This window comes from Choloepus didactylus, chromosome 7 (assembly GCF_015220235.1).
Source record: "Choloepus didactylus isolate mChoDid1 chromosome 7, mChoDid1.pri, whole genome shotgun sequence".
NCBI lineage: Eukaryota > Metazoa > Chordata > Mammalia > Pilosa > Megalonychidae > Choloepus > Choloepus didactylus.
This window is the reverse complement of record NC_051313.1, coordinates 133,686,574-133,758,662: the sequence shown is the minus strand read 5'-3', so window position 1 is coordinate 133,758,662 and position 72,089 is coordinate 133,686,574. Positions and strand designations below refer to the sequence as shown.

General features: G+C 37.6%; 1 non-coding gene and 2 pseudogenes across 1 annotated transcript; 2 read left to right on the top strand and 1 right to left on the bottom strand.

Annotated features, from left to right (window-relative positions):
* Positions 1–46,887: 46,887 nt before the first annotated feature.
* On the bottom strand, positions 46,888–47,631 carry LOC119540825 (annotated as a pseudogene).
* Positions 47,632–47,736: 105 nt separating this feature from the next.
* On the top strand, positions 47,737–48,530 carry LOC119540824 (annotated as a pseudogene).
* Positions 48,531–60,020: 11,490 nt separating this feature from the next.
* On the top strand, positions 60,021–60,186 carry LOC119541028. The gene has a single exon (XR_005218164.1).
* The last annotated feature ends 11,903 nt before the right edge of the window (positions 60,187–72,089 follow it).

Sequence of the window (72,089 nt, the reverse complement as noted above, 5' to 3'; positions counted from 1 at the left end):
CTCTGAATTTCTAAGAAGACATGAATCCACCACAGAATAAACAAATGAAAGTTGACTTCCACTTATAAATGTGAGGAAATTACATGGATAATTTTAAAAAACCGTTTGAGAAAAATAAGCAGATAATGTAAAGAAGAGTAAGTTTAAGAACTTTGGAAACTATAAAATGTTATGCAATTGTGATGTATTATTGTTAATAAATAATTGCTTGTATTTTTTATTTGGCTTTGCACATTTATATACACTGTATGATTGAAATAGCATTTTGGGGAGCTGCTTTAAATGTGAGAGGGAAGTAAATTTTGGAGACAAAATAGAGAGGAAAAAATACTTTTCTCTTTCTGAACTTGTCCCGGGAAGCTTATATTTAGAGTTTTATTTTAAATCATTGTTTCCCTTCTAATTATCTTCTATGCTGATATAACTGGACACCGAAGTGCTAACTGGGGTATATATTAATATTCAGCTTAGACAGATTCTTATTCCTGCCATACTATACCATGAATTTAACTGATTAACTATTTAACCATGGGCACTTCTATTTTTAGCACATTTTCAATTAAGGAGAAAAGTGGCATTAGCAACAGGTGAGAAACATTAATAATAGACTACATGTAAATAAACAAAATTTGATATTATTAGGAGAATAATCAAAATCTTGCAATATTTTTAGGGGGGGAAGGTACAATATGTAAATCCAGAACCTTTATCAGTCAGTATATTGCACAGTTTAATTCTGATTTGTGTAAGAATTGATTAGTTTGCAAAATTGTCAAGGGACTCAATGACTTAATCAAGCTTTCCTATCTTTATCTTCAGTTGATCTAAGCTTATTGTTATCAAACCACTCAAGTGTTGGCCTCTGATTGAACAGACCATTCCACTGGGAACACTGTGAGGAGGCTACCTCTTGGGAGGGTGGGATCCATAGGCATTGCAATGTTCTTTTTTACCTTCACCCTATATGGGTAAGAATTTAAAAGCTATTTCAAACATTATCTCATTATCTCTTCACTTTTGAACTAGGGGTTGATAACCCTTAATTTACAAAGGGACACTGAGTATTGAGAAGTACCTGTTACAAAAAGCAAACTAGTTGCTGTGCTAAGAACAGAATTCAAACCTTTGGATCATGATCTACCCTCTGCTTCTACATTTACATAGTATAATTTCATGAACAGTATCCTCTCCACTTATAAAAATTAACAAGATATTATCGACATACAAAAAATCCTTTTTTGCACATTTAAAATCCTATTTCTTAAATCAACAGTTGCAGTTTTTGAAAGAGGAATCAATTCAGACTTTCAAATATAGCAATGGTTTTGTCTTACTTATTTTTTTAGTTGGAAAGCTGCTCTACCTAGCCAAACAAAGAGTATATTCCTCAAAGAGACAAACTAAGGTAACCATGATTGGTCTTGTTGACTTTACTAAAGGCAATGCCCAAAGCATTAGTAATTAAAGACTATTTAAAATTAATTTAATTTCAGGAGCTCTATAAACCCACAGAATCAGACACAAGCAAAATAAACAGCTACAGACATACTTTCGAACCAATGGCTTCCAAAGTGAAAAAAATAGACAAGGAAGAATATTGCAGGAGAAAGAAAACAGAATAGGGAGAAAGAGTGAAAAAAGAGAAAGTGCCCACTATTAGCTGAGAAGCTTGCCTTTGAGCTCCAGCCCACTGTTCCAAAGCAGGATTAGTTCACTTGGTCAAGTTTCAGGTTGCTGAGGCATCACTGTCTCTCCCCAGAATGGAGCCAAACTGGACAGAGACATTTGAAAATGCTTCTTTGGGCAAACATTAAATTTGTACACATTTCTCATAACATATCCAAGCTCCCACTGACTACAATCTTAACTTCACAGAATTAAGCGACTACTATTAGACAAGCTTTACACAGCTGAAAACTTTAACTATTGCATCCAACGTTTGCCTCCATGTGTTTAAGTTACCAAATCTTAGTATTTGGGGAAGTGGTGAACATGTCTAAAACAAGGGCCCAACTCTTATTTAAAAGGAAAGGACTAGAAACCATCTTGTGCAGATGTAGGAAAAAATGATTTCATCTACAGTAAACTGCAAGGGTAGGGGCTTGAGTGTAAGAGCTAGAGGTGGGATAAAAGTGTGGGAAAGCAAAGGGCCTGAAGCCAGAAGTGAAAGTCACCTTTCTCTACTTAGCCTTTTCCCTTTGCAAAATAAACACTTCCAGTCAAGGGAGCAACCCAGTACTGAAAATAACATTTCTTCCAAAAAACACTTGGACTATTTACAGAAATCTAGCCTTGAAAGAGACTTTAGAGATGACCCAATCCTGCCTCTAATTATGCAGGATACATGGTTATACCTCCTTGACCATGATGTTTGCTACTTCTCACCAGCTCACTTGTAGATGAGGCAAACAAGTCTATTGTTGGCATGGTATAATTCTTAGGAAATTCTTCCAAATCCTAACTCTACTCTCTTGAGAAACACAAGATACAACAATGTGCTCCTTGCCATCTGCAAGTAATAGCATGGTGGGGAGTCCTGGAGCCACAGGGCTGGACAGACATAGGTTCATACCCAGTGCTAACAGGGCTGAGGGTGCAGGCTACTCAACTTCTCCACACTTCAGTTTCCTTCTTTGTAAAACAGAATGATAAATATTTCCCACCTTATAGGCTTTTTGTAAGGATTAATGAAATAATGCACTTAGAACAATGTCTTGCACGTAATTGATGCTGAGATACATTAGCTATTGAGATGGTGTTAAAGGCAGGGCTTTAGGAGTTAGGCCTGAGTTCAGATCCCAGCTCCACTGATTAATAGCTATCCCTAGTCAGATAATTAATTTCTCCGAGCTCCAGTTTTCTCCTCTCTGACATGTCTTTCTCATAGGAGTTTTGTAATAACTCAACAACAAAATCTAACATGTTTAATATAGCATCTGGTCCTAATTTTTTCATCATTATCATCATTGTACATTTTATCAATCAATATCCTTCTTAAAACATGGTGTTGGGAACTGACAAAACAATCCCAAGGAAGAATCAACACAAAGGATGGGGTGAAGACTGTGTCCCTTTAGCTAAACATGATACTTTTATTAATTCCATCTAATATTTTATTTGCTTTTTCTCTTTCAGCCCCTTGGAAATCAGAGTATGAAAGGGAAAATACATACTTGTGTATCTATTGGCTCTATCCCACACATACAGATTAAGTCAACAAGGCAATGTACAACAAATAAGGATGTCACCAGTGAAGGTAGGTCAATGACAATTCTCCTCATAGAAAGAAGCACTTATACTTAATTCATTTATCCACTCTATTCATTATTCTACAAACACTTGTCAAGTGCCTACAGACTGCACAAGACACAGACCTGCCCTATAGGTCTCATGGTTTAGTGATAACTGGGAACCTAAATCCTGCTCAGTGAGTCCCATTTCCCTTGGATGGTCTAAAAATGGCTCTATGCAATGCATTCTACATAATCTTTCATGTTCTCCAGAGAGGTAAAATTATCTAGGTCTTCAAAATCCAGTATCAAACCAAAAGGATGAACTATCCCATGTCAAGAAGGTACTGCATAAATAAAGTCCAGATATTATGCTGCTAGTCCCAAAAAGCTGGCAAGTATACAAATTATTTGGGTCATTTGTTCATCCATAAAATAAGGGCACTGTGAAAGAAGGGAGCCGACTCTGTCCTCAGTGTTCATGCAAAAGAAAGTTTTATTCTACTCATTTCTACAGGTCTTTACAGCATACAAGGTAGTTTCCTACGTGACTGTTTTCAGGTACTTCAGGGAAGGGTACATTTTTTCTAAAGCCATAAGGTGTATTTACATATCTTTAGTCTCAAGGGACAATTTCTTTGGGGGCTAGATGGGAAACAGTAGGGGTGGGAGACAGGAGCACAGAAGGAGCCCAGTAGGAGCTCAGAGACTATTCCCTCATCTAAATTGCAGTCCGCCTTCAGACATGCAAAGCTTTTGGCCTTTTCCTAGCCCAGTGCCCGCCTTCAGACATCGGGAGCTTGAGGAGACCCTGCTCTATAGTTTGTTAAGCCAGGGGACCTTCCGTGTCTCCACAGGGCACCAGAGTAAGTAGTTTAAAAAGACTCTTCTAGTTCTAAATTTTTTTTTATAATTCAATTTTATTGAGATATATTCACACACCATGCAGTCATACAAAGCATACAATCAATTGTTCACAGTACTATCATACAGTTGTGCGTCCATCGCCAAAATCAATTTTTGAATCTTTTCATTACCACACACACAAAAGTAATAAGAATAAAAATTAAAGTGAAAAACAACAATTAAAGTAAAAAAGAACACTAGTACTTTTTTTTCTTCCCCCTCCATTTTTCTACTCATCCATTCATACACTGGGCAAAGGGGAGTGTGATCCACATGGCTTTCCTAATCACATTGTCACCCCTCATAAGCTACATTTTTATACAATCGTCTTCAAGATTCAAGGGTCCTGGGTTGCAATTTGATAGTTTCAGGTATTTACTGATAGCTATTCTAAGTCATTAGAACCTAAAAAGGGGTATCTATATTGTGCGTAAGAGTGCCCACCAGAGCGACCTCTCAACTCCATTTGGAATCTCTCAGCCACTGAAACTTATTTCGTTTCATTTCACATCCTCTTTTTGGTCAAGCTGTTCTCCATCCCACGATGCCAGGTCTAGATTCCTCCCCAGGAGTCATATTCCATGTTGCCAGGGGGATTTACACCTCTGGGTGTCAGATCCCACATAGCGGGGAGGACAGTGATTTTACCTGCCAAGTTGGCCTAGCTAGAGAGAGAGGGCCACATCTGAGCAACAAAGAGGCATTCAGGACGAGACACTTAGGCACAATTATAAGCAGGCCTAGCCTCAATTTTGCAGTAACAGTCTTCCCAAGGGCAAGTCCCATGATTGTGGGCTCAGCCCGTCAAACACCAGTCCCCAATGTCTGTGTGCACATTAGCAGCCAATGAGGTGGGGAAGCCCAACACCCCTGCATTCTCCCCCAGCAATGTTCACATTAGTGGTAGCATATAATGTTTCTCTTTTTGTGCCTGGCTTATTTCCCTCAGCATTATGTCTTCAAGGTTCATCCAAGTTGTCATGTTTCACAACATCTTTCCTTCTTACTGCTGCATAGTATTCCATCATGTGTATATACCACATTTTATTTATCCACTCATCTGTTGAAGGACATTTGGGTTATTTCCATCTCTTGGCAATTGTGAATAATGCTGCTATGAACATTTGACATGCAGATATCTGTTTGCGTCACTGCTTTCAGATTTTCTGGGTATATACCGAGAAGTGCAATCGCTGGATCGAAGGGTAACTCTATATCTAGTTTTCTAAGGAACTGCCAGACTGTCTTCCACAATGGCTGAACCATTATACAGTCCCACCAACAATGAATAAGCATTCTAATTTCTCCACATCCTCTCCAGCATTTGTAGTTTCCTGTTTGTTTAATGGCAGCCATTCTAATCAGTGTGAGATGGTATCTTGTTGTGGTCTTAATTTGCATCTCTCTAATAGCTAGTGAAGATGAACATTTTTTCATGTGTTTCTTGGCCATTTGTATTTCCTCTTCAGAGAACTGTCTCCTCATATCTTTTGTCCATTTTATAATTGGGCTGTCTGTACTATCATCATTGAGTTGTAGGATTTCTTCATATATACAAGATATCAGTCTTTTGTCAGATACATGGTTTCCAAAAATTTTTTCCCATTGAGTTGGTTGCCTCTTCACCTTTTTGAAAAATTCCTTTGAGGTACAGAAACTTCTAATCGTGAGGAGTTCCCATTTATCTATTTTTTCCTTTGTTGCTTGTGCTTTGGGTGTAAGGTCTAAGAAGTGACCTCCTAATACAAGGTCTTGAAGATGTCTCCCTACATTATCTTCTAGGAGTTTTATGGTAGTGTCTTTTATATTGAGGTCTTTGATCCACTTTGAGTTAATTTTTGTGTAGGATGTGAGGTAGGGGTCCTCTCATTCTTTTGGATATGGATATCCAACTCTCCCAGCCCCATTTGTTGAAAAGACTGTTATGTCCCAGTTCAGTAGTTTTGGGGGACTTATCAAAGATCACTCAGCTGTAGATTTGGGGGGGTCGATCTCCGAATTCTCAATTCGATTCCATCAATCAATATTACTATCTTTGTGCCAGTACCATGCTGTTTTGACTACTGTGGCTTTATAACAGGCTTCAAAGTCAGGGAGTATAAGTCCTCCCATTTTGTTTTTCTTTTTTAGAGTGTTTTTATCAATTCAAGGCCTCTTCCCTTTCCAAACAGATTTGACAACTAGCTTTTCCAAGTCTGCAAAGTAGGTTGTTGGCATTTTGATTGGGATTGCATTGAATCTGTAGATGAGTTTGGGTAGAAATGACATCTTAATGACATTTAGCCTTCCTATCCAAGAACATGGAATATTTTTCCATTTTTTAAGGTCCCCTTCTATTTCTTTTAATAGAGTTATGTAGTTTTCTCCGTATAGGTCTTTTACATCTTTGGTTAAGTTCATTCCTAGGTACTTGATTTTTTTAGTTGCTGTTGAAAATGGTATCTTTTTCTTGAGTGTCCCTTCACTTAGTTCATTTATAGCGTATAGAAACATTACTGACTTATGTGCATTAATCTTGTGTCCTGCTACTTTGCTAAATTTGTTTATTAGCTCTAGTAGCTGTATCATCGATTTCTCAGGGTTTTCCATAAATAAGATCATATCATCTGCAAATAATGACAGTTTTACTTCTTCCTTTCCAATTTGGATGCCAGATTGTCCTGGCTAGCACTTCTAGCACCATGTTGAATAACAGTGGTGACAGCAGGCATCCTTGTCTTGTTCCTGAGCTTAGAGGGAAGGCTTTCAGTCTCTCACCATTGAGTACTATGCTGGCTGTGGGTTTTTCATATATGCTGTTTATCATATTGACGAAGTTTCCTTCAATTCCTACCTTTTGAAGTGTTTTTATCAAAAAGGGATGTTGGATTTTGTCAAATGCTTTTTCAGCATCTATTGAGATGATCATTTGATTTTTCTCTTTTGATTTGTTAATGTGTTGTAATACATTGATTGACTTTCTTTGTTGAACCATCCTTGCATGCCTGGAATGAAACCCACTTGGTCATGGTGTATGATTTTTTTAGTATGTCTTTGGATTCGATTTGCAAGTATGTTGTTGAGAATTTTTGCATCTATATTCATTAGGGAGAGTGGCCTGTAATTTTCCTTTTTTGTGGCATCTTTGCCTGGTTTTGGTATTAGATTGATGTTAGCTTCATAAAATGTGTTAGGTAGTGTTCCATTTTCTTCAATGTTTTGAAAGAGTTTAAGTAACATTGGTGTCAGTTCTTTCTGGAAAGTTTGGTAGAATTCCCCTGTGAAGCCATCTGGCCCTGGGCATTTATTTGTGGGAAGTTTTTTGATGACTGATTGGATCTCTTTACTTGTGATTGGTTGGGTGAGGTCTTCTATTTCTTCCCTGGTCAGTCTAGGTTGTTCATATGTTTCCAGGAAATTGTCCATTTCCTCTATATTATCCAGTTTGTTGGCATATAGTTGTTCATAGTATCCTCCTATAATTTTTTTAATTTCTTCAGGATCTGCAGTTATGTCACCTTTTTCATTCATTATTTTGTTTATATGGGTCTTCTCTCTTTTTGATTTTGTCAGTCTAGCTAGGGGCTTGTCAATCTTGTTGATCTTCTCAAAGAACCAACTCTTGGTGTTATTTATTCTCTTGTTTTTTTTGTTCTCTATGTCTTTTATTTTTGCTTTAATTCCTGTTATTTCTTTTCTTCTACTTGGTTTAGGATTAGTTTGTAGTTCTAAAATTTTATAATTTTATTAATCTGTTATTCATAATTCCCTACAGTACAAACTTATTTTTCTATTCAAGTTTACACATGCTTCTGAGACAACTAGCCTTTGGATCAGTCATGGAGGGAACCATCAAAGGCTGATATTTGTAACCCTTAAAAAAGAACTTAGGAGGAAATTCCAGCTGTTTCAAGATATATGTGACCAGACTCAAAAAGTTCTTGCAGCCGACACTGTTAACTGCTTTTCCCAATAGCTATTTCTCCTACCGACTCCTAGTTCTTCCAAGTTATAGAACTCCATTTCATTCAGATATTTAACTGCCTTGTGCTTCAAAGGAGGCCAGGCCTCCACCTGATCCCAGAGGCTAAATGTTCATTGTCTTTAGCCAATTATCATTCTAATCGCCTTGTGACTGGTTTAGGAATGCACAAATGATTGCAATACTGGCTAATTAGATATGAGGCATATCTCATGAGGGGAAATCTACTAAGTAGGTTCTGGAAAATGTTTCTCTGCCTTTTCACACAACTGTGTGAGGTAATACCTGGAGCTTCTGCAGCCATCTTGTGACCACAGGAGGATAAGCCTGTATATAAAAGTAGACATATTATGCATAGCAGAGCAGAAAATTAGAAAAAAAAAAACCAGGCCCTTCTTGATATATTGAGTTGCTGAGATAACCAACCTATAACAGACCCCTCTCGGCTGCTTGTTATTCAAGATTTTTTTATTTAAAGAGTCTTTCTTTAAGACAATGTTTTTCAAACTATGTCCATACAAATCACCTGTAGATCTTATTGAAATGCAGATTCTTATTCAGAGGTTGGGCTGGGCCTGTTGATTCTGCAATTACAACAAACTCCCAGGTGACTGATACTACCAATTCTGAGCCCAAACTTTGAAAAAAAAAGTTTTAAGTCATTTTAGACAGATTTTCGGTTACTAGTTTCTGAAGTCATCCAAAATGATATAATCCCCAATCTAGCATTCTCTCTCATCACCTCATACCTGTATTGATGAAATCCATTTGAGGACCTGAAAATTTTAACATTAATTTCAACTGCTGTTAACCTGCAGTTCATGCTTTCACTAGCTTCAATACCCCACCATCCCCAGCACCTTCTCATTCTTTTCTGCCTTAAATAAGGCATTCACAGGCCCGGCACCCAAAGGTGCCTGTGAATGCTGGGTGCATCAGCCCTGCTCCACCATGGAGTGCTTGCCAGTGCACCTGGCCCAAAGGTGAAGCAGCTGCATGTGTGCCGGTTCCTTCCCTGTCATCTCCGGCTCTAAAGAGAAATGCTCAAGCACTTTTGCAAATCAAAACCTTTTCATCCTGAATTTGGTGATTCACCCTGAGTGGCATCTTCTTGGAAAGTCTGTAATGCACTATTGTGTAAGATGGGTAAAACTGGCCTGTCTCATTGATAACGCTCTTCTTCTCATGGCTCTGGCTGGGCTGGAGGAGGTGAAAGAGTCAGTAAAAGGAGTTCTTTACAAATGGGCTCCCTCCCTAGTTGGAGCCGCCACGAAGGCTTACCTCTTACCTGCGTGGGACGGACTGTCTGCCCTGTTGTTATCACCGCCCCCTTTGTTTATTACGTAGCCTCTGGATGAGTGTTAGGTTTCAGGAGGTATGAAGATGGTGCTTGTTTTTAACAAGGCAAATTTACAAAGCTTCCATACTAAAAAAAAAGTGTGGGGGAGGCAAACATTCAAAGGCCGTGCCAAATTTACTTTTCCCCAAAGCAGGGAGAGACAAAGGAAATGCCAAGTCTACCTCTCAGACACAAAGAACAAGTGTTTTCTCTCCAAATTCAAGCAGAGTGAACTCTCAGCTCATTATCTCAGGAGCTGGTCAAGAATACTATCCAGCTGGAAAGAAATATGCCTACTGTGCCGTTCAAACATGGTATCTTTGTATTCAGAATCAACTAACATTTCTTTTAGTGTCAGACAACTCTACACTAGGAACTTCCACGTACATTATCTTATTTAATCTCTTCAACTACCCTCTTGGGTAGATAATTGTACTAGTAACAGGAAAGCCCAGAATCTGAAATGTGTCTATTGCATCCAAGAGACTTTTACAAAGAGGAAAAGGTAAAAGTGCTTTGGGAACCTATTGTAAGTAGTACTGGAGAAATTTTAGGATAATCATTACTTCCACCCCCCACCCCACCCACCCACCCCCATACAGACCAACACACCTTCCTGCCTCAGCAGGACAGTCCTCGTCCATGGAGGACTGACCACCAGAAGCTTGCCCTGGTACCTTGCAGCCCTGGATTTACAGCTCACAATTACAAGGATGGAACAGGACTGTCCAGAGCAGAGCTCATCAATCAGCCACCAGCAAGCCAAGTCCAGGCCCTGGTCAGGCTTTGATCCTCTTGACTTTGTTAATCTGGATTCACTGCTGGTATTTTAAAATTTAGAAATTTCACATGAAAATATGGACTTCTGAATTTTCCTAAGAAGTCAGAAGTTCTGGCTACACTGCGCCACAGGACCACAACTTTCGATTGCTAAGTAGTGGGATCCCCTTTATTCAGGACAGGTAGTCTCTAGCTGGCCACACTGAAGCTCTGCCTGCTGTCTCTCTAACACGAGGACCAACTGTCACTTGCCGAATATATATATCACACCACACCAAAGTTTCTCCACAGCAGCACTATTAAGATTTGGGGCCAGGTGATGCTTGTTGTGGGGTGCTATGCTGCGCATTGCAGGATGTTGAGCAGTATCCCTGGCCTCTTCCCCAAATATGCCAGTAGCACCCCCACCACTACTACTCCCCCAAGTATGACAACTGAAAATATCTCCGGATATTGTCAAATGTCTTCCTAGTGCAAAATTACCTTGTGTCCCCTGCCATTTGAGATCCACTGCTGTACAACCAACCTTCTTCACTCATTTAAGATCCCAATAGAGCCCTCATAGGCATTTGACTGTATCTTTCTCTCTTAGTGCTTCCAAATAGTCCCTCACGCTGATAATGAAAATCCTACAAACATGCTGATTTCCTTTAACTTAGAGTTTTGTGTTCCCTTTAAAATGAGCATTGGTCTGCATGAGTTCATATAGTAAATATCAGTCATTCATATTCTGGAGTTTCCAGATCCTTTCTCACAAGGGAGAGGAAAAGGGGGAACAGGAACCACTGTATCCTGAAGGAAGGCTGATAAGAAAAGTGATTTTGAAAAGGACAGGGAACAGAGGAGTGACACATGGACTACATCATTTTCTGAAGCACCAGTCCAGCAGGCATCCACCTGGAACACAGCTTTATGGGGCTCACCTGTGCTCATTCTGAACTTTACTGCTTTGAGTGAGTAGAAGATTTACACACGTCTACGCCCCCCCAACCTCCCTCCTTGCTTAATGATGCAACTCATCATATTCTGATGAAATCTAGACACAATCATATTCTTGTTTTAACTAGTTGTTCTGGCAAGGGGTCTTTCTCTAGAACTGAATTTCTCACGTTGGCAGCATAGCTAAGAAAAACATACCCATTTGCCAGCTACTTTCATTGTCTGCCCTAATTAGAGAGGATGGCGGAGGGCAGGAGGATGCTGCAGGGAGACCTACTCTCTGCAGTGGGCAATCTTCCCAAGAATCCTCTTAGCAGGAACATTAGGATCTGGTGAAACGCATATTGGGAGAGAGGAACCGAGGAGAGTCAATGGAGAACTTCAGAGTTAGACAAGCCTCCGTTACAAATTGTTTCTTACTGAGCAACCACAAGGGCCTCAAACATCAAAAGCTGTGAGATGTGCCTAAAGCAGTGTTCCAAGGAACTGTATAAACTTAAAAGAATTTACTAGAGATCAAAAAGATCAGAAGTCTATAAACTTAACTTTCAATTCAAAAAGCTAGACAAAATAGAAAATAATTTTTTTTAAGTAGAAGGAATTTAGAGGCAGAAATTACTAAAAATGAAAAACAGATTCAACAACACAATTTTTGACAAGTATGATAAAAAAGAGCAGTCATAAATAACATCAGGTGTGAAAAGGGGCACATAAGTATAGTTAAGATGAGATTTTTTTTTTTAATTCTAAAACTTGGAGACTTCTCTCTTCTAAACCAGTCAAACCCACCCCAAATAATTTTGTTTATTACTGCACAAAATAGAGAAATGGTGCTCCCATAACACTGTGCATAGCTCTATTAAAGCAGTTACTACCCTTTTTTATTTTCATTGTTCTCACCTGCTAGGCCTAGAACTCTTTTAGGGAAGGGATTACAGCCTATTCTTTTCTGTACCCTAGCTCTAGCTGGCACACAGTTAACAATAAATATTTGACGAATGAATGAGTTCAAAAAAGACTAACATGATGATGAAAGGGCTGAAATTTTTGTGATGAGGAATCCTTGAAGGAAATGGCAACAGGATCTTTAAAAAGAGATGCTTACAGGACACACCATAGTTTCCTTCAAAAGTGTGAATGGCTGTTACAGAGAAGGATTGGATTTTTTTCTGTATAGACCCATAGAATAGACTTGGACCAATATACACACATAGATAAGATTCAAGCAGCAGAAGAGTCACCTGGATTTTCTGAAGTGTAAGATGACTTCCTTCTCAGAAAGCTGCTATTAAATCGTTTAAAGGTAAGAAGTATGTTTTATTTCTTTTAAATTAATTCTAAATCTCTCTGCCCTTCCTCAAGCCCAACCAAACTGTGGATAGTACAGAATTCTCATACAGTGGATGGTCAAAAACTCTTTTTGGCAAATTTAGGACCATAGCCATACATATATCTCCATCAGATTTCCAATTACAGAAATAAACCTCCTCAGGTTGGTAGGAAGCTGGATTCTAGCAAGGCTAAATATTCCACTGAGCTGCCTGCCAGACACTGCTAGTATCAACATTCTGTTCTTTATTCTGAATTGCAGTATAAAATCAATTGGGCTTTTTCCCAAATATCATGGCCACCTGTTTAAATCCCCTCTTACTCTATTCCCAGCATTAACGTACTTTTCCAAAAATGTGAATTAATTTCTTTTTTTCATCAATTTCACTAAAGGTAGAGATTAGATTGACTTTTGAACCTGATCAGAGTTTACAAACTACAGATACTGCAGGGATTTTGTTTTTCACGCAAACAAACACTTGATATGCTCACGGAAAGTTATATTTTCTGTGAATACCACTCTCAAACAAGAAACGCAATTACTGAAATTGCATCTGATATTTGTAATTACTTAGGCCTATACCTGCGGTGAATTGGTTTCACACTAGAGGAAATGTAAATTACCTTAAATCCAGGTGGAAGAGTATTCTCAAAGGTGTTTATTGAAAATCCTACAACACAACAAACCTAGCAGCTTACAGAATTAGCAAGAGCTAGAGACCTGAATTTTTTTTACCTGCTCGAATTCAAGATACTGCTCATGTGTATTTGCGTATTATACATATATTTTGTAAAATATATGAATATATAATACATATATATTATCTGGAAAAAATATGGCTAGCCCCCCTTAGGATATTTTCACGGAATATTGTCTTTGCTAATATATCCATTGTTCTCCGTCCTAAAATCTGGCACCTCACAATGTCAGACCTTTGGGGACTACATAAAATAGCAACAAATGTGCCTGTAAACCTCTTAGTTTCCTATTGAAAGTTATGCAATAGGAATTATGTTTAATAAACCTAGTCAATAAATGATATACAAAAGCTAAACTTTCCTGGTGCCACCAAAATCGCACTTATGCATTGGTTGAAGAAATGACAGGTCTTCTTCAGTCGACTTCCCTGTTCATGTGTTCCCTGATGCAGGGCTCTTTCATCAACCTCAGAGACTCCATAGTGAACACCACATCTATTCATTACAAGAATTACAGGCAAGTCCACAGAATGTCCCAACCTTTGCTTAGTTCCCGGTGTTATTTGAAAAGATGCTGCTCACTCTTCATAGTCTTAGAGGAGGGTGAAAATGGGAGGCTTTTTATTTTCTTCTGCAGAATGCTATATTTTTCTCTTATTGGCACAGTGGTCTTCATCTTTTTTGTCTATTTGCAATTTTTTGCTTTGTAGAGTCCTCTGGTATCCCTTGGACCTTCTATTTCTAATCACCCATTGACATTCCCTCCACACACATTCTCCCAGGGTTATCTTCTGTGTCATATTGTTTTACTAATCGTAACACTTGAAGGCCTTAGTGTAGATTGATTGAGAGAAAGGTGATAGAGGAAGAAATAGAAAACTATGATTGATGATAGATGGAGAGAGATGATAGGTAGATGATTATATAGAAAGATGATTAGATGAGATAGACAGACAGATAGATAGATAATCACACACCCTCTGCTATATTTAAGCCCTCAAAAGGGGGCATTGTTTTAATAATAATTTGATTTTCTATCCCTGTACTGGTTTGGATCTATTATGCCCCCAGAAAAGCCATGTTCTTTAATACAATCTTGTGGGGGCAGACTTATCATCTTTTTGATTAGGGTGTGACTTTTTGATTAGATTATTTCCATGGAGGTGTGACCCTGCCCATTCAGGGTAGGTCTAAGATCACAGGAGTCCTTTAAGAGGCTCAGGAAGAGAGACAAGAGCTGGAGCCGACAGAGATGCTTAGAGATGCTTGGAGATGCAGATAGAAGGACATTTGGAGATGCTAAGCTAAGAGATGAAGCCCAGAAATTGCCTTGGAGAAGCTAAGAGAGAAACCCCAGATGCTTAGAGAGAAATGCCCTTGGAGAAAGAAGCAAGGACTCACAGGAGCTGAAAGAGAGGAGCTAAGACAGAAGCCCAGAGACATTTTGGAGAAAGCCATTTTAAAACACAACCCACTAGCAAAGGACCAGCAGATGCCAGCTATGTGCCTTCCCAGCTGACAGAGGTGTTCCAGATGCCATCGGCCTTTCTTCAGTGAAAGAGTCCTCTTGTTGATGCCTTACTTTAGACACTTTTATGGCCTTAGGACTGTAAATTTGTAACCAAATAAGTCCCCTTTATAAAAACCAATCCATTTCTGGTATATTGCATTCCAGAAACTTGAGCAAACTGGAACAATCCCTAAAAAATTGCCTGTCACAAAGGAGAAAAATCAAATATCTGTAAGTCGTATGTAGTTTCATCAGGATATAATCATACTATACATGTGATATTCTTTTCAGCTATTCAACATGTGAATCCCCTTCCTAGAACTGAGGCAGTTTCTGCTCTATGAATCTTTTTGGGAGGCAGAGACCATCTTCCCCCTATAGAAGCCTAGAAGGCCATTTATCTGCCACCTCTGCAAAACTGGCAGCCATTCATGGATCCAAGACCCAGCCTCAGCCAGTCACCACAGCTCAAGACACCAGACCTGGTAGCAGCAATGGAAAGATGCTGGGATGGTGGAGAATGCGTGCTTCTGGTAACATCCAGTGACCACAGCTGGGGCTTCCAATGTCCAGCAGAAGCAGCATCATTGTCCTCACCTGCTATAGTTCTAGATGTTATTATAACCAATATCTTTTTCATTTTCTGGTTAGTTTTTTTTTTCTTTCCCCTTTACTGTAAAAATGTATGAACACAATGCATGTATTTAAAAGAAAAGTAAAAGATTTAGCATTGCATAGTTTTAAAAATATCAACCATTGATATTTTTCCCAATGCTTCATCATACAGTAATTCCAGTAGGCTTTTTTTTCCCCCAAACACTCTACCATATCAGATAATCTCTTCATGCCCCCGTTTTTCCTTGGTGATCTGATGTTTATCTGGTCACTCTATGTAGTTGGAGGCTTTCCTCTAGTGACTGCAGATCTTTGGCTGGCTGTCCATAGTACAAAGGTCCAAAAATCTGTTGGAAAGTTCATACACACAGAAGGCCTGTAACCTGGTGTGTTTCTCTCTAGAGTGAATGTGAGAAAGCCAGCTGTTTGAGCAACTAAGTCCACGGAAGGTTTTTTTTGTTTTTTTCTGGGGCTGTTCAATGTCTTTAGAGTAGAATCCACCACACTCTATCACTGGGGTATAAACCAGGGTGCTGGCCTTGCGAGGGTGGGGCAGGGGAGAGAAGCAAGACGTCCTACTTAGGCTGGCTACATAATGGTGCAAAATGAAAGTGTGGGCTCCTTGTTTAAAAAGCAGGAAAGATGCCATTAAAGTTACTAAAATATAAAGCTTGTTCCATTCTTCTGTAATCTCTTGCTTAACTTGTCATGAGTTTTTTGTTTTCATTATTTGCTATTTAAAGTCATTCTGAGTTTTTAAAAAATTGAAATTTTAAACTATTAACATGAATTTTACCATTCAACTTTATATTGTGCAATGCCCGCTTTAAATGCAAATTTAAGAGCATTTAACTCTTACGAAGAATCACCAAAATTACAGAATACATATTTTATAGCTCATACTTTCATATATATTCTGTTCTTAACAAAGGAGTGGAAATGTTACAACAAACCAACTCAATTATTTTTATTTTGCGCCTTGATAACGCACAGATTCTACCAATATTTTCTACCTTTGGCTTACTGGTAAGTAAGGAAGAATGAAAGGAAAAGGAACTATGAGTTGCCCTATCTTTCTCTTTCCTTCTAGGTCATCATTTTCACTGTAAATTGTCTGGTTTAGATAGGGAAGTGACACAGGTAAGAAAGGACATGACAGGGTTCCTTGGTGGTCATGTTTCTCAGAATTCCAGCACCCTCTTTCTTCATTCAAAGTGAGCTCTGATTTGAAGAGAAAGCAGGGTTGTGAGTGCCTCAGCTTATCCAGTTGTAGACTAACATGCTACCTTGTTCTCACTTTGAGTCTGGCCGAACTCCCACACATGGTGGACCCACTGAAATTCTGTGCTCATAGGGCATCGTGAACACTAAATGAGTACAGGGCGGCAAGAACAGTGGGCACACATATTCTGAATATCTGCTCTGCTCACATCTATGTTCCACTGTCACACCAGACTTCACTTACAAAACACAAGTTCAAAAATACAATCATTTTAAGAATTTCAAGATGATGACAGCAGAGCCTTAAGTTAATCATGGGATCCTACTGAGTTCCAGGCACTACACCCATGGAGTCAGCCCTGTGTCCTAGGTACCATTATGCAGACTGTCACTCAAAATCCTTTTTCCCCAATCCATTGCCTCACCTTCACCTTCAATGGTGCCTGGTTTCCCTGAGTCTGTAACTTCCTCTGTTCAGTTTCTTCAGTAATAAATCTGTTCTATATTTAAGAACTATGCCTCGAATATAAAACAGATTCAAGTGGCATATGGGGAATAAGTCCAAGATCAATAAGGGTCTCAGTGGAATGAAAATGAGTGGAAAATTGGGTAGGTCCCTATAGCCTGGGTGGGATGAAAGCACAGGGGAGAAGTGGGGGGAAGGAAGTGTGTAGAATACCAAACCAGTTAATGTCTATCAGGGCTTGGAAAATCAATCCATTATCAACGCATCAATTTCTTTGTGTAACTGCGGGTTATTGCTTCATTAAAGAAAAGTTTGCACCTTAAAAACGTTTTTGCTAATTCTGACACTGTGAAAACGTGGTATTCCCAAAATGTTTTTGTTGATGTCATGATTGGTCATTGGAGTCTACAGACCTGTCATTGAACCTGGTCCTGGTACTCTCCAATTGTAGCCACATATTAATTGCTTAATCGCTAAGTTTTGCTTTACTCATCTGAAAATAATGCAGGCAAGAATGTCTAACTTTAGGTCATTGTTATGAAGATAAAATGAAAACTGAAATTATATAATACAGTGCTTAACACATTCTTAGTAACATGCTTTGCTTTTGGTATTACAAAAATTCCTTAAATCTATTTAAGTAAACCAGAGATTGAGTTGAGAAAAATAGATGGTCAACATAGATTTCCTATCCTCAGTGGATGATGACCAATGGATGATATATAAACACATGATGTTCTTTATTATGCTAACATGTGGGGTTAAATGATTTGACAACCCAGCGCCCGACCTCCTCCTCCACTTTGAGAGCAAGTCACTATAGGCAGCCACCTACATGACCTGGACAGACAGTAGAGGTCAATAGACCCCCTCAGGGGGGAAAGAAGGTATCGTGGAACATTAAAACTCCCTTCACCTGATCACTGTTAACAAGCAAGTCTCACAAGACCCTGCTGAAACTCCGTTGTCACACCCTATAGATCTAAGCCTTTATAAACCCCCTCTTGGCACTCCCTGCTCTCTTTTTTGCACATTTCACTTTCCATGGCCAGCAATCACCGTGGGACCATCTCCTGTTCATAAGTCCCAATTAAACCCATGTCCACTTCCATGCCTGATGTGTTCTTTGGTCTTAGGGCTAAGTTGGGTTGGAACAAATGATAAGTAACTAGCTTTCATTTATGCATTGTCTGAATGTAAACTTGACTGGGTTTGAGCTAGCAGAAGTGATTTGTTTGGGGAACTTTTATGATGTTGTTTTAAAAGACAGCTCCACTGTTTCTAATTGGATATTTCAGAATAAGAAAGTCCTTGTTTATTTCTAGCAGTTGATAATCATGTACCTTATTATTTTAAGATATACTCCAAGTATCCTTAAAGCATGTGTTTTGATGCTGCTGTTTGCAGTTATCCCATCTCAGTTTGCCAAACCACGGCTATTGTGGTACCATGTTGTAGTCCATTCACAACCCATATCCAAATGGGTGTCACCAAGCACATCCGTCTTTAGTGCTGGCATACTGGGTGCATTCCAGATTGTCCCTTTCAGCAACTATGTTTTGCCTTTGAGCATTAATGATAATAACTGTCAGGGGATGCTAAAGAAACTACTCAAGAACCTATATGTGCATATATGACTACTCCAAGGTTTAGAGTCAAGTAGAAGATTGTAGGACCAAAAGCTATCAGACTTTCAGTTTGACCAGAAGAATAAAGCCTTGTGAAGTTGTCGTGGAGGTACAACACAAATTCAATACTACATAAAAGTGTAGGAAAGGTGTGCTGGTTTGTATATATTATGTCCCCCAGAAAAAGCCATATTCTTTAAGGCAATCTTGTGGGGGCAGACTTATTAATCTTTGGATTAGGGTGTGACCTCTTGATTGAATGTTTCCATGGAGATTTAACCTCATCCATTCAGGGTAGGTCTTGATTAGTTTACTGGAGTCCTTTAAAAGGAGCTCTCACAGAGAGCAGAGAGATGAAAATGCCCTGGGATATGCTAAGCCAGGACCCAGACGCTTGCTGATGCTTTGAGATGCTAGCCCAGAGTTTGCTCCGGAGAAGCTAAGAGAAGACGAAATGCCCCAAGAACAGCTGAGAGAGACTTTTGGAGAGACGCTTGGGAGCTAACGTTTAGAGATGCTTGCGGTTGCGGACAGAAGGACATTTGGAGATGCTAGGCTAAGGACACACAGGAGCTGACAGAGGAGCGGAAAAACATCTTGGGAATAGCAGACTGCAGCCAGGTGCCTTCCCAGCTGATAGAGGTGTCCCGGAAGCCATCGGCCATTCTTCAGTGAAGGTATCCTATTGCTGATGCCTTAGTTTGGACACTTTTATGGCCTTAGAACTGTATATTTGTAACCAAATAAACCCCGTTTATAAAAGCCAATCTGTTTCTGGTATTTTGCATAACAGCAGCATTGGCAAACCAGAACAAAAGGTAGCAACATAAACCAGTACATGATTAAGTGCCAGGTATACAATATTGAGAGTAAGGTCCATGGGACTTTAGAAGATGATCACTCTGGGTAGTGGAATTGAGAGGACAAAGTGGGAAAATGGGGATTTGGACAGATAAAGAAGATGGGCAAAGCCATAGCAGAGACGAGGGCCCATCCACATTATCTCACAGAAGCAGCTTTAATGACTCAAAAAATAAATGATTCTCAAAATGAGGAGAAATCTTGTAATACATAATCTTGATGCACACTGAATATTAGTCGTCTGCCTTGCTTTTGATATTATAAAAACCTCTTATGAGAAATGACGGTTTAAAGTATAAGGAATAGGACAGAAATACTTGACTTTTAAAGGAAAATATGAAAATATTCATTCTGCTCTTGTCTACCCCATCTGCCCCTGGTATTGCTTCTCAGATTCTTAGAAGGAATTTATGAAAGGGAGAAGAAAACTTTCCAGATGCTCCAGAGCTTCAGATGACAGTAAGAAAATGCACCTCATGCCTTGCCAGGGAAACAGTACATCAGGTAGAAGTCTATAGGAACTCCAGGAAGGATTTCTGCCAGGATGACCTAGGAATCCATGAAGCAAATTAAATCTCTGTTTTTAATTTTTGTTGACAGAGTTTGCCAGTGATTGCCTGAGAAACAGTCACCATCTTTCAATATATTCTTGGATCTAAGATAGGCCTTAATAGTAGAAGGAGCAAATGAGATCAACTATGCGTTATGAATTTGAGACGAGTGGAAATATTTTCCCTATCACTTATAACTGCCTTGGAAATACCCAACTTTGGGTTTAGAGTTCTTTTTATCTGCAAGAGCCCACTATAAAAATGTAAATGCTATTTAGAGGATTATTGTCTAACTTGGTGTCCACTAACATTCAGAGGCGATTGCTCTCCATCTGGTTCTTTAACTGAGAGAAGAAATCAAAGCAAGTCTCACAGGGCCTGAAAACCAGAGGAACAAAATGTTCCAAAGGAAACTAGGGAGGGTGATCAAGATAACCATGTATCCCCTTCCATACAATACTCCCTAGGAAGGACTCAGCTCATGGGTCTCTCTTTAAAAAGAAAAGAAAAGAAAAAAAAAAAAAAGACTTCACTTCTAGCAGTTAAACTGACTTTCTAGCATTTAAGCCAACTTGCAGGTATTTCCTACAGATGTCTTGCTCAATAATGACTCCATTTCACCAACAAACTTTCCAATAGCCCTGTTGTTACCTGTCACTTCACAGCTGAAGTAATTGGGCTACAAAGAAACATCTTCATAAAATTGCAAGGATTATCAGAAGCAGGAGCAACTCCAAAATTCCCAATCCACTGAGCAGGAATCTCCCAAGACTGCAGGAAAAGTATCAGGCTCATTTTCCAGTTCTGTTTCTAGCCCTTGGTTTTCAGCTAGCTTCCTTGGCCACTGGTATACAGAGAAATATAGCTCCCATTGTTTATGTGCACAGATAGCACAAGGCGTAGTCTTTGCCTTCATGGTTAAAAAAAAAATAGCCCTGACTATATCAATGTGAAGTAACTGCATACTTTTTTTTTTTTTTCCACTCTTTGGATTGCTCTTGAAAACTGGCATCTAGTAATAGCATGTTCTGGTTTGCTAATGCTGCCGATATGCAAAATACCAGAAATGGATTGGCATTTATAAAGGGGGTTTATGTGGTTACAAATTTACAGTCTTAAGGGCATGAAGATGTCCAAACAAAGGCATCAGCAGTGGGGTGCCTTCACTGAAGAACACTGATGCTATCTGGAAAACCTCTGTTAGCTGGGAAGGCATGTGGCTGGCATCTGCTTGCTCCTAGGCTGTGTTTCAAAATGGCATTCTCCAAAATGTCTCTCTCAGCTGCTCTGAGCTCCTTCTGTCTGAGCTTTTATAGGGCTCCAGTAATTAAATCAAAAACTACCCTGAATGGGCAGGATCCATATCTCCATGGAAATGATCTAATCAAAGGTATTACCCACAGTTGGGTGGGTCACTTCTCCATGGAAACATCCAGTCAAGAGGTCACACCCTAATCAAAAAGAATAATCAATCTGCCCCCACAAGATTGCATCAAAGAATATGGCCTTTTCTAGGGGACATAATATATACAAACTGGCACATAGCACTTGGGTGATTTTTTTTAATGGACTGACAGATATTATTTTCTCTGGTTGAGAACAAAGTGGAAAACTATGGTTGGTTTCTGAGACACGGGAGCTCTATTTTGAGATGGAATCAGACACCAACCCAAGGTACATAACCAGTGTTCCCAGGCAAACCTAAGTCAGATAAGCCTTTTTAAAAAGTTCTTAGCTTGAGCCAGAAATAAGCTTCTCTAAGGTTTAAGTCAGTGTGAAGTGTGTGATTTACTTCCTTCCTGGGTCCTCTTTACCTGATGAAGCAAAAGATCAAAGACAAATGAGTAAGTGTGTAGCTGTTTCTTAGAGGATTTTCATGAAAATCATGAGAAAAATTGAAGGTGACACCTATAGAGAAAGGTAAAGGAATTAAGATTCTTAAGGCAGAAAAAGGTAGCCCAGGAGTGAGTTAATCTTTGAGGATGTAAAGGGTAAATAGTTATAAGATGTCATCTGATTTTCCATAACTAAGAGGAGAAAACAAATGACTAGATCTGAATTGCTGCTACTGTAACAAAATTACCCAACTAGTGAGGTGTAAGTAGATGTTAAATTGGGGTCCATCAAACCTCTCTTTCAACAGTTACCAAAACATTAGGTATCAGATACCCCAAAGAATATAAAACAGTTTCCCATGTGCAGAGTTTACAAAAAAAATTCCTGACAGTTGGTACCAACACTCCAGAACCAACTCACTTACTTTGAAAATATATATGGCGGGACAGAGGGAAGAGAAGAAACTGCAGAGAGATGCTTTTGGAGACCACAGTTGAATCTGCCCAGGGGGAGAAGAGGAAGCCTCCTCTCTCACCTCCAGCCTTGTCAGAGGGTTTCTATGGGACAATATGAAGATCTGGAAATGGTTTCTCTACAGTTAGGATATGTAGAGAATTGGCACCTCCACATCTGGAAGAACTGAAGCATCCATGGTGGCAAGACCAAGGTGATGCTGGCACGGCCTGCACTCCCTAGTAAGAGCCATGTTAATTGTCCCTGGGGACCAAATCCCAGGCACACTTCAAAGAGAACTGCCAGCGTGCGCTAGGGTGGAGAGTGGAAGGGCCCATGGGCAAGAGGCTGGAGGTAACCACTGAATTTCTAGGGGCTACAGAAGGAATCATAGGAGACCACTGGAATACAGATGCACCCAGCTTGATTGGCAGGGAAGAAAAATGGATCGATCAGAAGAGAACAGTCAAAGAGAGTCCCCAGTGAAAGGAATCTCCAAAGAACCACAAAAGTGTTCAGGAGGAAAAGGTGAATTCAAACATCTGTCCAGCCCAAAGACAGTATAAATCTAGTTTACAATAGTAGCAGTTTGAGTAAAATAATTCCAATCTGCTCACCATTCCTCCCTGTCTCCCCCAAATCTGCATCTGGAGGGGTGAGAAACTAAGAAGCAAGCTGAGAGTAGAGGAGGTGGGATGTAAAGCCCATTCCATATAGCCATAACTCGTGAACTTACATGCATACTTGAACATACATGGATCTCCAACATTTACGTATCTCTGAGATTTCTCCGCACTGTGGCTTAATGACATGGTGTGCTGGATTTCTATTTGCCCCTCCCAGAGCCACTTTCCATGCTTCACTGCATTCTGTGTCCCTGAAGGCTGACCTTTACACCCTGGATCAATAAGCTCCCTTCTCTCTAGCCCCAGCATTGAGTCTGCCAAAGGCAGACACCAGCAAGAGGTCAGAGAACAGGAACAGAAGGGGATTGGGGTATTTATTCTCCTGGATTCTTCCCTGCAGAGTCACCGAGGACTGACTGTGCCCCTTTACCAGTTTCAGCCAGGTGACCCTGCCCACCCCTCCAACTTGTCCCTTTACATAATGGCAACAGATCCCCATTGTTCATAGCCCTGTAGGTCTAGCACTATCCTACACACTACTCACACCGCGTGAACCTTTACTCAACTCTCCTCAAGTTATCCAGTTTGAGTGTGCCATCTCCTTCCTGCCAGGATCCTAGCTGATAAAACCAGTTATTTCAGGAGCCTGTGGCTAGGCAAATTCTTTAAGTAAAAACATTTCCTTCCAAAGGTCAGTTGGGTTCCATTTGCATAAAATTTTTGCTACTGACTGTCAATGACACCAAATAGTTAGCGCCTTCAATTTACCTTGTTTAAAGGAAAAGCATTATTCACAGAGAGAATTAAGCATGATGAGTCATAGGTAAAGAGGCCAAGACTGGCAGTGAATGGAACCTTTTCTGAGTCTGTTTCCTCATTTATAAAATTGGGATTTTGTAACAACTACCCTCATCTGTTTTACAAAATCATTAAGAAGTTCAGTATAAGATACCTCAGAATCCATTCAACCAAAACTTATTGACTACCTACTTGTGATAATATATATGAGAACTCTTTGAAAACTCTAAAGCACTAAAGTATTAAATCATCATTATATTTTTCTATTGTTTGGTTTCTCCTGACAATTGTAGGACTTTTTGAAAATCATAGTTCTTACAAATGAGAAAAATCCCAGGAAATTCTGATAAAACAAAATAAAATCATTATATGCCACTTTACCCTAGACTATAATAAGTATTTCTGGTTTCCTTCAACCTGTGTGAAATCATGAATTAATTATACACGAATTATTAATATATATGTATGACTGCATTGCAAAATGATTAGCTATGAGAACTTCTAATGGTTTTTTTTAAATGTATTTCTCAGAAATCCATATGTAACTGGGAACTGAAATTATACTTGGGTTCATCATAAAAGAATTAAAAGTTTATTATTTAGACAAAATATTTTATACTTTGATAAATCCATAAAATATACTATAAACCCAAAATAATTTTATAAACTTTTCTGCTGAATAACGTTCTTAAAAGGCCTAAGGTAACCATACACCTATCTGATTGTCACATGGTATTAAACCCAAATCCATTCAATTGGATTTTCTCATTTCCATTGTCTTCTACTAAAAGATGCAGGCATATACATTTCAGAAATAAAATACATAATCCTCTTGATAATGTGCTAAGAGATGGAATGCCCAAAATCTAGGAACTGTGCATGTTTGATACAATCTTAAAAGTCCTTAGGGGGAAAAAAGGAAAAAGAAATGGTACAGTTTTGTACTATTCACATTAAGTAGTTTGTATATGTATGCTGAGAGAAACTCTTTGATAGAAAGAAATTTAAACTATGCATAAGAGAGGAATAGACAGATTTGAATAAAATGTGCTTATAAACATGTCCAGACTGTAAGAAATCTCCCCCAAAAAGAAGTCTGAAGATATAAAATTAATATTCTAGCTATCATCTCATTGTCTGCAAAAATAGCATACTTTCTGCCCAGAGCCAGGAAGGCCCTAGGAAGTGCAATAAATATTTCAAAGCATCCATGAGAGAAAGAACTGTTGGGTCTAACGTGGAACCTATGAAGACCCCTTAAAGGATAGGGAGATTCTAGATCTTGCAAAACAAGAGAAGTTCTACCAGCTTTTAAATGTACTCAAGTCTCTATGAAGCAAACAAGGAAAAGAAGGCAGTAAAGAAGCAACACAGGGGAGAACCTAAGATGGCGGCTAGATGAGACAGGGCAAAAAAACACCTCCGTGAAAAATACTAGATAAAAACCAGAAAGTGACCCAGAACACCAGTTCCAGTGATGCACCACCTGGACAAGGTCTGCTAAATCCACAGGGACCGAGCATTTGGTGAAACCAGGAGTCTGCATTCTGAAATGAGTGAGTAAGCCGGCTGAAAGTCCCACAACCATGCTGCGGTGGGGGGAAACTGGGGGTTGGCATTTGGAGACAGACTAGTACTTAAAAAAAACAAAAAAAGAAAACACCAGGAGCAGCTGCAGTTACGACAGTGAGAACTGCGCAGTGAAGCATGGCAGGAGCAGGCTGTGCCAACCTCTCAGTGTCTGGCATGCAGGATAACCCACTGCCGATTGCCTCAGGGCCAGGTAGGCAGAGGGGAGAGCCAAAAGGAGAAAGAAACCACGCCCCTTGCAGCCAGCTCCTCAGCAGGCTGGGGACACTCCTGCCCGGGGCCGGACCCACAGCTGAGAGCCGCGCCAGGAAAACCAGTGTGATGGGGAGTGTATCCCACAGCACCGGGCACATGCCACAATATCGGTCATGGACAGTGGCCTCCGGTACACCTACAGATAGTTGTCCTGGAGCTGGGAAGTTGGAGCTGTGTGAAAAGGAGGGGGTTGACACGCCCCACTCAGCCATCTTTGCATCAGGCTGGGAGCGCCCCTGCATGGCCCGGCAGCCTAGGGGGCACACTTGTGACATAGCACAGCCTTCCCTCAACAGAGGTCCTAGAAGAGCACGGCTGAGAAGGGGGGCCCACTTGGAAATCCCAGGGACCCTACACCAATGCCAGGGACTTGTGGGTCAGCGGCAGAGATAATCTGTGGCAAGACTGAAATGAAGGCTTAGACTCTTGCAACAGCCTTGAATCTCTGGGAACACCTGGGAGGTTTGATTATTAAAGCTGCCCTGCCTCCCTAATCACCCAGACACACACCCCACATTCAGGGCGGACAGCACCAACAACACACCCAAACTGAGTGCACGAATTGAACCCCACAAGAATCATTTCCCCACACACCCAAAGACAAAGTTGAGGAGAATTGACTTGAAGGGAATAGGTGCCTTGCAGATGCCATCTGCTGGTTAGTTAGAGAAACTGTATGCCATCAAGTTGTAGATCTGAAAAATTAGATTGGTATTTTTTATAACTTGAAAGAACCCTATCAAGTAAAGCAAATGCCAAGAGGCCAAAAACAACAGAAAATCTTAAAGCATGTGATAAAACCAGACGATATGGAGAACCCAATCCCAAACACCCAAATCAAAAGATCAGAAGAGACACAGTACTTGGCGCAATTAATCAAAGAACTACAGTCAAAGAATGAGAGCATGGCACAGCATATAAAGGACATAAAGAAGACCCTAGAAGAGCATAAAGAAGAAATTGCAAGAGTAAATAAAAAAATAGAAGATCTTATGGAAATTAAAGAAACTGTTAGCCAAATTAAAAAGACTTGGGATACTCATAATACAAGATTAGAGGAAGTTGAACAATGACTCAGTGTCCTAGGGGACCAGAACAGAAAATGAAAGAACAAAAGAAAGAATGGGGAAAAAAATCGAAAAAATCAAAATGGATTTCAGGGATACAATAGATAAAATAAAACGTCCAAATTTAAGACTCATTGGTGTCCCAGAAGGGGAAGAGAAGAGTAAAGGTCTAGAAACAAATTCAAAGAAATTGTTGGGGAAAACTTCCCAAACCTTCTACACAATATAAATACACAAAGCATAAATGCCCAGCGAACTCCAAATAGAATAAATCCAAATAAACCCACTCCAAGACATATTCTGATCAGACTGTCAAATACTGAAGAGAAGGAGCAAGTTCTGAAAGCAGCAAGAGAAAAGCAATTCAACATATACGAAGGAAATAGCATAAGACTAAGTAGTGACTACTCAGCGGCCACCATGGAGGCAAGAAGGCAGTGGCATGACATATTTAAAATTCTGAGAGAGAAAAATTTCCAAGCAAGAATACTTTATCCAGCAAAACTCTCCTTCAAATTTGAGGGAGAGCTTAAATTTTTCACAAACAAACAAATGCTGAGAGATTTTGCAAATAAAAGACCTGTCCTACTTCAGATACTAAAGGAAGCCCTACTGACAGAGAAACAAAGAAAGGAGAGAGAGAGAGAGAGAGAAATTTAACAGACATATATAGAACATTAACATTCCAGGTCACCAGGAAACATATTCTTTTCTAGTGGCCACAGATCCTTCTCCAGTATGGACTATATGCTGGGACATAAAACAAGCCTCAATAAATTTTAAAATCTCTGACCACAATGGAATACAAATAGAAGTCAATAACCATCAGAGACTTGGAGAATTAACAAACACCTGGAGGGTAAAAATGAGGGGAAGATGAAAACATTCCCAGATAATCAAAAGCTGAGGGACTTCATCACCAGTAGATCAGTCCTATAAGAAATGCTAAATGGAGTTGAGCAGGCTGAAAGGAAGGGACACTTAACAATTAAGTGAAACTACATGAAGAAATAAAGATTTCCAGTAAAGATCACATAGTAAATATAAATACCAATACTACTGTATTTTTGATTTGTAACTCCACTATTTACTTTCTACAGGATCTAAAATACATAAACTGTAATGATAAATCAATGGTTTTGGACTCAATGTAAAATATGTAATTTTTGACAAGAACTACAAAAAGGTGCGGGAATGGAGGAGTATAGGAACATAGTTTACGTGCCCTATTGAAGTTAAGTTGGTATCAAAGAAAAACAAGATTGTTATAGATTTAAGAGGTTAAATTTAAGCCCCACGGTAAGCACAAAGAAAGTACCAGAGAATGACCATAGAGATGAAAAGTAGAGTATGGGTTACAAGAAGTGGGGGAAGGGGCAATGGGGAGTTAAGAAATGAGTGTAGGGTTTCTGTTTGGGGTGAAGGGAAATTTCTAATAATTGATGGTGGGATGGTGACAGCATTGCAACATTCTAAATGTGATTAATCCCATTAATGGAATGCTAGGGAGGGGTTGGAATGGGAAGATTTAGGCTGTATATATGTTTCCATAATTGAAAAAAAAAAAAGACAGTCTAAATAGATGACAATTAAATGCCAAGGATGATCCTGGATGGGATCTGAGGATGGAGGAGAGGAGGCTCAAAGGGACACAGATGGGACATTAAAAAAAAAAAAGAAAAAAAAAAGGAAATATAGAATGTAAGCTTTGTATCAATGTTGAATTTCTTGAACTTCTTAGCTGCGCTTAATGGGCTTGCATAAAAGAATGTTCTTGTTCATGGGAAATGTATATGCGAATTATAGTGTTTGTTCAAGGATGTGTGCAGCTTGCCCTCATGTTCAGAAGAGAGAACAATAGATGATGGATGATAGATAGGGAGGGAGGGAGGGAAAGAAAGAAATGGTGGTGTGACAGGATGTTAAAGTTGGTGGATCGGGGTATCAGGGGAGGGGGGTTGGGGTATGCTGGAGTTCTGTTTATGGGGCTTGTATTGTTTTTTCAACTGTTCCTGTAACTTTGAATTTATTTCAAAATTAAAAAGAAAAAGTAAATGAATAATAGGGGTAGGAGGGATATGAGATGTTTTGGGTGCTGTCTTTTATTTTTACTATTATTTTTATTTTAATTCTTATTTTTATTTTTATTTTTTGGAGTAATGAAAATGTTCAAAAACTGATTATGCTGATGAATGAACAACCATATGATGATACTGTGAATAATTTATAGTAGACTTCAGATGATTATAAAGTATGTGAATAGATCCCTATAAAATTTCATTAAAAAAACAAAAACAAAAAAAAAAGCAAGAAAGGAAGAGAGAAATAGAAAGACAGGAAGGAAAGGATGAAAGAAAAAAGAGAGGGAGGGGAAGAGAGAGAGAGAGGTTTCTCTTTTCCCTTTCACAAATTTTTCAAAAGTTCAATATTTACTATCTCCATTTTCTCACCTCCCACTTATTTCTCAATCCATTCCAATCTGGCTTCTGCCCTCTTTCCCACAAAACTCTAGGGTCACTGTGCTGGTTTAAATCTGTCATGTACCCTATTAAAAGACTATGTTCTTTTAATCCACTCATGTGGGGTAGACCTATTGTGGCTGGGACCTTTTGATTTGTTTATTTCCATGGAGATGTGACCCTGCCCATTCAAGGTGGATCTTAATTAGTTTACTGGTGTCCTCGAGGAGAGGTTAAAAGGCAGAGACATTTTGAAGAGAGCTCAGAGCAGACACAGACCCAGCGCCTGGAGATGAATCCCCAAGTTTGTCCCAGAGCAGCTGAAAGAGGACTTCCAGACACTTAAATAGAAATGTCCTGGGAACAAGGACACACAGGAGCTGAGAGAGAGAAGCTAAGACAGAAGCCCAGAGACATTTTGGAGAAAGCAATGCATCCTGAGAGCAAAGGACCAGCAGACACCAGGCACTTGCCTTCCCAGCTGACAAAGGTGTTCCGGACGCCATCAGTCTTTCTTCAGTGAAGGTATCCTCTTGTTGATGCCCTTAGTTTGGACACTTTTATGGCCTTAGGACTGTAAATTTGTAACTTAATAAACCCCCTTTATAAAACCTAATCCATTTCTGGTATTTTGCACAATGGCAGCTTTAGCAAACCAGAACAGTCACCAATGATGTTTATGTATGAATCCACAAATACTTTTTAGTCTTCACCTTCCAGCTCACAGCTTCTGCTCCTTTCTTCTGGAAGCAATCTCTGCCCCTGTATTCTGGGACCCCACACTCCTCTAAAGGATCCTTCTGCTTCTTTGTCCCTTTCTTCTTTGACTCCTTTGCAGTTTAATCATCCCTACACAGCCATTAAATGCTGACATTCCTTAAGTCATTGTTACCCATAGATTTAATTACAACCTGTAAGCACGTGACTCACAAATTTACATCTGTAGTTCAGACCTTCCATCTGAGCTCCCAGGATCACATCATCCAATTTCCTATCTTGTCATCTCTACCTGGAGTCTCAAATACATCTGCTATTCAACAAGGTATGTTGTTTCTATTGCTGTGACAAATTACCACAAACTTAGCTGCTTAAAACAACATAAATTTATCACCTCACAGTTTTCACAGGTCAGGAGTTCAGGCACAGGTTAGCTGGGTCCTCTGCTCAGGTTTCACAGGCTTGCAATCAAGGTATTGGCCGGGGCCGTGACGTCATCTTAGACTCAGGGTCCTCGTCAAGTACATTAGTTTTTTGCAGAATTCAGTTCTTTGTGGTTGTTGGACTGAGGCCCTCAGCTCCTAGGGGCTGCCCACCATTCCCTGCCATGCGGCCCTTTCTACCACTTGGCAGTTTGCTTCCTCAAGGCGAGCATCTTCCTGACATCGAATCTCCCACTTCAGGGAAAGCCTGGACTCTATTTTAAAGGACTCACCTGACTGGGTATCCCTTTTAATTAATTAAAAGTCAACTGATGAGGGACCTTAATTACATCTGCAAAATCCCTTCACCCATGCCCCATAATGTAATCTAATCAGAAGAGTGAAATCCCATCATATGCACAGGTCCTGTCTACACCCTATGGAAAGAGATTACACAGGGAGTGCGCATCAGAGGTGGTAATCTGGGAAGCCATCTTAGAATTCTGCCTACCACTAAGTCCAAAACCAAATTTGTATCTTCCCCTGAAACCTTCCCCCCTTCTAGTGTTCACTGTCCCAGGCATCTCCATGGGCCAGAAACTCAACATCCTTAATTGCTACTACTCCCTCACCCTCCTCTAGAGCTGATCTAACACCGAATTATAGCATTATCTCCTAATATCTTGAATTCAACTGCTTTTATCCTCATTATCACTACCCCAAATTTAATCTAAGCTATTTTCTACTCTGGCCTGGATAGTAGTGAAACCTTTTCTCCACTCACATCAGCCCTGCCCCAGTCCTTTCTTTCTCTACACTTAGGCAAGCTTATAGTTTCAAATGCAAATCTTACTGTACTCTTCACCACCAACAACCACACCTGCACTTGAAATCCTTTCACGGATTTCTGCACTCTTGGAATAAAGACACAATTTCTTTTTGTGACCTGTAACCCTTGAGTGGTCAAGAGCTTACCTCCCCTTATCTTTCCTTGCTCTGAACACTCCATCTTTCTTCAGGTCTCAGAAACTCATTATGCCCCTCTCTCAGCAAAGTCCTTCCACATCCTGTTTGTTCCTTCTGCCCAAAGTACTTTTCCCCTCATGTCTTCTTCATCTCATTAAATGACTTCAGATCTGTCTCTTCCTCACAGAAGCCTTCCCTGGGCCTGGACAAGGTTAGGCCTCTTCCTATGCGCTCTCATAAAATCATGTACCTCTCCCTTGTAGCCCTTTTCACAGTTGTAATTTTACTTTTGTTTGTGTATTTGCTTGATAAACAACTGTCTTTACTCTATGCTGTAAGCTCTTAGAATGCAGGGATCAGATTTGGTTTTTCTTGCTATTTTATTTCTACCACTCTGTGTAAGAACTGGTATGTATGGCACTTGATAAATAATTGCCAAATGAAATGAGGACTCTTAATCTGACCAGAACGCCAGAGAAGTGATACCAGGAAACTGAAAAAGTCCCAGATACTCATTCTTTCTTTGAAATATGCCCATGGCTAAACTGAAAATGCACCAACTTGCAAGGATGATCAATTAAGGTTAAATCTATCAGAACCACATCCTGACATTTATTTGGTTATGAAGACTTGAAGGGAAGACATTCTTGTTTTAAACAAAACGGAAAGATTTAGGAAAGACTATGAAGAAGAGAAAGACCTAACTTGATTGTTTTTAGATTTGTCCAGAGCAAAATAAGATCAGGAAAAATAAGTTATAAACTTTAGAGTTGGGTACCATAACACTGATAGAAAGAGAAATTAAGACTTTTGAAGTAAAATAAGCTGTCAGACAGGTAGAAAATATGATATAGCTCTTGAGAAAACAGAATGCTCCTGGAACAGATCAGTGCACCTCGGAGCTTTATAAAGCATTAACTAGCTGTTTAAATAAGTCCTTAGCAGATGTTTTCAATGCAATTTTGGAGGTGAAATGAAAAAAAAAGTCCAAGGTACAAGGGGAATTGATATTACAACTAAGAGAGAGTGCAAGTTATTGTTCCAAGTTTTTCTTTTTTAAAAAAGACAAGTTACAGTATTTGCAAAACAAAACAAAACGAACAAACAAACAAAAAACTGGAACACATTACCTAAATCTATAATTAAAGGAATGAATATCGAAGTTATTAGCCTTTAAAAGAAGAAAAGAGACATATTTAAAGACAAAGATAGTTAACAGTGGAAGCTTCTTGATATGTACATCTATTCATCAAAGACCAAAAAGGCAAGCCAAACGTCCACATCTGTATTGCAATATGGAATTCTTGTTTTATAATGAGCACATTCATTAGGAGGGAGATAAATCACAAAGGGAGAAAGGGAAACATGCTCATACAGGTCTGTAGTGAATGTATTGGTACCCAACACTGTGTTAAAAATATCTGAAAAAGAATAGAGTACAGCACATTGCCCAGAAAGTGAAGGGGGCAGTGAGGTTTCTCGAATCAGATTAGGAGATATTTATGGAGTGCCTCTAGGTGCAGGCAGGTACTAGGTGAGGCAGAGGGAAGATAAGTAACACACAGTACCCACCCTCAATGAGCTGATCTCCCCCGAGATGCTGTTCTCGCTGCCAGTACCTGCTGTTAACTGGTTTACCCACACCTTAAGGCACCCAACTGTAGGGATGGTTGGGGGATAAAAGGTAGAGAACTAGGGAGATGAAGTGGGAGACATATATGAAGACCAGGACTCAACACAAGAGAGAGGCTGAAGTGGGTCAAGTTGTAACACCATCACTCTAGGGGTTTGGAGACCATGCATCTAACCCCTGAGCCCATTAACTTCAACACCACAACTACGTGTCCTTATTTATGGTGGAGAGGAGAGGAGAAATGTGGGGAAGGAAGGAGGAGATAGCATGTGTGCCTGTAAAATCCAAGTATGTGTATTGAAAAACAATGTGGAATAACCTTGGGATGAAAGACAGAGAAATGAAAAGAGGAAATAAAGAACTAAACCAATTTAAGTTGTCATTTTTTATAGTAGTCTTGTAATTCAAGGGGTCATTAAATCCAGCCCAGTGGTTTAGAGCATGGGGTTTTGCCCTAAATAAATGAGGATTAAAACCATAGCTTTGCCACTCACTAGATGTATAATCATTAAGCTTCAGTTTCCTCATCTGCAAAATGGAAATAAAACAATGCCCATAGAGGGCTGTTGTAAGGATTAAATTAGATAATGCACACAAAGTATACAAATCACAGTGTGTGGAACTTACAAGAACTCATCAAATGTTTCCAATATTATTATCATCATCACCATCATCACTATTATTGAGCCTGTTCACATTCAGATAACTTTTTCCCTTTACTGTCTAGATCTACCCACCCTCAGACCATCTTGACACTGTGAAATTTATCATAGGTACATTCAGCACAATTTATTGAGCATCTAATATGTGGCAGACATTGAGGATACAACAATGAGTAAGACAGGCCTAGTTCCTGCTCTCACAGAATTATTCCTCTAGAAATGTGATGCTACTGACAAAGTTCTTGCCATCAGAGAAATTCAGAAGAATGTTTTCAAGACTCAAAAATGGGTCAAATAATTCCCACAAAATGAATAGGAAAATCTCCCTTATGAGAAAACTAGAAGGGAAATAAAATGGATATGGAAAGCTTGAGCCTGAGACATGACGAACATTTATGTGACACTGGCTTTTCTGTATTCATGTAATTCTGATAACAGGCCTTGCTATTCCACACTTGATTTCTCTGATGCTTTCTCTCCTCTTTAGCTTCACTGTCACTATTCTCATTCCTTTCTTGTCATCCCTAGCAGATCCTCCTGCTATAGAGTCCTTACTGAGCTCCTGACATCTGGTCTCAGTCCACTCTCATCCATCCTCCAAGCTCCCCAGATGAAGGTCTTTCCAAGCCATTTCCAATCATCTCATTTGCCTGTTCAAAACTTTGCCCAAAGGGCAAAACCCAACATCTTCACACAGCAAATAAGGCTAGTCATCAATCAGACTGCTCTTACGTGTCAGGTCCTGCCATTTCCTCTGGCAAAATTTATATCCCATTTTAACTATTTAAAGTTTGCAAAACATATCATATTATCTCTCATCTCACTGCCTTACAACACACTGGTCCCTCTGCCCTGGATGCCATGTCCCTCTTTGAAGGACTCCTCTTAAATTATCACTGATCCTAGAACACTGATTTTAAGAATCACAATGGTTTATCACAGTTTATTTTGTTTTCATGTCCAGCTCTCTGTGAGACTGCAAGCTCCTTGATAGCAAGTTTAATGTTGTATATTTTTATATATTATACACCCCCCCACATCAGTTGTATCACATAACCCAAAATAAATACTCAATGAAACTCTACCTTTTAGGAATTAAGAGACACTACAAGGGCAGGTTTGGGGCTTTATCTCCCATTGACAAATGATGAAACAAAATTAAGAAATATTCAGGAGTTACAATTCCAGGATCACATAAATAACAATAGCATAAGTTGTTATTTAAATTATTTTATTGTCTTCAATTTTTCTCTTCTTTCTACTGGACCATGCTGCCTCTGATTCAAAAATAAAAGTAAATAATAGACCAAGAAAGCAAAACATTTTCAGATGTAAAACAGAAAACAAATCTAGTTCATAATTCCCTATTTTTTAGTCACCCCTCAAAAAATTTATTCCTACAGAAGAACTTTCTACAATGTTTTCCAACCATAAACCAAACAAAAACCTTTCTTAATTTATGACATACTTATTAGTTAAAACTTATATTATTTTACTCTTTGCAGTCCTCAGCTTAAAATTTCCAAAACTGTATCAAGTATTTAATTTAATTATATAACAAGCCTACACACTCAGATAGGACACTGCCTGTAGGACTCACACCTGCAGATAGATGTCTGGGTGATCCAAACAGGGAAACAATGTTCCTTTAAGCCACATGAGCTCTCAACGGTGTCACTGGCCATGGGTAGAAAGGCAAATTCACAAGCAGCATTGAGGGAGTTAATGAATGGCTGGCCAGATGGTGCCTGTCAGAAGGTGTTGACTTTTTAGGCAACTGGGACTGTTTCCTGGGAGTAAATGAGAGGTGCAGCAGAAATGGTTTGCATCTCAATCACACAGAAGCAGATTCACTGCTAATGAAAATAATCACATAGCCAAGGATATTTTTCCTCATTTGATTTTGTTTATTTGTCTTACCTGGTAGACATAGAGGAGGGTCTAGCTGAAAATATAGTATTCATATTGAAGTATGCTATAGCGTAAAAATGAAGTGCTACATGTAAAGTACATATTAATATTCTTAATTAGGAAATATCAAACAGACCAAGGAAAAACTATGCAAAATAATGGTAAACTAACCTTAAATTAATAAGGGTCTTTCAAGTGCTATAGCATGAATTGCTTGGAAAGAAATAAAAATTGAAATACAATAATCTGCAGATGTTATTGAAAGAATCATTCAAACGGTGAAGCCCACTATGGATGTCCTGGCACTTTTGACTTTCACCATAACATTCCTGGAATAAACTACTTTTACCAATTTTACCATTTTCATTGGTTGCTTTACTCAACTGAAGATGTTTTCCTATTACTTGCTCACTGACATGCTTGCCAGATAAACCCTGCCACTCAATGTTAAACTTTTAGCAGATGTAATCATAGAAAACTTCATTGACTTTCTGTTGTCATCAGAAAACATTATTAAACATAAACCTGCCTGTTTTGGTTACTGTTAGGTATAGTTTTAAATCTGTTAAATAAATGCTTTACTGAACTATGAGCAGGAAGTTTAGTTTAAATAAAGGAATAAGATTTGATGACTCTGCTTCTTGCCAGCTATGCAGCCTCAGACAAGTTACTTAATCCCTTCCATGTCTCAGTTTCCTTGTTGTAGTAAAGATTACATGAAATGAATGAAAAGAGCTTAACATAGTAGCCAGCATGCAGGTGGCTCATATTAATTGCTTCTCTTTCCTGACTTTAAAGAGCACTCAAATTCATTCATTCATTCATTCCAATCTTATTTTTTCCATTCTCCTTGATCATACACTCTGGGTTTGTTTTCAACCTGACATCCAACCTGAAGAGCTTTCTAGAATTTCAGAGATGTATACAGAAAATTGTCTTTACTGTATCCAGATATGGGCAATGGAGATTGGAAATCTTACTATTATTTTTGCATTTGAGTCAAACCCCAAGAGGGGTCATGGTAATGGGCTTTTCTATTACAATTTCCACTGTGCACTGAAGATTTCCTGGGGGGAAAGTTTTCTTGCAGAGAGCTTAAACAATGTAGTCAGCAGAAACAGTGAAATTCCACATTTTTAGAACTGACCACAATATGTAAGATTTTTAAACATTGTTTGGTTGTGAGACCTGCATCAGATTGCATACATATACACATTTCTTCTTACAGGGGGACAGGCACTTATTCATCCTTCTTCTCTTGTATTCAAGATTGAAGCAACCATCAAGATGTGAAAAAAAATATTTTGTAAGGTAACAATGGCACATTTTTATTTTCAATAGACTTAATGATGAAATACAATGAATAACAGAATGAGAAAGATTTTGACAATTTATAGATGTGTATTCTAAAGAAAAGAAAGGCAAAGAGAATACTGAACTCAGAAAAAAACATTAAAAATGTTCACCCCATCAAGGAGCAACATGAAGAGAAGAGTAGATAATATAGTGGGGATGCTGTCATTATGTAAGCCTTGTTTAGCCAGCCTGGAATAGGATGTGCAGTCACCGTCATTTAACCATGAACTTTAAAAATCATTATGCCATTCATGTTGAGGGAAATAAGCCAGGCACAAAGCGACAAATACTGTAAGATCTCACTGATATGAAATAAACAAAATAAGCATCTTCATGAAGTCGGAAACTAGAATACAGTTTACCAGGGGCCAAGAGGGGGAGGGAAATGTGAAGTTAAGGTTTAATTGGAATGGAGTTTCTATTTGAGGTGATGGAAAAGTTTTGTAAATGAAAGATGGGGATGGAGGCACAACTGTGGGTATGTAATTAACACCATTGAATTGTATATTCGAAAAGGGAAAAGGAAAATTTTAGGTTGTTGTTTTAGTTTGCTAATGCTGCAGAATGCAAAACACCAGAGATGGATAGGCTTTTATAAAACGGGGGTTTATTTCACTACACAGTTACAGTCTTAAGGCCACAAAGCGTCCAAGGTAACACCTCAGCAATCGGGTACCTTCACCGGAGGATGGCCAGTGGCATCCGGAAAACCTCTGCTAGCTAGGAAGGCAGCTGGCATCTGCTCCAAAGCTCCGGCCTCAAAACAGCTTTCTCCCAGGACGTTCCTCTCTAGCAAGCTTACTCCTCCGCAAAACATCACTCCCAGCTGCACTCCGTTTCCTCCCCCCGAGTCAGCTCATTTATATAGCTCCACTGATCAAGGCCCACCCTGAATGGGCGGGGCCACACCTCCATGGGAACATCTCATCAGAATCATTACGCACAGCTGGGTGGGGCACATTCCAAGCAAATCCAACCAGCACCAAAACTTCTGCCCCACAAAACTACAAAGATAATGGCATTTGGGGGACACAATACATTCAAACCGGCACAGTTGTATATAAGTTAACACACACACACACACAAACCCATAAAACTGTACAACACAATGTAAACAACACTAAAGCTAAGAGCATGATTATAATATTTTTTCATTAATTATAACAAAGGTACCACAGTAACGCAAAAATGTTAATAATAGAATTATGTGTGAGAGAGGGAGTGATACACGAGAACTCTGTACTTCTTGCATGCTTCCATAAACCTACAATCACTCTTATTAAAAATAATTACACTTATCTTAGAAAAGTTTCTGGTGTTTAAAACTCATCTAAATTTCAACTCAAGACACTCAATCAAAGGCAGATATCTTTAATGTTAATTCCAAGAGAGTGGGAGTCTCCTGAAATTACTGTTGGGGTAAGTTGAATAAATGCTTACTACAAAAAATGACCTGTGAATTATCTATATTTAAAAGCAGCAACATTCCTACATATTCATCTCTTGTCACTTCTCTCTGGAAACCATCCTTCGATATGGCTTGCAGCATCATTAGTGGGTCATAGGCAGCATTAAGACCCAAGTATACACAGCCCTCCAGATAATTTTCACATCCAGATAATGCATGCATAATTGCAAATCAGTTGGCCCCCTAGCTCTAACCAATTAGAGTTGCCACAAATCCATTAGTACCATTTCCAGAATTAGAAGTGCTTCACTCATAAACATTTGCAGACCACCTAGGTTGAGTTATTTAGGTAAGCTTATTTGCATAATATATGTGAGATGACCATTACATTCATAGACAGTATTCGAAATAAAACTGACTGTAAGATATACGTGTCAAACAGAAGGTGAATTTTAACATTACTTTCCTCCCGAGGGTCCATGACTTTCACATAATGAGTTCAACCTTGAGGCCTGGTTTCCCATTAGGGAAACAGCTTTTCCCCGCTGGGTTCAAGTACTATGTTCAAATACAAAGAAGAATGATGATGGAGACAATGCTCTGGATAAGCCAGGCCAAAATTTATTTGTGCCAAATAGCACTTTTGCCACAGTTCTATTTTTCACTTTGTGTTTGAAGACTCAAATTAAGAATAACTAAATACTGATAGATGATGTCAATCAAGGCATTATTGGGCCAGTATATAAGGAAACATTCAAATTAGAGAAGACAGAGAAATTTCGTGTATCTAATTCACCATGGTGCACCGACCAAGTCCCAGCAATTCAAAAATTGTAATTTCTAAGCTTCTGACCCACTGTGGTGGAGCCACTTAGATAAAGTAAATGTTTAACTTCTGAGCCCAGTGACTTAGAGTAAATATCCCAGCCCATGAGGCCTGTCCTCACCCCTTCCCCAACTGCCTAAGAATTCTTAAAATTCCTTTAATATGGAATAAAATGTTTCATTTCAAAATGCCACTAAGAGAAGCTGTATGTATGGAGATCCCTGTGAGGGGTACCTCCTGCCTTAGTAAAACTCAAAGCCATGAATACTTAGCACCAGAAGAAGAATCTCCCAGCGAGGAAGTTGGCTGCTCAGGGTTTTGCCCTGCTCCCCACCCTTCGCCTTCCACCTCCTTGGGGTTCTCTCCCTTTGATTACCTCAGCCACCCCCATGCTGACAATGAGCAGCGCCGTGCTCTCCCTTAATACTCTGGTTCATGCATGACTAAAACTTTTCTTCATAGTGCCTGTTAGCATAGCTGATGCTGACTGCAATACTCGTCTCTATTCTATATTAATAGACAGTGCTGGCTGGCAGAGGATTCAGAGAAAACAAGAGAGGGAAGAAAAAAAGGGAACTAATGCTCTGATTCTGTTTTAGGAGATTTATATGTGCTCTCATTTAACCCTCACAACAATTATATGAGGAAGACATTATTAGGTTTTTACAAGTAGTACGAGACTCAGAGAAGGTCAGTAACTTGCTCAAGATTAACAAGTTGGTAAATGACAGCGCTGGAATCCAAATCCAGGTGTGCATGACATTGCTGACTACACCTGGCTCACATCAAGGGCTTGCTCAATTTAGAGCACCAAAGAATTCCCACAACTTCTATATTACATTACTTGGGTTTCATAACTCTTCATGCCCAAACTGTCTCTGTAGGGAGGGTGCCGGATACCTTCCAAAGGGAACCACCTCTCTGGCAGCTGCTTCATTTCCTGGGTAAGGCCAAGAGAAACATCCTGCAGCCCACCTGGTTTCATCTCTTTGGTTTCTGTCTGTCCAACCTGACACACTCTTCCCTAAGTGACTGATCTGATTCTTACTCAAAACCACTGAGTAAGACAAACCCCCCCAAAATACCTTAGAAGCATATACCCTTCCATATGTCTTCCGCACAAGTTATACACATATATAGTAATAGAGAATCTTTCCCCTACAGACAATAGGATTGTTGTCTTTTCTGAACAGGACACTAAGTACAAAAAGGAAGAGGAATGAGATGGAAGCTATTGCAAGGAAGTTGGTGAGAGAAACACCAGGCTGGACATAATAATAATCTCCATTAAGATTATGCCCATTTCTGAAGGCTCAGCGCAGATTCTTCCTTCTCGTGAAGCTTTCTCTGATGTCTCCCTAGAGTGCAAACTTACCCGGCCTCTAATTCCAATACGTTTTGTTTATACCTTTATTATTGCCCAAACGTTACTGTCTACTGGTAGAATTAATTTATAGTCTTTCACCTCAAGTCAATGGAGAGTTCATTATGAGCAAGGACTGGCCTTATCCAATACAGTCCCTGAGGCATTTTAGAGAAAGTAATGGTAGCAATAACAGGTCACAGTAATGACCACCATGTATTAAATGCTTACCTCCAAGCACTCTGTCCGTACAAGTCTTGACATGAGGAATATAAGGCCTACTTAACAGACATAGAAACCAAAGTTTAGAATCGTTAAGCAATTTCCCCAAAGTCTCACAACCAATATATGGCTTCAATACCACATCTGACTAATTCTCAAAGGATGTGGTTTTTTTCCAGTAACCACTAATTAAGTGTTCACTTGAAAGAATGAGAATAGTAAACCTTCACCTGTTTCACAATTTTCCTCTGTAAATGGCCCAAAGCAAATCAAACAGGCTGAAGGGCTCTGGTTGGTTGGTTGGATTTTTTACTGTCCAATGTGATCCTGCCTAAGTAAACCCAATTTCATGGGCTTGTAATTCCAAGATGCATCAGTAGCTCAAACATAAAGATGAATGTATATTAGGAATAAATATGTATCTGAAGATACAAATTTTTACTTATACCTGTGCTATGACTTCAGTGGTCCCTTCTATTGGAGATGTTCTTTTATTATCATGAAGCAAGCTAGGAGACTCACTACTGTTCTGTTCTTTCTCCCTGTCAACTTCTATAGGTATTCTCTAGGTGGCTGTGGAAACAGGAAAAAAAAAAAAAGAGAATTTCCTGAGACCTATATTGGTATATATTAGACAATGTGAATTCAGTATTATTATTTTTAATAGAATGAAAGATCTGTAAAAGAACTAAGTAGTCTTCAAATTATTTTCTGTGGGGAGAAAAGAATTCTTCATTTCTCTATTAATCAAGCTTCATGTGCACAAATCTGCTTGCCAGAGGTCAGTACTGTGAATATTAAATGACTTTTTGTGCTAGGATACTTAGATTTATTGTGGCTTTTGGATACCAAGAGTACATCTGCTCTACTCAGGCAAAGAAGAGGCTTTCGTCTGCTGATAATGTTAACCAGACATGAACAGAAGACCAATGAGGGATACAAAATTATCAGTATTGATGATGGGAAAATTAGAAGTTAAAAAAGAAAAATAAAGATAAGCAAGTCAAACACACTCAGAGAGACATGCTTAGGAGAGGAGAAAAGGAAAAGAAAGGAGAAGATATGCCATATTTACTATGGTGCACAGCTGGTCTTGTATAACCACCCACAGTGATGGGGAAACCACAGAATTGATCTCAATTAATATTATAAAGTTTAAAAATGTTTTGTGCCCATTTGATTCAACAACAAATCTAATTATTTTGCTCTAATAACTACCTCGTGCTAATACTTGTGCTGGCTGTTGTGGGGAAAAGCAGGAAATAATATAAAATGGTTCTTTCCCTCAAGCTATTGAGTCTCCTTCATTGCACTTATTGAATGCTTGCCCTGTACCACAGTGTGTTCCCATGTCTGTCTGTCCCACTAAACCAAGAAATCCTTGAGTGTAGCAACAGATAATTACATAAACAAATATCATGATGCAGTGTGATCAGTGCTTATTGGAAGGGTGGCCTCTGGGAAGCCTTCTCAGAAGAGAGATTAATTAGATTATCTTGATTATTGAGTAAGAAGCAATGTAGTCGAGGCAGCTAACTATATGTTTGGGGATAAGACAGTCTGCCGCTTTTAGAAAACAAGAGAATCCATGTGATGGATGGAGCACCAATGTCTCTCGGGGGAATGGAAGTAGATGGGGCTGAAGAGGTGGGCAGGGGCCACACATAAAGAGCCTCAGCTGCTTTAATCTGGAGCTTGAACTTCATCCTGTCAATGATGGAGTAATACTAAGGAAAAAAAGCACACAAGAAAAAAGATATGCAACCATACAAGAGAAAAAATATAAAGAACCAATGATTAAATGAGCTAGATGTTCTGAGGAGGGCCTGTCCTGAAGGTTGAATAAACAGAGAAATGAGAAGACCATTTGTGGCAGGCCATTTGCAATCCTCCTTTCTCTCACTTGCCTCCTGCTACAGACATGAAAATCAGGAGACTTGCCTGCCTTAGAGTTAGGGATGACCACATGAGCTTAAGGATACATTTTAAGGGGTGGTGCCCAAGAGCCCCATATTGTATTCATTATTTTACTTTAAGATTTTTCTTCCCTAATAAAAGGAAAGGCTTACAAAGTGAGCCTTCTCTCACTTCCCTAGCCACTCCTTCATTTTCTGCCTTTGAAAAGATCCTGAACCTTGTGAATCCTGGAATGGCCAATTTAAAGTTCACCAGCCGAAACTCAGGGCACTGTTTCCTAAACTGAGATCACTCCAATCAAATAAATCACTCCTCCTTGAAGTGTGTCCTCTAATGAGCAGACCATCATTTACTACACAATTACCACAACTTGTTTCCTAAGGTGAGTAAACAAAACTCATTTTGCTGCATCAACAGAGTCAACAGATTCTGTCAAAAGTTCAGAAGGCAGATACATGGGCACTAAAGTGAAGTCCTTTTGTTTAGGTAACAACATAGTGCAATTTAATGGGATGAGCACAGACAGGAAGCCAGATTTGGGGCACCTGCTTTGCCTTTAACCAGATGAGCAAGTTAGATGTACTACAAAGCCAGGAAACTGACTGGAAGTTGGGATCTGAAACCAGATTCATTCCTTGGATTTGAAGACATATTGGGCACAAGGATGCCCATGAACAGGTGCTCAGGAGAAGTCTGGTGAACTACTGGTGCTTCCCTGCTGTTTTTTTCTTTTTTTTTTTTAATTGTGGTTATATAAAACAAATTTTATATTACCACATAAAATTTCCCATTTTAACCATTTCTAAGTGTACAATTCAGTGGTATTAATTATATTCACCATGTTGTGTTGCGCTCATCACCATCCATTACCACAACTTTTTCATCACCTCAAACAGAAACTCTGTAACTATCAAGCAATAACTTCCCATTCCACCACCACCACCAGCAGCAGCAGCCGCCGCCCCGGTAACCTGTAATATACTTTGTCTCTATGAATTTGCGTATTCTAAATATTTCATATAAATAGACTCAAAATATTTGTCCTTTTTTGTCTGGCTTATTTCACATAGCATGTTTTCAACATTCATCCATGTTGTAGCGTGTTAGAACTTCACTACTTGTTATGGCCAAATAATATTCCACTGTATATATAAACCATATTTTATTTATCAGTTTATCTTATGATGGACACTTGGGTTGTTTCCACCTTTTGGCTATTGTGGGTTCTGCTGTACTTTATTCCCTCCTTTCAGACACTGGTGTTCTGCTTCTGGATCACAGAGCAATCAGGACCCATCCCTATGTGAGACTGGGGTAACAGGGATGATTAGCATGGCAGGAGTTTGGGCACCAGGAGTACCCAGGAGCCCACTGGTTCCAGGGCAGAGTAACACTAACGTATAACTTCTAGATTTGTTAAATCCAAAGGAATGCAACCCTGACCATCTAAAATCAGGGGTGGTCCTAGAGACAGGGTGGAAGTTCGCCTACCACTGGGCGACAGGTGAAGAAGCTGTGCAGAAAGGATGATTACTCATTTGGAGCCTGGGTGGGATCTGATAGACCAGTTTCCATCTTAATGAAATGAAGACACTGAATACCTAGTTTACTCACTTCAGGTTGTTTTTCAACGATTCTAAGTTCCAGTGCAGAGATTGGCCAACAAATAGAACTACATAAAATGAGAAGTTCCTGTACTTAAATTTTAATGAGAGATTCTTAAATGTAGACTTAACTCTTAAAAAAAAAAAAAACAAAAAAAAAAAACGGAGCCTGATGTGTTATCAGATCTCTGAAAAAATACTGAAATAAGACAGAGGTTACTTAATCACAAAAACTATTTCCTAATTAGCTCTAGACCCAGCCCAATAGACACTATCTAAAAGATCCTGAAGCGCTATATCGTAATAGTGAATAACAAAGAGAAATACTAAAGTGACACCACCCCAAATTTTCAAAACCATTTTATAATACCCCCTTGTATTGTTACATGCTCTATTGTTTACTTTTTGTATGATTGCTAATTGCTGCATAGTGCTCTGCTGGGCTATTTGAATCCCCTAATGCATCTCTTTAAGACTCTTAGTTTCACAGCTTCTAAAATGACAACAGAGCTAAAACAGAAGAAATACAGTATCAAACCCCTGCTGGTGTAATTCTATATAGCTTCCCCAGAATGGAAATGCTGTTTATCCATTTGCATATCAACTCCAACCTGTGCAAGAATATCAATTGCTTTCCAAAGCCACTCTTCTCTTTGATTTTCTGAAAGTTAGCCATAACTGGGGAGAATGTTGATGACCTAGAATCCTCTCTCCCACATGCAGAGAGGACTGGTACTAATCATTGAACTTAAATATGTCTGGGAAGCATGTAGTTTTTGATTAGAAGACTCCAGCGCAGGTGTAAAGTTTTCCATTAATAAAACAAATGGCAAATCAATGCAAGATTTTATTTAGAACCAACATATTTTTAATAAGTTTATTTTGACAGGAATATAATAGGCTATCATCATGATTCTGGAGAATACATTGATCATCAAATGAAATGCTGGAATGTGGAATGCATTAGCTCAGGTATCCTATTTCAGGTGCTTGAATTTTGATAATCAGAATATATTAAGTTAAGTGCCTTGTAATTGTCAATGTCTGATCCACAAATACGACATATGAAAAATGCATTATAAACAGAGCACAGGATGAAATCTCAATAAACTAGAGGCTTCTATCTACTGGAAAAGAATCCAACAAGACAGAAGCCTAAGGGAAGGGGGATTAAAAATTTTATCTAAATTCTGGAACAACATGACTGTGATGGGAAGCAAAGGATTCAGTTTAGAGGGGACCATGTCCACAGATGCCATCGTGAAGGCCAGGACATTAAAACACTGTCCTATGTAGTCAAAGCCCATAGTAAGTGCTATTGGTGTGTCGGAGTTGTGGCTACAAGGACTGCAGTTCTTTCCATATCATGTGCAAGAAAGAAGACTTTGACTTTTGGTTGCAGTAATGATTAGCAGAATCCAGACTTTGCTTCTGATCAAAAAGATCCAGCCCATTTTTAATGTGACACACCAGCATCCTGATTGTCTTACAGCCTGACATGTCACATTGTTTTCAGGATCCAGGACTGAGCATCAAAAATGTCTTTATATTTCTTAAATGTTTTAAGAATTGCCTGAAATAATGTAGGACTTCTATTTTAATGGGTACCTTTATTAGTACAAATAATCTACAGCTGCATTGGACAAAGGACCAAAGTAATGCAGGACAAGCTTTAAAGAGGTGTGTGTCCCATTTCCATCCTGCTCCTACTTCTTTCTATAAATATATAGTATATATTAAGAGTTCTTTATGTATTCTGGATAACATTTCTTTTTTTTTTTTTTTAAGTGAAATATCCCATGTCAGTTTATTTACAACATTCTCAGTTTTATGCCAATAAAACATTTTTGAAATTAACTGTGCTTATAATCTGCAAGTTGAGTTATTTCTGTTATAAGCTATTCATACCCTGGAAACTAATTCCAGGCAGAGAAATGGTCATCCTCCAAAAGATTTTTCTCTCCTAGTACTTTGGCTATCTTTAAAAATTCAGTGGAAATATTTAGCAACTTAATTTGAAATACTTAACCTAGTCCTCCATTAGCCTGAAAAGTTACTATCATTTCTGTGAAATTTTCCTATTTTGTATTGTTGTTTCTGGCCCACCATAGGTAAGATAATGAAGTTTACTTTAAAAATTTTAATTAATAGGCAGCCAAAGGTGGTAAAATTACAAATGGCCTAATAAAATTTGGTGCAGCTAGATTTAGAATTGTCATTAGCTAGCTATAAAACAGGAGTAAAAAGTAGAAGTTCCCATCCCTGCATGGGGTTTTTAGTCCATGCTAACAGAAGTATAAATAAATCATCTTCACTATATTTCAGACTTTATTTTAGCAACCCTTGAAAGCTTATACATTATAACTTCATTTAAGATATTTAACTAACATATAAACTTTATATGATATATAAAGTTACTGACCTTTTAATCTGATCTGTGTACACAAAAGATGGCTCTATTTTGATTTCTTTTGTCTACAACTAAATTAATTCAATAATTTTAATTTTTATTCACCTGACAAAATATTCAAAATGCAATTTAAACATTTAATTGTGCATATTCCTTTTATAGGAATTTTTATTTTCTTTAAAACAACAAATAGTGTGCTTGCTGCTTTCCCTATTTTTGGGTTAATAGAGTCAACAAAACTGTGTATGGCTTTATTTTTCATCCCTATCTAGAAAAGGTAACCAGAAGCTCAGATAGCTAAATGTAGCCAGGTTCAAAGCAAACTGCAATCCACTTCACAGATTAAGAGTATTATACCCCAGAAAATGTCCAATGAAAGAATTCAAGTACTAGTTTCAAAATACTAATTAATATTTTCCAAAGAAAAGATTCCTCTCCTTGAGATGCACCTTCTGGAATATAGCATGCTTCTGACTTATATCTGTACCATCTGAAGAAAAAGCAGCCCCATCAAATGGATACTGTTTGATTGTTCTATCATAATATACTTTCATTTCAAATTCACTCTCATAGTGAGATGGATGTCCATAGGTTACCTATTCCTACAGGGTGTTGGAAGTGTGCTGGTATGAAAATAATATCCTGGTCATAAGCAATAGATTGTAATTCATATTCATCAAAACTTGGATGGAGGGTGCTATAGGGTACATACAGGTCTACATTATCTTTTAAGCTCTACATCTTAAGAATTATCTTTCCCTCATGATTTAAATCTCAAATAGCTATAATTCCCATCTCCTATCTGGCCCTGAACAACATGCAGAAGGATCCATTCTTCTGGAACTTCCTCCTATTCAAAGCAATTCACTAAGAATTATATATAGATTGAGATGCTAGAAGTATCAGAAGAGCTCTCTTCCAGGGAGCTGCCGTAATTGGTGAGTGCTTAGTTAAATAACTTCCTCATTTGTAAATAGTCTCTATGCCTCGCAGGGCACAGAGCCACACCAGGACCACCTTGGGATAAAATTTTTTTATGTACTCTGGCCAAAATTCCTTTTTTGAAGAAATTCACAAACTGATTCTACAATTCATATGGAAATGCAAAGGACCTAGAATAGCCAAAACAACTTTGCCAAAGAACACAGAACCTGCTATAGCTACAGCTGAGCCCGCCACCACTGCCTGTGAGCAGAAGGGATGGCTGTGCCTACTACAAACGTTGATCTTGGGAAATCTGCCAAGGATATCTTCACCAAGGGCCATGGATTTGGCTTAATAAAACTTGATTTGAAAACATCTGAGAATGGACTGGAATTTACAAGCTCAGGCTCAGCCAACACTGAGACCACCAAAGTGATGGGTAGTCTGGAAACCAAGTACAGATATACTGAATATGGTCTGACATTTACAGAGAAATGGAACACTGACAAAACACACCAGACACCGAAATTATTATGGAAGTTCAGCTCACACGTGGACAGAAGCTGACCTTTGATTCACCCTTCTCACCTAACACTGGGGTGGGGGTGGGGAGATGCTAAAATCAAGACAGGGTACAACTGGGAGAACATCAACCTGTGCTGCAACATGGATTTTGACATCACCAGGCCTTAAATCCAGGGTGCTCTGGTGCTGGATTATGAGGGCTGGCTGGCTACCACATGAATTTTGAGGCTGCAAAGTCCTGAGTGACACAGAACAATTCTGCAGTTGGCTACAAGACTGATGAATTCCAGCTTCACACTAATGTGAATGACTGCTGTCAATCTCACCTGCACAGCAGTAACACTCATTTTGGAATAGCAGCCAAGTATCAGATCGACCCTAGTGCATGCTTCTCGGCTCGAGTGAACAACTACTGCCTGATAGGTTTAGGATACACTCAAACCCTAAAGCCAGGCATCAAACTGATGCTGTCAGCTATGCTGGATGATAAGAATGTCAATGCTAGTGGCCACAAGCTTGGTCTAGGACTGGAATTTCAAACATAAATGAATACTGTACAATCATTTAACTTTAAACTATTTCGCAACATAGTGACCTTTAGAACTTAGTGTACCTTTTAAGGTTGTAAGTCTGAGATGCAAGTATTGCTAAATATCGTGTTAGACCTCCAGGTTAAAGATGATTCAACTTTAAAGTGTTACCCTTTCAGAAGTATAGAAGAAACCCAATTCCAAAAAAGGTCCTTTAGATGTTGGAGGGAACTTGGTGGTTCCTCTAGAGATGTCAGGTTTCTTTTTTATCTAGAAAGCTGCAAGTGAAAGTTGATAATATGTAGGCACTTCATAAATTCCTCTTGAATAAATGAATGAAATTGTGATTTCCTGAGAATTCAACCTAGGTTTCCTAACCCCAATTGCAGAGAAGCTCATGGTTTTGTGTGTACAAACTCATCTCAAAGGGATTTTTTCGGACAGATCTTCATGACCTGTTTCAACCTCAGTCCATCACCTCTTTTACACCAAAAGTAGTCTGCAGGGCATGGTAGCTGTTTCTTTTGTGTCATTTTGGAGTGGAAAGGGTAGATGTGATAAAGCCAATAATTCAGGACTTAATTCCCTTTTGGGTTGTGGTTTTGTGCCCTTGCACCAGAGTATGAAATAGCTTCCAAGAGCTCCAGCTGCAAGCTGAGAAGAGTCTCTATGACTGTAACCACACGGTGACAACATTCGGAATCTAAAGTGGACTTCTGTTGTACTCTCACCACTAAATTTATTTTTTAGCTGTTTAATGGATATATTTTAGAGTCTTCCATTTTGTATGGATCATTCCTTTCAAAGGCTGTAATTAACATAACTTAAAATAAAACTTGAACAAAATATTGAAACTTCAAAAAAAAAAAGAACAAAGTCAAAGGATTACCAACCTGATTTCAAGACTAATTAAAAAGCTATAGTAATTGAGACACTGTTGTATGGCATGAAGATAGATAAATAAATCAACAGATAGACTAGAGAATCCGGAAATAGACCCACACATATGTGGCCAACTGTTTCTCAATAACTGTGCTAGGGCAATTCAATGGAGAAAGGAAAATCTTTTCAAGAAATGGTGCTGGAAAAATTAGATATCTATGGTCAAAAAATCAAATGACATTTGACATACACTATATCCAAAAATTAACTCAAAAATGGATCATAGAACTAAATATAAAACTTCTAGAAGAAAACATAGGAGAAAATCTTAGTGCCCTTCTGTTAGGCAAAGATGTTTAACTAGGACCCAAAAAAGAATAAATTAATTGAATGGACACTGAAAATTTAAAACTTTTACTAAGCCTCTTTCATTTCAAAAGCAAATGAAAAGGTAAGCTGCAGATTGGGAGAAAATATTTACAAAACATACCTGATAAAGTACTTGTAGGCAGAATAATTAGTAATTCTAATAACTCCATAAGAAAAGCAAACAATCCAATAAAAGGGCAGAAGATTTTAAAGACATAAGGATGACAAGCACCTGAAAAGATTCTCAACATCAGTAGTCATTAGAAAAATGCTAATTAAAAACACTAGATACCCACCAAAATGATTAAAATATATTAAAAATAAAAACAGAAGATACCAAGTGTTGGTAAGTACATGAAGCAACTAAACCTTCAAACATTGCTGATGGGAATGCAAATGCAGCCACCAGTTTGGAAAAGAAAGAGGCAGTTCTTTATAAAGTTATATATATATATACACACATATAATATGGCCAGTAATTTCTCTCCTAAGTGCCTCCCCCAGAGAAATGAAAATATAGGGCCATATAAAGATTTATACTTATGATCATAGCTGCTTTTTAAAATAATTTTCATAGTATCAAAAACTGAAAAAAACTCAGATACCGTGAATTGATGACGGGATGAACTAAGAGTGGTATAGCCATATAATGAACAGAAAGGAATGAACAACTGATACCTGCAGCAGTGCAGATGATCTCAAGAGCCTTATGTTAAATGAGAAAAGCCAAACACAAATGACTATCGGATTCCAGGGATTAGGAGGTGGGAGAGAAGAGGATTTACTGCAGAAAGGTTAACGTCAACTTTTAGGGGTTATGGAAGTGTTCTCTATCATGATTGTGGTGATGATGACAGGACTGTAGATGGCTGTCAAAACTTACAAAATTATACATGTAAAATTGAATTTTATTGTATGTAAATTATACCTCAATAAAGCTGACCAACAATTATAGAAGGTTGCAATCAGTTCTGTGTGTATCATATGTGCCTCCTCACTGCCATAGTTCATATTCAGGCAGAGACTTCCAGAATCTTGGCTTTAAAACAGAAGAAATTAACCAAAGAGCATATCAGCCCCAACAGAGAAAAAGTCACCTACCAATACATTAAACTAAAAACCTTCTTTTACAAAACCTCTTATTTCTTCTCATTGTTCTCTGAATAACATAAGATTCTGCCTTGAGTTTAGATGTTAAGACTATATAATTTACACAGTTTTTGGACATAAAATGGTTTCTTCTTTAAGAGAGACTGAAGTCCCAGTTGATATCCAGTCCTAGGGAAAATGCTTTAAATTTTTTGCTTGCTAGGCCTCCTCAAAACAGTAAGCAGAAGTGACACCAAGAAACAATTTACTCTGGTATTTTACTTCTTAAAGCAAACAAATTGATCAATGCAATTTTGTTAAGATATTATATACATATACAAATAAAATGAAGGAATAGCAAGTGCATGTTTGAAGCATGTAGCAATGTCTTAAAGCTGACAAACATTTTCTATACATGGATCTTTCATCTATGACAAGCCAAATGTCTACAGAGATAAGAAAATGAAATGTGAGTATACTCTATGGGCTAAAATTCAGGACTCTACATTTGCAAGCATGTACTGTAGTCAGTTAAAAAATGAATAACAGAAGGAAAATACAATAATAGTCAGTATTTAAAAAGGATACAAAATGATATGTACATACCTCAGTGATTTTTTTTAATATGCACAGGAAATCAAGACATATGTTAAAATGTTGACGGTAATTGCCCATGAATGGGTTGTTTCTTGCTTTTTTGCCTATAATTTCCACATTTTATGAGATTGTACTACTTTCATTATATTGACTTTAAATATACAGAAAGGGACAAAAAATAACATATATAAACACCTTTACAGGGTAGAGATTGCTAGCAAGTTCATCCTGATAGGCAATGTGTTTCATTCTACTATGTCTACCTGTTTCATTCATGGTTTTTGCTTTTACTATTAAAGAGATTTTTAAAAATTTTCCCTCACATTGAAAGTAAGGATCTGACCTCCAAATAACTCAGCTTCAACGAAAGCAAGTCATCTGAGCAAAACAACAATGGCTGGGAATATTACCTGGGCAGGTAATTCAACCACTTAATATCAGTGGTACTCAGGAATGGAACCTTTCTCATCTTAAATGGCTTCTTCAAATGCAACATTTGAAGCTCCCTGTGACAACAAGCTTATTAGTATATTTTTAATATGAGTTAAAGGTACAAAACCATAGAACTCATTTTCTTCAAAGTAATTGCAGAACAAGGCATTATCTTTTATCAAAGCATATGAAATGTGTTGAAAAACTCACAAAGAAAACTGAGACTGTGGGAAAATTTAAGTGGATTTCATACTGAGAACCCAAAGTATAAGAAAAATGCCTGGTGCATGTTTTAGGGAATGTTCGTGCAAGATAACTGACTCTGAATATAAACAAGTACCTAGAAAACATTTTTGATTACTAAAAAGATATCTGTCTTTTAAAAATGTAAGGATTTGTGAAGTAACTACCAGTAAACAGCTGAGGGGTATAGTTATTGAACCAGTCTATAAAGCTATGCATTTCTCTAAAGACACTCTTCCTTTACCGACAAAAATACAAAATGGAAAAAGTTAACATGTTTTTGCAATGAAAAATATACTATATAGGATCCAACTCAAAAGAACATTATGCATTATACAACATATTCATTTGAATCACTCCTTGAAACACAAGCAATTGCTTTCTCAAAGAGATAATAATAATATCTGATATTTGGTGAATTCTTGGAATATACCAACGACTAGTCTAAGAATTAATGTTTAGTATTAATTCAGGGAATATTTATACCTAAGAAATAACATTTTGCAACTGATTTTATCTAGAAGTATTAAATATCAAGGCCAGTTCCTCTTGACCACCTCTCACTATGTCCACATAATAAAGATTTAAATTATTAAGATAAGTGGCAGTCTGCCCATATAGCAAATCAGCTCTTTCAGACAAAGATGCCATTAGTACCAGGGGAGATACCCTTATCAAATATTCCTTGGGACTCTTCAAATCCTACCCATCCTTTATGTTCCTTCTCAATGCCCATCTCCTTGATTTGACTTCAGTTAAAATTAATCAATGTAGTAATCTATCCTTTTTCTAACCATTGCTTTCATATTATATGGCACATTTTGTCAAATTTATAATTGCCCATTATTGTATTATTTATTCTATGCATTCGTTGTGACATAGCAGTGTCACAGGTCTAACTGTTCATTTAAGGCTATAAGCTTCCAGAAGGTAGGGGCCAGCTTTAAATTATCTTTATTTTCCTGGGACCCAAGTGGTACTAGGCAGGTTGCAGGTGGTTTAGTGGCTTGGAGCTAAAGCCCATCAAGCATTAATGCTTAAAAAGAATCTTCCTAGCCTTAGGATGCAGTCTACATCATATAGCCTCAGGTGCGAGGCAATATCAAAGTGCCAGTCTGACTGCACAAGTAATTAACAGAAGAAAAGCAGGATTCAGCTCATTCACTGGGAAAGTTCAGTAGTGGCATCTCTAGTAGGGACAAAACCAGTTTCAAAGTACAACATTAAATAACCTTCCTTTCTTCTCTGGTTAGAAGTAGATGGAATTAAGAGGTGTTAACCATGTACACTTCTACCTGGCATGCCCGGGCCCTAAGAGAGTACATTAAGGCACCTCAGTCCACCTCACCCTGCCTCATCTTCCTCTTCAGTAATTTCCAAATGACCTCAGAAGGTGTTAATGGGGCATGTCAATAAACCACTTCCTCTCCCTCTCCTGGTAATCACTCAATCAATGATAGCTATTATTATTACTTCTCAGTAGCCTTTTGGTAAAGCAAGGACTGTTTCCTTTAACAACACTATTCAGCACCCTCTCAACCTGAGAAATGACAGGCCCAAGGGCAAAGATGGCTGAGTTCCTTTCTCCTGGTGAATCTATATGGCACACCTACCCAACATGTACTATTCGCAAATGGCTTTTCCCCTCCCACCAGGGAGAGAATCCCTTTTCCTGAGCTGGTGGGCATCCTGCAGGTTCCTCTTCCAGCAGCTGCAAGTAGGTGTGAGCCCCACAGGGGCCAGCCCAGGCACAGCCCCAGCTCTAGCCACAGTGACCTTGACCCTTCCCCCAGAAGCTTGAAGGTTGCAGGGTTAAGGGGGAGAGGGATCTCCAAGCTCCTGGTGAAGCCATAACTTACTGGATTTAGGAGTGTGCATTCCAGGCAGAGAGATGGTGTAAAGGCAAGAAGGTAAAGAGAGAGAGTTTGAAGGTGAGAAGGTCAAGGTGGCTGCTCCAGGTAGCTCAGCACTGGCTGGGCAAATAGGACAGGCATGTTCCAAGGTTTCTGGCTTTGGTGGCTGAACCGTGGTGCTAGTCACTTACCTCTCTGAGCCTCAGTCTCTTCATCTCAGCACATTTACCATAATAATGCCTGCCTTGCCTACCCTAAGATATGATTTGATAATCAAATGAGTGAAGGGACTCCCAAAAGTATATCTTAGGAATGTTTTAAGTGCTCATTTCCTCAAGATACTACTTGAGAAATACTCAAGAGATGTATCTTTCGGCATCCCTGAGGCTCTTGGACAAGTCATGGGATTCAGTTAGCTTGTCTGAAAAATGGGAATAACAAGTCCATCTTATTACATTATTGTGAGATATGAAAATACAAATATCCTCCATAGCCTTCTGCAAATTCCAAGGTCAGCATAAATGTACATTAATTAATTAAATGTTTCTCCTGGGAAAATACCACAAGTTTACGTCTGAGACATATCAAAGAGCCAAAAATCCTCCTCGTTCAATACAGAAAAGCAGAATCAGCACTGCCGTCTCTCTCCCCGGCCCTCTTGGCCGCCTCTTTGATTTTCTCTCTCTGTTACCACACATTTTTCCTTAAGTATAGTTTGAGTGTTGAACTCCAATTTTGCCTTACTTGCTTCATGTTTCTTCTTCAGGCTGTTCTTTTCCTAACAGGTTCTCCTTACCACGGTCTTTGGAATTAGAAAGAGTTGGCAAAAACAGTCCTCAGGGGATAATGCTTTGTGCCTGGGCTGCTTGGGCCCTGCTCACTCCCACATCTGTACTGCCTGGTGTATTTGCTCCAGAGGTGGCTGGGGCTTCGCTAGGCTCCTGGTTTCCTTGGAGATTAGGGTTGCAAGGGGCACATGGAATCATTCAGCTGGCGCAAACTTTCAGTCTCTGTAAAAATTAAAATTCCTGAAAATGTATGCAAAAACCTCCCTGTGCTGACCAAGGAAATCAAGTCAATTAGAGTTACTGTGCTCATTCTCCCTTCCAAGAAGAGAGGACGCATACATATGAGGCTGTTGCTGTTGTAAACAGCAAATTGTTTTTGTATGCATTCTCTTTGGCTTTTAAATCTTGAATGTGAGCAGACTAATGTGGTCTTTGACATTAGAAGAGTGAAAACAAGCCACAGAGAAAAGAGTAGATGAAGGTTTGAATAAAACCAAATATTCTGAACGACATCAGAAAACGCTGATCCAGCCCCTTACTTCTCATCACATCTCACACCACCCAAAACATATATTCTTCCCAACAATAATACAAAAGGAAAATAAATTTTCATTTGAAAGGTGCTTTAGACATATTGCACCATATAGGATGTGAATGTTAAAACTTTATATCTAAGTAAATTCCCAGTGTCCTGTGGGGAGGCAGCACAGCATAGCTGTAAAGACCTCAGTTTGAAAGATCTCAGTTCGAATCCTGCCTCTCTATTACTCGGTATCTAGTGACTTTGAGAAATATTTCTGAGCCTCAGTTTCACATCCGTAAATCAGGGGTAACATTACCATACACTTCAAAGGTTTAAAGAGATACTGCTCTTGGCAGAATACATGCTCAGTAAATGATACTATTACTCCTCCTCCCCCTCTTATTACTACTAGTATGAGCTTCTTATCCTATTTTAATGATGCAAATATTTTATACATAAAATTAACAATTTCTGAAAGGTGTAGTATTAAGTCTTTGTATAACGATTATAAGATATAAGAACGCTAAAGTGACAATAGATTAAAGTGTTTTAATGGCACAGCCTATTTCTAATAAAGCTTAACAGGTTCTTAGTAAATACTGGTTGAATGAATCAATGATGATTACCCCATATTTTCTATTTAAAAAGTTATTTTTGTTATATGTAGTACATGAGACATATGCATTTCAATGAAACAGTAAAAATAAAAGGCTTGAAAAAAAGTATTTTAATTAGTAAGGAAAATTTTAATCCATAAGTTAATTAAATACATTTCTATGTCAGAAAAATGACTTTATATTTTAAATCTGTACTTTCCAATATGGTAGCCCCCAGCCACCTATGGTTATTGAGTGCTTCAAATGTGCTAGCCCAAACTGGTGTGTGTAAAAGTATACTTTTTAAATATGGATACTAGAACATTAAAAATTATATATGTGGCTTGTATTTTATTTCTATTAGACATCACTGGCTTAGAAAATAAAACAGCTAGCTGAAATGGTGAGATAATAAATGCATGTGTGTTTGGCCTCTAAGTTGTGATAATTTGTTAAAGAGTCTAGAAAATTAAAACACCTTGGTCTTCAAGGCCTTCCCAAGAACTGCCTGCATTATAACTTTCTACTTCTTTTCCCACTTTATTCCAGAAAAAATAAACTCCTCACCATATCAGAATTATTTTACCTTGAATCTTTACCCACATCATTTACTTTGCATGCCATGTCCTCCCTCTAATTTCCACATATCAAGATACCATGCTTTGTAATAGTGTCATGCCAACCCTCTCAGAGAATAACTTGAAAAGGAATACAAAATGCAAATAAAATCTGTTTGATAGCTTCTGAGGCATCCAGGACTTAATGGCCAAAATTGCAGAAAGGAGGGATTTGCAGAAGATAAGTCCATACACTACTTTTTCCTTTCACAGCATATACTGATTATGGTGTTAGATGAAAGACACAATTCTGGCAGATGACTGATGCTAAGTGGCAGAAACTCAGCAGAGCTTTCAGTAATCTCCCAGGGACAAAAACTGAAAGTCAAGATTGCCAAGGCAGCCAGAACTCCAGCGGCCAAGGTCCCAGAAAGAAAAGAGATGCAGAACAGTGAGTTCAATACACCAGCATATGCTAGATTCTTAAGCTTCCTGGGCAAGCAGAGAGCTGGAAGATAGAAAATCTCTTGATACCAAACGCTAATGAACAGAGCCCTAGTTATCACCCTAGGCTCTCACTGGAGGGCAGCATCTTACAAGTGGGAGCAAATAACAGATAGACTGACTTTACATAGACTGACAGTCTGCAATATAGTTTTGAGGCACTTAGTGCCTTACTGAATTAAAGTGATCTTTCCCCACTCTAGCCACCCAACAGAAGACAGGACAAACCCTCTCTGGAGAAAGATAAAATCACTCAGAGTTGTTACAGTTTTCATTTACGATGTCTGACATTCAATCAAAAATTGCCAAGCATACAAAGAAGCATGGCCAAGAGAAAAACAGACAGTAGAAACAGACCTACAAAATACAAAGATATTGGATTTATCAGTCACTGACTTTAAAATAACCACGATAAAAATGTTTTAGAAAATAGTCAACAGAGTGGAGAATTTCTCCCAGGGAGCTGTAGTCTATTAAAAAAAGAAAATGGAAAAATACAATAACCAAAACTAAAACCTCAAATATATTTAACAGCAGACTTGATACAGCATAAAAACAGGCTGATGAACTGGAAGATAGGTAAGTAGCAAAATGGAGCACTAAAAGGATGGAAAATAGAGAAAAGAGTGTTAGAAAAGACATGGAACATGTTGAAAGAGTCTAACATACATGTAATGTAGACAGAAGGTTTGGAAAGAAAGAAAGGGACAAAGGCAATAGCTGAAGAAATAATGGCTGAGAATTTTCCAAAAGTGAAGAAAGATCAAGTTACAGATTCTTGAAATACTGAGACCGTATCTAGACAAATCATGGTAACAATGCTGGAAGAAAAAAAGTTACAAGGAAATTTTAAAAACCACGAGAGGGGAAAAGATACATCAACTTCAAAGGAGCAACAATAAAACTGAGAGTTCATTTCTCACTAGAAAAGATGGAAGCCAGAAGAAAATAGAATGACATCTTTAAGGTACTAAAAGAAAAGTGCCAAACTAGAATTCTATATCCATTGAAAGTGTCCTTCAAAAATGAAAGTGACTTCTGGAGCTCTGGTAACATTTTCTTGATCTGGGTTTGGGTTACACAAGTTCACTTTGTGTTCATTGAGCCATACATTTATAATGTGTGGACTTTTCTTTATGGAATTTATATTTCAATAAAAAGATTATGTAAGAAGCAAAGGTGAAATAAATACATCTCTAAACAAACAAAAATAGAATTTGTTACCAGGAGACCACACTGAAAGAACAAAAGGAGTTCTTTAGGTGGAAGGGGAATAATCCTGGATAGAAACATGATAATGCCTTTGCTTGGTGCCAAGATCTGCTTTCTATAAATAGGAGGTGTATATAGTGTGAAAACAATAATGTGTGATTCAAATTTATTTAGAATTAAAATATGTAATAATACATAAAAAGTGGGAGGGGTAACTGGAGTTAAAGTGTTCAAAAGCCTTAGCATTTCTAAGTATAATCATTTATATTGGACTCTAATGAGTCAAGGATGCATTTTTATTTCTAATTAATAGTAAAAGAATGTATAACTAATAAGTTAATAAAGGGGAAATGGAATAATGAAAATAATAAGAAATCCAGTAAAAGACAAGAAATAGGAGAAAAGAATATGAAACACATAGGATAAATAAAGTATGGAAATAAAAACTGTAAGATAGTGTTTATAAATTCAAATATCAGCTGGTGCATTTATATAAATTAAGTAAATATTCAATAAAAGGCAAAGATTATGAGATTTGATTTAAAGAAAAAACAACCATCTATATGCTGCTTACAGGGACACAGCTTAAATATAAGCACATATAAATTTTGAAAGTAAAGATGTACCTTGCAAACAATAGTCATATCTATACAAATACCAAAGTAGACTTTAATGCAAAAAAATTACTAGAGATGGAGAAAATGCTAAAAGAATCAATACAACAGGAAGAGACAGAAATTCTAATTTTGTATGCAATCAATACCATGACTCCAAAATATATATAACAATTAACAAAACTAAAAGCAGAAACATATAAATCTATACTCATAGTGCGATATTTTAATACACCTCCCAAAAATGGATGGAAAAAGCAGACAAAAATGTCAGTGAGGATATATACAATCTGAACAGCATGATTAGCAAACTTGCCCTAATTGACATCTATAGAAGACTGAACCAAAAAAAGACAGAATATGCATTCTCTTCAGCATATGCATTCTCTTCAAAATTCTCTTCAATTTTGGAACATTTGTCAAAATTGATGACACACTGGATCATAAAGCAAGTCCCAATAAATTTCAAAGGAATGACATAATATATTCTCTGACTACAGAAGAATTAAGCCTGAATCAATATCATAAAAATAAAGAGAAAATCCCCAACTGCCTGAAATTATTAAGTGGTACAGTTCTAATTAATTGTTCAATGGTCAATGAAGAAATTGCAAGGGAAATTAGAAAACACTTTAAACTGAATCATAAGGAAAATAAGACAAAATAATCACTTGTATTTTTACATAGTAGCAACAAATAAGTGGGAAATTTCTTCTATAGGTATTTGATGACGGGTATGCAACAGCAATAATTTGAGTAACTCTTTTTCCATGTCATGCCATGGACCACTTTACCACTTGAAACAGTGTCATTAGTGTCTTCAACTCTAATCACATTCCAGAAAACCTCAGCACCAATTTAAGGAACTGATCCTCAAGATTCTGTTCTTCTGGAACTACTTCAAGTACCAAAACCTCTATCAGTTAGGGTTCAATCAGAGAAGCAGAAAAGTAAGGCTACACAGACAGGCAGATAGATACATGATAAATTTATTACAAAAAAAAAAAATTTGTTTACACTATTGTGGGGGCTGACTAAGCTAGTCTGACAGTAGTAAGGCAGGCAGTCAGAAAGGAAAGATCATGAGCAGAATAAAACTCCATGGGCATGGGCCACAGCTGTCATCCAAACAGAATTTCTTGTCCTTGTCAGAGAAACCCCAGCCCTGCTTTTAAAGACTTCTAATTGATTCAATCAGGCTCACCCAGATTATCCAGAATAATCTCCCTTACTTAAAGTCAAATGACAGTACTTGATACTAAATGACCTATCTATATCCTAGCCTTGTGTCAAAGGCTTGTGATGTGTTATGATAGCCGGGTTTAAAAAGTACAATATTAAAACAAAAGCAATGAGTCTTTTAAGCCAACTGTGTAAAGACACACTCTGGGTTATAACTCAAAGGCACAAAGGGATAGAAAAAAAAGAAGAAAAAAAGGGCAGATGATTACAGTTTTTAATTACCTTCACAGCAATACCTAGATTAGTGTTTTAAGAATTGAGGACTGTAATCTAGTCAGGTTGACACATCAAAAAAGCTATCACAAATAGTATTTTAAAAATCTAATACCTAGGAATAAACCTAACAAAAAATTTGCAAGACCTCTACATTGAAAGGTGCAAAACATTGATAGAGAAATGTTAAAAGACAAAAATAATTTGAGGTTTATACCATGTTCATGAATTGGAAGGCTCAATGTTGTAAAGATAATATCCCCAAATTTATCTATAGATGAATGAAATCCCAATTAAATCCCCCGCAAGTGTGTGTATGTGTATGTGTGTGTATAGAAATTGACACTTAAATTTACATGGAAATCCAAAAGGTCAAAAATAATTAAAACAATCCTGAAGAAGAACAAAGCTGGATAACTTAGACTCCAGATATCAAGACTTGTTATAAAGCTATGTTAATTCAGACAGTATAGCTTGCCATAGAAAATAGAGCAATATATTAAGGAACATAACAGAAAGTCTAGAAAATGAAACACATACTTGAGGTCATGTGATTTGTGACAAAAGGGTCACTCACTGCAGTGCATTGGGGAAATGATAAAATTTTCTTTAATTGGTTCTGGGTCAGTTGGATAGCCATGGAAAAAGTAACTTTATACTTACCTTATATCATACACATAAAAGTCATCTGTCCCTGAGGGACCACAGATCTAAATGTTAAAGGTAAAACAATAAAGCATTTAGAAGAAAACATATGAGAATATCTCCATCATCGTGGAGTAGGCAAAAATTTAATTAAGAGGACTACAATAAGCACTAACTGTAAAGGAAGAAATATTTTAATATACATTAAAATTAAGAATTCTTGTTCATCAAAAGACACCATTAAAGAATAGAACAGAATGTAAAAATAGGCCCACACATATGTAGTCAATTGATTTTGGCAAATATGCCAAGATAATTCAATAGGGAAAGGAAAATGTTTTCAACAAATGATACCGAAATAACTGAATAGTCATATGGGGAAAAAAACGAGCCTTGATTCATACTCATACCCTACAAAAAAATTACTTCAGGATGAATCATAGTTCTAAATGTAAAAGCTAAAACTAGGTGCAGACAATGGTCCAGTTCTTGATCTGAGCACTGGTTACAACTGCACACTTTGTTAAAAATTTTAAAGCTGTACTCTGCACTTTTCTGTATGCATGTTGTAGTTCAATATGCATAACAATATTCATATATAATGCATTATAATGTGCTTCAAGCCCCACCCCATGTCTTTATCAGGAGCTGTCTCTAATCCACATCCAATTCCACAAGACTAGAAATAATCTCCCCCACACAGAAGTTTAGTAGTATTTATTTGTACTTCCCTATGGTGCATCTTACTTTCTCCCTGTAAAACCATTACTGGAATACAGATTTTATTTCCCCGATTAGATGGCAAATATATCCACCAACCAGTATAATATAGTGTTTTGGTCATATTAAGTGCTCAGTACTTACATGTTGAAGGAATGAATGAAATTTTGATTTGGTTCTAAAATAAGCCTAAAACCTCATTTTTTTTCTTTTGAAGCTGTCATTATAGCATTGAAATAATTTCTTTGATTAAATGAATTGCTGACAATTCACAGTGCGAATTAATTTCAGGCCTAAATTCTATAAAAAATAGTTTCTCATACACAGTACATATCTTTTAAATTTCAATACAGCAAAATGACTGGTAGAATTCTTTTAACAACTGAATATCAGTAGCCTATTTACTTTCAAAATTCAAGTTTTAATTTGAACATCAAACAATAGTCTCTATAGGTGTGTAAGAGGCAGAAGCATTATAGTCTAGTAGTCATAACATTTAGCAGGTCCCTGGACTACTGTAGCTCACCCACAATAAACTGTGATTGTTACATGTCCATCTCCCTTATTAGACCTGGAACTTCTCAAAGGCACCAGCCATATCTTACACATTTTTGCATGTCCAATAACAATTCCAAATCTTTACCCTGCATGTACCCATAGGACAGGTACTCACAAATTATATATAAAATCACAATTCAATAAAATAAATGATTGAATGAATGACTTAAAATCAGTCCTACATTAAACTCTTGGATGGCCCTACAAAGTAAGACGATATTCCCTTCCTTCCTTCCTCATTCCCTATCTATCTATAACAATAACCGTAATATTGCTATATAAATTACAGGTAGTTTTTATGCTTTCATGTTTTTTATATTCCTCAACATACAAATTCTTCTTAAAATATATTATATTACACACTGTTGTTTTCCAAAACAAAAATGACATCTCTTTTGGGAAAATTTCTTTCTTTGAATCCCTCAGTGGCTGGTATGTTTAAACATAAATACTCATGATCAACTGGAGTTAACAGGTCCAGTAAGTGTCATGTCCATTATAAACCCTGTCATTTTGACTATTATAAGTATTTTAGGGACTGCAAATGAGTTTTCTGAAAAATGCAACTCCAGTTCATTGACAGTGATATCTTGGAGTCCTGTATTGAGAAAGATTCTCAGCTTACATTCAGGCTCAAAAGGACAGATGCTATAATCAATCAGTAAGGGAAGACAGACAAGTGGTGCACATACTATCCATTTGCCATCTCTTTTCCATGCCCTATCATTATCTAATCCCAAAGTGAAAATCGGAATAGTCATTCATTTAGCCACTCATTCAAGGTATTTTACTGAGCACTGACTATGCTAGGACCAGAACAGCCAATATGATTAAAGAACTAGCTAGATGTTCTAGTATAGGGTATTTTGAACAAGCTATTCCTATTGTACTTACATGATTTGTTTAATCATTTCAACAAGGTTGATAAGTGATATTTCATAGCATGTGCTTTTGTTAAAAAATACTATTGGCTTTTGAACTTGATGAAATTTCATTTATCTTATAACACATGCCTGTTAATTGCAAAGAGATAGATGTTATTATACCCAATTTACAAATAAGAAACTGAGGCCTAACACAGCATAATAGAGCAAAATAGAGAACTGAATCTCTCATTATAGGAATGTTAGATAAGGAAAACGTCCTGGTGATCATTCTAATTTTTTCCACAATATTATTCTGTTTTTGTGACTTCCCAAGAGAAGCCCCTTTCATGAACTTTAACTCATTCACTGCATGCTTTGACTTTGCTAAATATGAAAAAAGGTCAGCAATCAAACACCAACAGGCAGTAGTTAATTTAAATAAAATTAGGAAGCTGGCACTATGATTGTAATTGTCTTTCAAAAAGGCAGGGTTTAAATACCTGTATTTTTTCCTTTCTTCCCTTTCAAGTTGTTTGCTCTTTTTTACAGGTGCAGGACTGGCATACAAATGAAAAAGGGAAAAGGAGTACATATACACCTACAACCTTTGCTTCTAATCACCCTAGGTATTTCCTAAATTTCCTAAATTGGAAAAAAGGAGTGTGTGTGAGTAGGGTGTGTGTGTGTTTGTGTGTGTGTGTCCAATATGAAATAAAGAGAGGAAGGAAGCTTATACAGAAATCTCACAAGAGCACAGCTCTGTGGCTCTGTTTTTGTTGTTGTTTGTTTTGTTTTGTTTTGTTTTGCATAGCAGGCCAAGGACACTAGGAACAGCCACAGAGCAAAAAGCCTTTGATTCCTGGCAGCTATCAGTCAAGATCTGCCATGGAGAGAGAGTAAACCCTAGGATTTAGGTAACTGATTTTGAAAACCTGGTACATTTCACCAGCTTGAGAGTTAGTTACTGCTCCCTGAAACCAGATTTATTTTCATTGTCTAATCCTATTTTCCATGCAACTTCCCTTGAAAAGAAGCAACAAGAAATTGTATTTCCTGAGGCTATGTCAGGTTCTCTGGAGAGAATACTTGGATAGGTGAGGCTAGTCCCACCTCCCTAAGATCAAATAACAGCTTTGTTCTCATATAAATTTTACCATTTTTACCTGTGAATTTCAGGATTCTGAATTTTTTTTAGGTTCTGTCTTCAGATTCACTCCTTGCAATTAAAAATCTTTTCCTCCAAGTTCAGATTTTAAAAACATTGCCAAATTCTTTCCTGGTAAAACATTATCCTTTAAGTGCTTTTCTTTTTGGCTTTTTCTCTTTCTTTTATTAAGGAATTGGTTAACTCTTGAAATTACTGCTCTACCAAACATTTGCAAATGTAATTAATTCATTTTCTTGATTTCATAGGTGTGATATCACACGTACAAATTTTAATATCGGATCTGCTTCCTGGCAGGGAGCACCATGTGTTTAGCAAACCCATCTATTACACCACACTCACATTATTCATTAGCACTAATGGACATCATGTATATAAAGCCCCACTCATTAACTGGAAAATTAAACCCCCTTGTGTATAAATAAATCACACCCCCAGCTACAGAAAGGCACTTATTTTTTTATCTTTAAATTGAATTTTAGTGCTTGTTTAATAAATGCAATTGGACTGCTCTATAATATCTTTTATTGTAGCGAAGATTTGGATATGCTGGGAAAATTCCATGTGCAAAAAACTGCATGTTTAAAGTAAACGTCCAAAAGAGTTGTGTTAGAAATATTATCATCCTTCACTTGTTCACTAACTTTCTAGGCCAAAAGATACATGCTTAAAGCAGATAAATATTTTAAAGGCTAATAGTAAAGCTAGTAGGTCCTGTTAGTAGGACAAACTTTTGGCTGAACTTCAGGGGAAAAGTCTTCTTAAAGTCAAAATAGCACCCTTACTTGTGTCTGTCTGTCTGAAACGAATAAGGGTGATATTTAATTATCACCCATCTCTGTGTTCCAATTTCCTCAGCTGTAAAATGGGAAAATAATAGGACCTACCTCATCAGGCTGCTGTGAAAATTAAATAAAATAATAGACGTAAGAGCTTGCCACAGGGCCTGCCAAGTACGACAGAGGTAAAGAGATGAAATGATCCCCCAATTAATTGAAGCCATTTAAATCACGATAATGAAGTCCTACTGTGTGTCAATCTCTCTACTGGAAACTTTTCTTACCTTGTCTCAATTAATCCCCATAATTCTGGCAGATGGTTATCATTATTCCCACTATACACAGGAAACAGTGTTACCATTTATAAAAACCTGGCTTAGAGAGGTTAAGCAGCTCTCACTAGTCCACACAGATCGTGGTGTCAGAATTCTGTGTGATTAAGGTCTGTGCTCTTCGTCCAATCAAAAAAGCTGAAGAACAAACGCAGGAGGAGGAAAACTTTTTGTTCCAGAAAAGTATCGAGTCCCATGAATTGTCATGATGGTTTGCTTTAGTGATTTTTCTTTTTTTGGTTGTTGTTATGTATTTATTTATTTTTTGTAGCTTCTCAGAACTGTTGTAGATAACAGTTGTATAAAACTGGAAAATATTTTACAACAATTTAGTCAAGTACATATAGACTTGATAGAAACTAAAACATTAAACATCTTTAGCATCAAATAAATGAAAATCAGAGGAACCTTTAGAAACTTGCAAGCTATTACACCTCAAACTTGCCCTGCTTGATACATGGGGGAAAAGAAATCCAATCAAATTTTTCTGACTATTTGTCAAAATTTCCTGGTAAAAACTGGCAGAAGGTCTAACCTTGATTTAAAAAAAAAAAAAAAAGATTGGTTTAGAATACAGTAACTACAAAGACAAGGATGCTTTTAGCCATATTTATACAGAGATTTTTAAAATGTTTACTTATAATATGATTAGTGTTTGAAAAGATTTATCTAGTATAAAAATAGTCTTAAAGTTGTAAAAAACGTTTTAAATAAATAAGAGGCTCTGAGAACCATCTAGCATTTACAATATTGTTAAGTACTGATTGAAGTATCATTTTAGTAATGCTTCTAAAATTTCCTGCATAAACTAGTGTCCTCATATGTCTACATAAACAGTTTCTACATTGCAAACAGTATGTCTTCTTGAATCTAAACAAAGAGGAATACCTTGAACAAGGGATTAGTATTAGCGTTTTTTCAACAAACAGTAAAATTTCATTATGACATTCTCCTTTAATATATTCTTGCACAATCTACCAAGAAAATAGTGTAAGAATTTCCATGGAGAAAAAAATAGAGCATTTTATTGTAGGTCTCAGAGATTTCTCCATACATGCACAGCTACTCTTCATGTACATATTAATTAATAGAATATTAAATAATCAATTGTCAACTGAAAATATATAGAGGACTTTAATAATATTTTATACTTTTATCTCAAACTCAAAAGAGCAATATTTATTGATTCATAATTTTTTATATTTTGTTACCACTCAGAATACCTATGATTCTAAAATGCTGGCATTCTGCAACATAACCATTAGGATAGTTGTTACATATTTAATTTCATGCTCCACTCAGCATAAAGCAGTTGTGGGACTACAGACCAAAGCAAATTAAGTGGTTTCTTAGATAATTTCCTGCTTAATTGAAAGCAGGTAGCTTTCTAAAAGTAATAATTGGCTTTGTTTCAAAGGCTTATAAGGTTATTTCCTTTTTTAATACATGGTTATGGGATAACTTTCTATTTGGTCCAAGCACAATGGATTGAGAGTCTCCCACTGAGTCTAAAGGACATGAAGTGGCCTAGTGCTGGTAGCAAATGAATAAGAGCATTCTATGGGGGTATGTGGATATGGGAACATGGGGCAATGTGGGGAAAATACCATGGCATTTAAGTTGGAATATATATACATATTTATATTTATATATACATATAATAATTATAATTACAATTATAATATAATATAATTATATATCATTAACCTGTACAATAGATTGAATTTCATTTCTATCATTCTGTTCTACTCTTAGCATTGAGCTAAGTTTAGCAAGTGGTCTATTATGAGATTGGTAGCCTAAGTTCAGTGTTCCTCATTACAATATAAAAATTGACCATAAACTGTGATATATTGCATCTTGCTTCTGGAGACAGAGCCTTAAGAGTAAATGTGAGCACACTAATAAGGAGACATGAAAGGAATTTAGTCTGACATACACGTCTGTATACTGGGTGGACCAAAGAGTCCTGTTTTGTTGGGAGTCAGTATTCAGATTTTTTCAAATAGATGAGACCTGTCAAAAAGCTTTAAAATTATAGAAAAAGGAGAATGTTTTTCTGTTGCTTAGATTTAACAGAAAGGGGGATGTCATGACTTCCACCCCCACCTGGCAGTGACAAGACAGCATGCCCCTTTTCCCCTGCTCAATCAGTGTCAGAGGAGGTCTACTAAAACATAAGATTTAAAATATGATCTAGAGTCTCAACTTAATACCCAAAATATCTAAGTTTCTATCAAAAATCACTCTTCCTGACAAGAATCAGAAAAAATTCAACTTCAATGAGAAATGACAATCAATAAACACCAACAATAAGATGACAGAGATGTTAAAATGATCTGACACTGATTTTAAAGTAGCCATCATAAAAATATTGGAACAGAATAAACATGCTTGAAACAAATGAAAAAAAAAAGAGAAAGTCATAGCAAAGAAATAGAAAGTCTCAGCAAATTAAACAAATATTTAAAAAAAATCAAAAGAAAATTGTAGAACTGGAAAACACAATAACTATAATAAGAAACTCAATGGATAAATCCAACAGCAGAATGGAGAGTACAGGGGATGGAATCAGTGAACTTGGAAATATCAATAGAAATTACCCAATCTGAAAAACATAGAAAACAAATTAAAAAAAAAAAAAAAAAAAAGAACAGAGCCTCAGGGACCTGAGGTACTATCCCAAAATATCTCACATTCATGTCTATGAAGTACAAGAAGGAGAGAAGAAAGAGGACGGGGCAGAAATTAATTAACATTAATTTAGATTAAGCTCACATGTCAACTTGGCCAGGTTACAGTGTCCAGTTGTTTGGTTAGGTAAGCACTTGCCTGGTTGTTACTGTGAGACTATTCTGTGAACATGAATCATCAGAAAATTAATTGCATCTATGGCTGATTACATCTATTATCAGCTGTAGAGATTGCCTTCAACAATGAAAGAAGCCTCATCTACCATATTAATAGGCTAAAGAAGAAAATCACACAATCCTATCAATTGACATAGAAAAAACATTTGACAAAATTCAACATCCATTCATGAGAAAAGCTCTCAGAAAACTTGGAATAGATGGGAAGTTCCTCAATTTAAAAAAAAAATCTGCAAAATGAATCCTACAGCTAACATTATACTTAATGGTGAAAGACTGAGTGTGTCCCCCTTAAGACTGATAACAAAGCAAGGATGTACCACCTCATCACTGCTATTCAATTTACTGGAAGCTCTAGCCAGTGCAACAAGGCAAGAAAATAAAACAAAATAAATAAAACTGTGCCTATTTGCTGATAACATGATTCCCTATATAAAAAAATCTCAATAAAGTTAAAAAAAAAAAAAAAAAAAAAGGGCAGGAGAGAGAGAAAGCCCTCCTAGGATTAATCAGTGAAATCAGCAAGGTCAGAGAATACAAAATTGACATACATACAAAAATCAACTGTATTTCTACATACTAGCAGTAAACACATGTAAATGGAAATTGAAAGTACAATACCACTTACAATTGCTCAAAAAATTACATACTTGGTGTAAATCTACCAAAACATATCCAAACTTCCATGCTGAAAACAATTAAACGCTAATGAAAGAAATCAAATTAGATCTAATTACACGGAGAGACATACTGTGTTCACAGACTGGAAGTCTCAACATGGTAAAGATGTCAATTTTTACCAAACTGACATATAGTTTTAACACAATTCCTATTAAAAACCCAGGAAGATTTATTATAGATATACACAAATTACTCTAAAATGTATATGGAAAGGAAAAAGAACGTGAATAGCTGAAATAATTTTTTAAAGAGAAAAATGTGGAAGGAATTAGTCTACTAATTGCAAGGCTCAACATATAGCTATAGAAATCAAGACTCTGTGGTTTGGGTAGAGCATTAGACACACAGATCCATGGAACAAGATGGAGAACAAAAAATAGACCCACATAGGTATGGCCAACTGCGTTTTTGACAAAGGCACAGAAGCAATTCAATGGAGGAAGGATAGTCTTTTCAACCAATGGTGGGGGAAAAATTGGATGTTCTCAGGCAAAAACAATGTATGTTACCTAAATCTTACATCTTATACAAAAATTAACTCAAGACAGATCATAGATTTAAATGTAAAACATAGAGCTATAAAACTTTTAGAAGAAACACGGGAGAAAATATATAGGACCTAGGATTTTGGGAAGAGTTCCTAGACATGACATCAAAAGCATGATTCATAAAAGAAAAAGAAATTTGGATTTTATCAAAATTAAAAGCCTTTGCTCTACCACAGGCCCTGTAAAGAAGACAAGCATCAGACTGGGAGGAAATATCTGCAAGTCATATATCTGATAAAAGACTCATATCTAGAATTTATAAAGAAATCTCAAAACTCAACAGTAGCAAAACAAACAATCAAACTAGAAAATGGGCAAAAGACATGAAGAGACATTTCACTGCAGAGGATTTGTGGATGGTAAATAAGTACGTGAAAAGATGTTAACCATCACTAGCCATTAGGAAAATGCAAGTTAAGACTACAGTGAGATACTGCTACACAGCTATCAGAATGGCTAAAATAAAATATAATGACAAGACTAAATGCTAGCTAACAAGGATGTGGAGAAACTGGATCTCTCAAACATTTCTGGGAGGAATTTAAAATGGTTCAGTACCTCTGGAAGAGTTTGGCAGTTTCTTATAAAATTAAGCATCACTTAATAACAACAACAACAAAGAAAAAACAAAACATAATAAAAAAACTCGAGCAATTTCACTCTTGGGCATTTATCCCAGAAAAATGAAAACTTTTGTTCAGGCAAAACCTTGTACATGATTGCTCATAGCAGTTGTATCTGCAATAGCCCCAAACTGGAAATAATCAAACTATCCTACAATAGCTGAATGGTTAAACAAACTGTGGTACATCCATACCACTCAGCAATAAAAAGGAACTATTGATAAACAAAACAACTTGGAACAACTCAAGGGCATGACGTTGAATGTTGAAAGAGCCTCTCTTCTCTCAAAAGATCATTAACTTCAAGATTTGATTTATATAACATTGTGGAAATGAAAAAATTATGGAGATGAAGAACAGATTAGTGTTTACCAAGGGTTAGGGATGGGGGTGGGGGAGGTACCTAAAGGGGTATATAAAGCTAGCATGAGGGAGATCTTTAATCTTGAGTTCTGTCTCTTGATTGTGGTAGTGGTTATGTAAATCTACATATGATAAAATGACACAGGAGTACACACATACTTTATTACCAATGTCAATTTTCTGGTTTTCTTATAGCATATGACTATAGTTATGTAAAATGTAACCTGAAATAGCGTGAAGGGTATATAATATAGCGTGAAAGCTATATTACGTTTGCAACTTCCTGCAAATTTATAATCAATTCAAAATAAAAAGGTTTTAAAAAATAGTGTCTGGGCCACAATCAGGACCAAGTAAATATAAATCTCTGGGGTAGGAAATGTCTTAGTTTACCGGGTTGCTGTTACAAATACCTCACTGTGAATGGGCTTAAACAATGGGAATTTATTGGCTCACAGTTACAGAGGCTAGATGGCTTTGCTTCCTCCCTGGTTGGCAACATTTTCCACCCACCAGCAATCTTTCTGTACCATCTACCTTTGGGTTCTTTGCTTTGTATTCCTACCTCGTGTCACATGGCAGCGTCCTCTCCTTTTTCTTCTGACTTTCCAAGCTTCTGTCTTTCCAAGCTTTGTCTTTATAAGGCCTCCAGTAACAGGATTAAGACCTATCCTGACTTTTTGGCCACACCTTAACTAAAAATAGCATCTTCAAAAAGTCCTATTTACAATGGGTTCACATCCACAGGAATGGGATTAAGATTAAGAACATGCTTTTTTTCTGGGGTACATAATTCAGCCTATCACAGGAACCAAGACAACTGTATTATTTTTTTAAATTCATCAGGTAATTCTAGTGTAGCTAGGGTTCAGAACCACTGGCAGCTAGTGCTATTATTTAAACCACAGGGAGTGAAACACCTGTGAGTAAATCTGATGGTTTTAAGATGAAAAGGAGAACACTAAATATACAAATCCTTTTTAGTTTTTGAGCCCCCCCCCCTCAAATGTTGCAACCTGGCATTTAAGTGAATCCAAATAATAGGGATGGAATAATCACTCATCTATTATGTAACAAACAATTTTATACAAAAACACCAGCCCTGGTAGAGTGTTTTGGATCCTAAAACTTTTGGTATCAATATTGCAATTTTAAAACACTTAGGAGTAATTACAATTACGCTTAAACATGCAGCAATTTTAGAAAATTAATGTTTCACTGTCTTCATTTTTGATGGGTAAAATGAGCTTGAGTTTTAATTTTTATTCTTTAATAAAGTCCTCACTACTATAAGCAGTAACTCCTGGGTCACATGGAAAGTCATGGTTCCTCTCTGGACTATGAACTCTAATTTACCAAGTTAATTTTACTAATGATCACCAACTACTAGGTAGTAGTCTCTTTGAATTGAACTGTTTGAGAAGTGTGTTGAAAACATAGAGGCAGAGGATTATTAGTGTCATGTGCCAATAAACAACTTGACCAACCAAATGCCTTACCTGGTAATTAATCATTCTTTATCACCATCATCAAAAGACACGGCATCTACTCAGCTGGGCCGGGAGATTAGAAACTTATAAAAGAGCCCTTAGTGCCTTCAAAGGGTGTAAAATCTGCTTGAGGATGGGGCCAGACATATAAAAAGATAAATAAGGCAAATAAACATATGCGAAAATTTGGACTAATAAAAAGTAGAAAAGAGCCAAAGTG